This window comes from Populus alba, chromosome 14 (assembly GCF_005239225.2).
Source record: "Populus alba chromosome 14, ASM523922v2, whole genome shotgun sequence".
NCBI lineage: Eukaryota > Viridiplantae > Streptophyta > Magnoliopsida > Malpighiales > Salicaceae > Populus > Populus alba.
This window is the reverse complement of record NC_133297.1, coordinates 8,198,385-8,266,795: the sequence shown is the minus strand read 5'-3', so window position 1 is coordinate 8,266,795 and position 68,411 is coordinate 8,198,385. Positions and strand designations below refer to the sequence as shown.

Below are 68,411 nucleotides of genomic sequence, written 5' to 3'. Positions count from 1 at the left end.
CTGCCAGTATGGATCCCAGTCTTTCTCTTTAATGTCTTGATTTATGCCATTGATGCTGTTATTGTTAGTTGCTCAGAAGCACTGCTTGAGTTTTGTTCAGAATATGGTTGCGTGGAGCTCAGCTGCATCCTTTGTTGTTTGTTTTGCTCTGTGGTTCCCTGGTCTTGATGTTATCTTTTATTTGACAATTCTTCAAAACCCCGGTTTATGCAAATTTGTCTTCTGCTTCTTCGCTTGTCGGTTGGCGCTTTATTTATTTATTTTTTTTATATATAAGAAAAAGCTATGAAAACGCCTTCAAATCTTAACTCAAAAATTCATGAAGCAAAGACACATCATGTTCTAACCAGTTCAACCTCCTTTCTCGCAATATCAATTTTAGAGTGTACTGGGTTGATCGATGCACGTGTTTTCATTGCAAATACTGTTTTAACCTTCCGGTCCCCACACTTTTCTTGCCGTTCCAAGTTTCATTTCCAAATATGGAATAAAAGGCTAGCTATATAAACGGGAATCAATTTTTAATTATTTTTTTAATTAATATAGGTTTTTGGGTTAGCTTGTGCTCACCTCGACTAATCTCATGGATCATAAAGTTAACAATCAGCCTTTAATAACTCTGAAATTTATAAAACTCGAACTGATAACCTTTAAAAAATAAATTTAAAGCATAATCAGTTAAACTTCACCTCTCATAATTAATAAAACATATTAACCTTAAAGGTCCTAACTCTATTGTTTAAGGTTTTTTTTTTTGTTTTTTTTGGCTCTTAAGCAATATTCCAGATCATGAACCTGAGGATCATTGTTTAAATTTAGTGAATATAATCTGTATATCATGTTAATGCAATTTTCCAACATAGAACTATAGGTTATTAGCGAGTTAAACTTGAATATCCACGAATTAAAATCCAATATGGACACAAAACCTAAAGCCAACCAAGCCGAAAAGGAGAGGACGAAAAGGAGCAGGTGCATAGGATGTTGTATAATGATGAAACATCCAAATCCATGCATACGGACTTCCCAAAGTCAATATGAAAAGAGAAACATCATTTGCAGTTGTCATAATGAGAGAGATATTAGATTATTATTATTATTATTATTATTATTATTCTATGGTATTTGCCCCAACTCCCAGCTTGGACCACCGACTGTACCCTGCAACCAAGCAGGTTTTTTTTTTTTTTTTACTCAATCCCCACACCAAGAATAAAAATAAAAATAAAAAAGAGCCCAAAACCCAATCTCCAAAAACACACCCATATTTTAAAGTCTCAGTCCAATCTGGCATTTCTTTTCGTTTTCTTTTTTAATGACCTGATGTTCTAGTATAAAAAATAAAAAAGATTAAAAATATTATTAAGATTTATTTTCAATCAAAAAAATGTTTTTTAAAAGCACCATCATACTCAGCAAGGCTAATAAAAAAGCAAGGCAATCTCTTTTAGCAAGTTAAGCAGTAAGCAAAGCATCATCTGCCCCTGTGCACTGCTAGCAACCCTCTCATCTCACTAAAAAGTAAGAGCTCAGTATGGAGACAATGGCGTTGCCCTTCTGCATAGTCTGCTAGCTCCTCGTCTACCATCCCCATAAAGCCAAAATTACATTTTCTTGTTTTCCATAGAAAGGGTAGTACAGTAATATTAGTAATCCTATAAATTCAGCTGTAAATTTGATGGCTCTCTTGCCTAGCAGAACTCCTAAGTCCTATCATATATATAGACCCATCAGCTAACCGTTGATACTGCTGAATATTTGATGAGCTGCTGCCGCTACCTCATCCGTTGATCCCAGCTTACAATCATCCTCTAACTGCCACGATAGCACCACAATAAAACCCATAAAAATCAAGAGCTGGCATGATAATGGGGTTTTGGTCTTTTGGATTAGGGCAAGAACCTAGCTAGCTGGCTAGTCAGAATTGTTGACCAAAACAAAGAAACAATGAAAATAGCTTAGGGAACACGAGGAGTGGTACCTTAAGATTGAAAGAGTAAAGAACTGTTGCTTGAGAAGAAGTGATGTTAAGGTGCAAAACCGTAAGCCCAAGGTCCTCCAATGCAACAATAGCTCTCAACAACTGCCCAGGAATTCTTTGACACTTTATCTTCAAATTTACATGGTTTTGTACTGCAGCCACCTCTATCTCCGTCGCCTCCGATTTCTTCTTCACTGTTCTTTCCTCTTCACAAGTGCCTCCCTCCTCCGCCAGAATGTCACATTGTGGCTGCGAAGTAGGGTACTGGTTGGGAGAAATTCCCGTGGTGGAGGCTGTTTCTATTTCTCTCATTTTTTTTTGTGCCTCAAGAGATTGAACAAGCTGCTCTAGTTCCTTCACAAAGTCTATTGCACCTCCTATGATCGATGCTTGATCACCCTTTTTTATCCAACAAAAAAAATTACAAGAAAGAAAGGCACTAAGTTTTAGCTCACAATATATAAAACTGAGTTCTCGAGGAAAATAGTGGAAAAAGAAATAATTAAGGGGTTTCGAATTCGTAAGTCTAAAATTGAATTCTTGAAAGTAATAGAAGAAAATAACGCAGCTGAGAATTTAGACAGTAATTATATGACTACCTTTTGAATATAAGATGGTGTCATGAGAGAGCGGAGAGAGTTAAGATGGTCGTTCATTAGGCGACGGCGGTTGCGTTCAACAGCAATGTGGTTCATGCGTTGGCTCTCTACTTCCTCTTTGTTCTTGGTTGCCCTTGTACGTTTTCTCTTTCTTCTTTCTCTGGTGATTATTATTGTAGAGGATTCGGAGAAATGTGTTGTGATATCAGGCACGGTTTGGGGTTGAGCCCTCCATGGAATTGAAGAGTCTGAATTGGGTTCTGCGGGCTCAGGACTTACACCTTCGAGGCAGGAATTTGAATGTGGGATTGGGTGCTCTTTGGTTTCAGATTTGACTGGCGAGTGTAAATCAACTATGTCATGGGTGACACAACTTTCAAGCTCTAGTGGTTGAACTTGGGTATCTGTTTCAGGCATGTAAAAAGTGTTCATATTCCATGGTTTTTGGAGGTGTTGGAGTTTTAGTAGTGTCTGAAAGCTGGGTTCTTTGTAGGGAAAAAACGGCGGGGTTTCTACTGTGTGAAGCATTTGAAGAAAAGGCAATTTGTCTTCAAAACATGGACTTGAAATGTGTGGTTCTTCTTCTCCAAATCTTAAGCTTTCTGTGTTGATAAATACTTGGTCTAAGCACCCCAAATCCAAGCTATGCTCCTCTAAGAACTGCAAAAAGAAAACTAAAACTCATTAAAAAAGAATCTTAAATAAAAGAAAGGTAACGAGGGAGGTTCTTGGTTGGGGTTTTACACCTAACCTTCTGAGGAAGTATAGAGAAAAATTAACTGTCATGGATTTGATGGGTGTTTAAGTTTCAATAGAGAAAGTGGAACAAAAGAAGAACGAAAATAGAATGTTAAAGTGGAGGAAACAGTACAGGAAACGTTAGCATTTCTAGAAAAATAATGCAATGCATTGAATGCAAGCCTTCGGACAAGTAAATGCAAGTCCATTTCTTTGATTCTAGTTTAAGGTACTCAAGGAAAGAGAGGGAAGTACTAAAATGAATAGCAGTAACTTACACAAGAGTTGATGGGTCCTTGGAGCCTCTCCATCGATGAGCAGTAGTAGCAAGTAGCAAGAGCGAGAGCGCTAAATTAATTTCTCTCTCTTTCTGGCTTTCTCACCAACATTCCATTGTGGTGCTAACAAAACAATAGTAATAAATGTAACCCCCAAGAAGCAGAAGAGACCCCATGTACACCAGTACACCACCACAAAAATTAATATATTCCTTTGTGTTCTGCAGCTGGTGATACTCTTATTAGAATAATAACATTAAATGCTTTCAAGAACTAACTCTACAGGAAGAGAGAGAGAGAGAGAGAGAGAGAGAGAGAAGGTAACTAACCTAGCTAGTAGTAGTATTAGTAATTAGAAATGGAGCCCAAGAAGGATTGTTCAAGATGGGTAAAACTTAAAAATGAAACGAAGGGTTAGAGAGAGAGAGAGAGAGAGAGAGAGAACCACCCAAGTAAGCTAGAAAGATGTAAATTAGAGAAGTGAGTGAAAAGAGTTGAGAGTTGGCGAGGGTTTAGCAGGTAGATAGAGAGAAGAAGGGAATGGAGATCAGTAGTCTGGTTTGAAAGGTCCCAATGGCATTATTGGAGGTGGCAGTTTTGTCCAGCAGCGGGGACAGCCAGTTGTGGGGACTCCCTCCCTCCCTCCCTCCCTCACTCTCCTCTTTCAAGCGATTATTTTAACACCTTTGGAAAGTCCTTCTCCGTCTGATGATGCGTCCTTAATATCAATTAACAAATTTGATATCTTCCTCCACACAATTTCGGTATCTCTACCCGGCCCGTCAATTAATTAACGAAAACTAAAAGCACGTAGGTTAAATATTACTGCATTTTTTATGGTTTAAATATTTAAATTGATCCTCAAATTCTTTTATTGTATGATTGGGCTATTTTAAGTTCAAATCAGCATTGCATGTTTTTTTTTTTGGAAGAAAGTGTTGAATTAAAAGAAAGAGGACTAAAGTAAAAAAAGTGAGTAAAATAGGTGGTGGTTTTAAATTTTGTGTTAAAAATTCATTTTAGCCCCCCATCTTTTTTAGCTATTAGTTAACTAATCCCTTTAATTTTTAAAATTTTAATTTTGATACTAAAGTTTATTTACCTTATTTTTGTTAGAGAAAATAGAGAGAATTGTTGGATTCTAATCTAGAGGGATGTTGTTGGTGACGATTCTTACCATCAAAATAGTTAATTTTGGTGTTAATAGATTACATTTAAAGAGATGAGTTTCACATAATTATTTTTTCCTTCTCTTTGCCCAGAGAAGTAGATCTGACCAGGAGAATGATTTTGGGTTCGAGTTGATTTTGATTTTTTGACATGTTTTTTGGCTTTTTGGTGGCTATAGATGAATTTATCAAAGTGTTTAAAGTTTTTTCTAAGTGTTTTGAATAAAAAAATGGGTTGGAAGATTAGTTTGAAATTGAAAAAAACTGAGGGGTTGATTTTCTGGAGACCCTTTAGTCTCTGGATTTTGGATAAAACAGACGGTGAGTTATCCATTATTGCAGATTGCGTGTTGTCTACAATCTTTTTTGAATAAGAAATAAATAGGGCGGTCATCCACCCCTTTAAGGAAAAAATTAGGTCGAGCCCAAGTGCGCGGGCTAGAAGGCCTACACGTCTAGGCTATTTTCTTTAATGCTTAAACCCACATGGCTGAGTTTAATTTTTATTTTTGCTATTTTATATTTGGCTTAAAACATTTGATAAAACAAATCATTGAACTCAATTGAGTTTATTAGTCGAGTCGCGGATTTAACAGGTTAATCTATGAAGTCCAGAGTTTAGACTGTTATTTTTTTTCCTTTTTTTTTGTTTTATGCTTTTTTTGTCCCTTAATTTTTTGAAAAATACAATTTCATTATTTGTTATCAATGATCTTTTCTTTTATTTAACTCAAACCTAAAAAAATACATTTTCAACCTTTTTTTTATTTAAGTTAAACCTATCATGATTATTTTTTTTACTTTTAAAAAATTAATGTCTCACATATAAAAAAATTATCATGCGCCTTATTGTTATGTAATTAAATGTAAAATAATCTCTTAGATAAAAAATTTATTAAATCCGATGATGTGCATGAATTTCTCAACGAGTTTGCTTGGTCGACTCAAATTCACTTTGTTTCTTTTCTTTAATTAAGTTGGTTTTTTTTTTTGTTAATTTTGTTCTTTAACATTGAGTTTATCCAGAATTGAATTTTTTATTTTTTTTAAAACTATCTTCATGAGTTTTGCAGACTAGCCCAATTTAACCCAAAAGGATAAAGTGTTTTTCTGTTTCAATACCATTCAATTCGTGTTTGAAATCTATTTTTTAAAAAACACACTACGTACCAATGCATAAATATTTTTTGCGCTGGCCAACAGACTAATTATTTTTATTTGAGCTTCTTATAAGTATTAGAAACATTTTCATGACCTTTTTTTGTGATAGATGTAATTGATTCATTTGTTTTTAAATGTACGTTATACGCTTAAATGAAAAACTAAAGTATATGAACTCAGATAAAAATATTGAAGAAAAAGAGGGAGTGAATTTATGATTATCTCCCCGGCGCAAACAACACATTCTCTTCCTATCGGTTTTTGTTTCTCATTGAAGGATAGATATATTACTGCAAATCTGAGTTGGTGATGCGGTCAGTTTATGTTTTGTTACTTAAAAAAAAAATTGAAACTTTATTTGTATTTATAAAATATTTTTTTTAATATATCAAGATAATAATATAAGGATGTGTTTTTAAAAAAATTATTGAGAAAAATATTTTGTTTTAATTAATATGTAAGTTGATGCAAAAATAACTTTATAATAAAATATTTATGTACACAGTACTAGCATAATTTTCGTATCGGTCGATACACATGTTAAGTATAAATTCAAATGTTAGAGAATAATATAAATTTATTTTTAATATCTAATCTAATAGTTTAAATTATAAAATTAAGATGATCAACCTACAATTATTGCTGCTTTATTATTATTATTTTGCAAAAATTTAGCAAGTTCCTATGTCTCTATTTCTTAACCATTTTATGTAGCATCATAAGTGAAATACAATCAAAGAGAATTAATTTATGAGATAGTCTCAAATTACTAATAGCATATAATTTACTGTTAATTAAATTTTGTTGGGAAAAAATATCAATATAACTGAATTCATAATTCATAAGTCTTGATTTTTTTTTTCTATTTGTGCAATTAAAATAGTATCAATCAATGAACATCAATAAAATATGAAGTTGAATAAACACACAACACTATAGATTTTTACGTGAAAATCTTGATGCAAGAAAAAATCACGGGATTGTAACCCACTTAAACTCTTTCACTAGTTCAAGTAACAAGATTACAAAGTTATACCCTAGCTTAACTAGAGGATGTGAATCAATTCATCTAATTCATCATCATAAGGATGGATTCCATAAACAACAACAAAGAAAAATGATTAGATCTCACCAATTATGTCTTGTAGAGATATCTAAAAGTGAAAGTTTCTCAACAATCAACCATCGAAGTTGAAGAGCTTGTTGCTAGGAATAACATTTCAAAATCTTGTCTTAGCCAGGTAATAAATCACTGTTAAGGCACAAAGATGAAGAACACAGTTTTTCTTCACCTTTTCTCTTTTTGGCCAAAATTACTCTCTTTCTCTCTTTTTTTTCACATGTATAAGTTGGCCTATAATAAAAATAAGTCAAAGGTGGCTTTTTATACTCGGTCACTTGTATGATTTAAAAGGCTTTAAACCTTTGCCCCTTTTTTTCTTAGTTTATACGGGTTATATTCCAAAAAAGAAGGGACTAAACCCAACAATTCTCCCCTTCTCAACTTATCTAGGGAGCTCCATCAAATCCATTTGCCTTCTATGTAACTCAAACTTCTCTCTTGATAAAGGTTAGATCATCATATCTAACACATTGTTATTGATTTGAATTTTCTTAACAATAAAGAACTTCATCTCCATAGTATCTTGAATCTATTGGTATCTAAGCTCAAAGTTTTTTGATCAAGAATGAAAAATATGATGTTTAGTGAGATTAATAGCACTCCAACTAATGTAGTGCAACACAAAGTTCTTTTACATTAAGCCAAATTTATATAAGAACTTTTTCATCCACAACAACTTTTTACCCACTTCAATTGGAGCAATGCATTTATCCTCTGTGGTGAATAATAAAATATATTTTTGCAACCTTGTTTATAATGAAATTGATACCCTAGAAAGGTCATTAAGTATCCCATATATATACTCAATAGAATTCATGATCCAGGTTGTGGATTTGATTGATTAATATAGGTTGACCTCAGTTGATTCAATATATCACTATCTCAATATTTAAAAAAAAAAACAATATTATCTTAAATTTTTTTAAAAAATTAAATTATGTTTTTATTAATCGTCTAAGTTTTATTAATCTGATTAGTCAACTTAGCTATATTAAAATAATTTTTATTCATTTGAATTTAAAAAATAAGACGGAGAAGTTTCGGATTCAACTCGTTAAATTGAGTTTAATAATACTGTATTTTAATCTCTCTTGATAATGGGCTTATTTTTTTACATGTTTAAAAATTTTGGTACATCACATCGCAGCTTGGGGAATTCGATAGATAAAATCCTAATAATAGTTTATTAATATATGTCTTTAAACTCGAAGACTTTGTATAACCCCACCACAAGTTTGGACTGAATTTATTTAAAGTTTAATTGAACTTCTGACGTTCACATTCTTAGAGCAACTTGGTAAAAAAAGCCAAATTTACCTGTTCTTTTTGACCTTTCGTCTTTCATCATTGATATTTTTGAAAGATGCAGGGGGCGTTGTCATCCTAGGTAATTGAATTTTTTTTGGATGGGTTCTATTTGTGCGCATATTTGGCATTAATTATGTCGGGGAGGAAACCTTTTTTCTCGAAAGGGAGCATACATGGTGGAGAATAAATTAGCAATTGAGTTCCCAGAAAACTTGCCTTAAACCCTTTCCCGTCCCGTGGGTTTTGAGCTTCCAGTTCTAGCCATGAACTTATTAGTTGATAGAATTTCAGTAGCAGAACGAGCCGAACAGAAGCACAGGTCCAAAGTTTGTTTCTTCAAATGGTGTCGTACTCTAGTTTTTTGCTCGGAGACTAATGGGGTAAATCCTCTTGTAACACTAATCCATTGCCTTTCCTTTAAGCAGGGTGCCAGTCAAAGGTTTTTTTTTTTGTTTTTTTTCCTGGATTTATTCAAGCAAAAAGTTTTCACTTTAAGGAATTCATCTACTAATAAATGTTGATTAAGAAGATGACCGAGTAATGTTATTTTGAGGTTCTAATTTCAGTTATTTTGAGGGCGAAAGGAAAATCGAAAACCTGCGACCCCAGCTTCACACTGTCCTTTAATCAGACAAGTAGATTACCTCATGATCAAGGCACTCTGTCTCACAATTTTCGGAGGATCCTAACAACAACACATGCCTATAATTCATAAATAAGGGCACCATGCTTCTTCTGACTCTCAGATACTGAGAACCTTGCATTTTAGAAGAAGGGCCACCTTTGAAATTAACCTTGGGATCCCATGAAACGCTCCATATCCTCTTTTCTAAACCTCAATCCTGTCCTGCCTTTCCTGTCCTGTGAGGCGTTGTTTTTTCTTTTAATGGCTTGATATGTACTTTCTTACAATCACCTCGCATGTGGCAGCTTCCCCTTTCTACATCAGGGCGAGCAATCCAACAGCTCACCACCATGACAAACCCTAAGCAGCAAGATGCTAGACGTGTGTTTTAACTTACATGGAAGAGACGGATAGTCTTCGAAATACACGATTTACAAAGAAGACAAATTGGATCCATTGAACCTTCGCTTGAAAAAACCAAACTTCACTTGACAATGTCTACGAACCTTATCCATTCTGAACAATGATGTGGTTCCTTTTTACTCGTATAGAATTATTGTAGACCTCTAGCCACACACCCAGGGTCATTCTCAAGAAACTGCAGCAATTTGAACTTGTCTTGTAGCTGATTGATTAACTCTAACCCATCCAGAGACCACAGGAAAAGAAAATAACAACAACGTGTCTAGCATTAACCCATCCATCAACGTTATACCTATCGATCTTGGTCCCATCTTACAAGGTCAAGTAGCTTCTCTGCAGTAATTCCTGTTTCAGCATCTTTTCAATATCAACCGCGTCACCAGGTCAGTTTACTGATAGTCCTGCCAGCATTTCACTGTAAGAAGGTCTCGAATCTTTTCCCTCAACGGGATGACACCAGCGCAGCGCCCCCACATCCTAGCATCATGTTCCCGGATGTAGTATAACAAATGAGCTGTTGCCCGGAGAGATGCTTCATCTCCACCTCAATTTGGTGCTTGTGACTCTAGAAAAGTATCAGCGGTAGACCCCGAGTCACAGTAACAGTGGATGCATGCTATTGAATCAAGTTTTGATGATCAAGTCAAAGATATCAGGCCAAATAATCTTAGATCTTTATCTGCTGTTTCTGGTACACGCGTCACATGGTTTTGAATTTTGTACAGCACTCAGTTACTCACGGATTCACTATGTATTCACACTTCTTGTACACAGTTTGATGATTGAGAAAACAAGAAATTCTTCCAGCCTATCTGTGTCAAAACTTGACACTGGCGGTAGACAAAGCAATTTCCTTTCCCAGCCCGACGAAAGTTTCTTCCTGTATAAAGAACTGGGATTATTTCCTGCTATGCCGCAGGTCTAATAAAAAAAAATCTAATGTAAAAAAAATACTGTCCAGTTCATGGAGTGCTTTTTATTATTGTTATTAAACTGTTACAGTAAGTCAGCTTTAAAATAAATAAACTTCATATACAAATTTGTGGGATTTAAAACAACTGTTTTAAGTGATAATATGTTGAAAAAAAAATATTATTATCAACTTGAATTAACTTAGGTTTAATAACTTTTTTTTAAAAAAATCATTATATAATAAATAAAAAACACTTACTTGAACCTTTTTTGAATAATTATAAAATCAATTTTATTAAAATATAATATTTCAAAACATTCTTAAAAACTATATAAAAAAAAAACTTAAAAATAGCCCACATGGAAAAAAAAAATGATCATTGAAAAGTGAAAAAAAGAACGAATAAAGCTTCCAAAAAAAATAAAGTTTCCAAAAATAAAAAGGAATGAAGAGAAGAAAAAACATTATACAAGTACGTTCCGTAGGATTCGAACTTGTGAGGGGAAATGAGATGAAGCTTTGATTCCATTACTTCGACCAGTTGAGTACATGAGCAATTGATACAATCGTGCCAATCTTTCATTAAAAAACTAATTAATTCTTCACATACAAAAGAGGCAGACGTTGTCTGCTGCAAAACAGATTTCGGCCACCGGTATTGCCGAAAAATCATGGGTTATTTTGGTTCCGGTGAACAACCTATTTTCATCGCATTTTTATATAAAATCACCTAAATAACACTTCTAGAATATAAAAAAAAAAACCTATCAACGTAAAGAACCCAAACAAATTCTGAAAACACAGAATTAGACTGGTTAAGATTTTTCTTTATCAACTTTAATTTATTTTTTAGAAAATATTGAGATTAAAACAACATTCATTAAACTTTTTTCATCAAATAAAATTTAAAGATATCAATATTAATTTTTTTAATGGCCATAATACATGTAAACGGATAACTTTTTACCTCTTCACCGGATTCCAATAATTTTCTTTATTCCCTCTCTAACTTGAAAATTGAAAGATAAAAAAATAATTGAAAAAAATATAAAAGTTGGAGGATGGAATCTATGCTTCACACTTCAATCCCCCATCATTTAATATTTCTTTCATTAAATAATTTTGACAAATTGGTTAGCAAATTGGATATGGAAGGATGCAATTGAAAAATAATAAGTTCTAATAACCAAATTAGAAAAGCCACAGCATTTAACTGTTAATTGCTACAGAGTGTATGTTAATATTGTATGTGTATGGATGTTTTTATAAACTTGTATGACATGGAGCGGTAGAAAAGATTGAAGAAACTATATATACCAAACCTACTTGTAAATTCACAATACCAGAAGCCAAACAGCGGTCATGGCCGCATCAAAGATGACAATTTCTACCTGGTACCTAAAAATCACCATGAGCAGTATATGCGTTTCATGTGATAGAAAAAGCATAAATCTCAGAAACATCACGCCCCAAATTCAACTAGTAAATTCCTTTACCTCTACTAACGCTCTATCTGGATGGTTACATGACTTATATTGTATTCCCTTCTGAGATAGTTGATCACATTGTCTAGCACCATGTCTGCATTTGCTTCGGGCATGATTTTCACATGACAAGCCAAGAGAATCTTGCCCACGGTAATGGCCCATATATGCAGTTCGTGGATAGCCATCACCTCCTCCATCTCCAGCAGACCCTTTTCAATCTTTGTAGCATCTATCTCTCTTGGAGTGCTCTCCATCAAGACTTCAAGTATGTTCCGTAGCATTTTGATTGTTGTACCCAAAACTATAACCGAAAAGATTAGGGTGCAGATCAGATCAATTATCTTCCACTCAGGCTTATACCATATAATTGCACCTCCGATCATTACCCCAATACTCTGGACGGAATCCCCAAGTACATGGAGATAAGCTCCTTGTACATTTATGTTCCTTTGCTTCTTTTCATGCATGGCTTCTTCTTTATCCAGCAGCGGCTCAACATGTTCTTCATGATAATGATTGTGCTCATTGTTCGAGTGGTCATGATGATTGTCACCATGTTTTGGGTGCTCCACGTGGTGATGGTTATGAGTACTAACTGTGGTTCCATGGCTGTGGCCAGTCCCATGTTTGTGATCATGGTCATGCCCATGATCATGTCCCAACACAAGAGCCATTATGATATTCACCAGAAGACCAAATGCAGCAACAAGAAACATAAGGAACCCATCTACCTTACCAGTATCATGGATGAGCCTAATAATGGTTTCATAAACCAAAATCCCTGCAAGCAACCAGATGAGCTGCATGGAAACCAATGCACCGAGAATCTCAATCCTAAAAAATCCATAAGATTGGCGGGGTGTGGCTTCCCAGCCAGCTGCCCATAAAGAAAACAAGGAGATGGCAAAGCCTGCAACATCTGAAAGCAAATGTGCAGCATCAGTCAAGATTGCCAGACTATTAGCTTTGATGCCACCAGCTATCTCAGCGCTCATGAAGACTATACAAAGTACGACGGATATCCAGAGCTTGCGCATTGAAGCTGAACGTTCTTTGGCATTCTGGGAGTTATTTCCAGTATCTGAAAATCCACAAGGTGCTTCCCCGCATCCCTTGCTTCCTCCACTCATCTCTCCATCAAGAATATCCACGCTTATTTCAACTGGATGCCCATGCTGAGGATTTTGTGCTTCCATCTGAAAGTTCACAGCAACATCACAAATACCATATGAACTTTAACAGAACATCCCTAAGTATAAAGTTGCACGGTGTATTCTGTAATTGAAACATGGAAGAGTACATATACTGTCCTAAACATTAGCAGTAAATACACCATAGCTTGTCAGAACGAGGAATTTGGGTCCTTGTTAGTACGGGCAGTGCACTAAGGTTTCTCTTTTGGAGAATTGGTGTTGTTTTAGGAGCACAAGATTATGTATTAATGTATTTGTAGTAGTGGGCACGCTCATTATCTTTTCTCGCCCTTTTCAGTTTATTTTTAATGAATCTCAACTTATTAAAAAATAAAAAAAGTTTATGATGAACCGACATACAAAAAGAGAGAAAAAAATGAAAGAACTGAAAGATGAACATTTCATAACCCAGGCACCAAAGGGAGAAATTCCAGGTTCAATATTCAACAAGTCTAATCGCCAAAACCTATAGAGATTATTTGATTGCATGAACTTGTTAAAAGTAATATTGTAATTCTGAACTAGTAACCTTACTCCTCCTCCTCTGGCCTTTTCAAAGACAGTGGTCTTAACAGAACTAGACCCTGAACTCTTGATGACAAGGCATGCTACCTTAAACAGGAATCTGATTGATTAAAATTCGAATACGTCATTGAAGTAGCGTATGTTAGAAATAACACAAATAACTTCACAGTAGAAAGAAGCCCACAGACATATTGATTCTGTACAGTGTCACTCGTAACCCCCAATAACTTCACAGTAGAAATAAACACAGAGATATATTGATTCCGTACAGTGTCACTCACATAGCCAGCCCAAACCAGTAAAAATCAAGACATTTAGGGTGTCAGAAGGCCACTAACTTCAATTCAGAGTTTCAGACGGGCTTAGAAAGTTAAGTTGAGTTCACAATGTGATGATCACCAGCTAAACCTGCCAACAGCAGAACATTCCCTGACTGCAATCTAAGCTGTTTGATACAAAAGACACCACAACCTGCTCACCGACAATTAAAAACATAAACAAGTTCCAATATTTTTTTTAATCCTCGTTCAAAATCCATGAAAGATGGTAATCAGGAATTAGCAATTTAAGTTCACAAGCGAAGCACCTAAAATTCACAGGGAAAAATTTGCCGCGCATTTAACATCTCTAATGGAAGATTAGGAGAAAAAAGAAAACCGCAGAGCAAAGAATGGAGATCCAAGGACCAAAGCCATAAAGGAGATGAGCTAATAGGTTAGCCTTCAAGGCACTCGAACTTTATTAGTCACAGGAAGCCAGCAATGCAGCGAAGAGCCTAATAATTGTCGGTAAGAAGGAAAACTTTATCACCCAACACACCAAGAAGCATCGCTCAACAACTAGAGAATCAGAGTGAATCTTAGTAGAAGAAGCAAAAAACGCCCATTTTGTACAAAATTTAATACAGATCTCAATCTCCTAGGAAGGCTTTTCGATTGAATCATTAGGAAAAGGATCTAGTGCGCAATCAGATCCATGCTAAATCAAACCAAACCAAAAAACAGCATATACACCAGATTTATTGGTCTTGAAAAGTGAAAACTGCCCTGCTGCGAGTAATACAAGGAAAAAATCAAGAACAATGAAGATAAGTAACAAAACACGACTGACTAACTGAATCTTTCTAAACTAAAACGTCAAAAGATACTTATTATAAACAAACTTGAACCCACAAGCCCAGAGGTTGTACTTAATTAAAAAGAAAGAAGGAAAAGAATACAGCAGCATGCGATTAGCAAGTACATCAATGTCATCCAGCCTATATAGTTATGACATTGATGAACATAAACAAATGAATTGAATTCATAGAAGAGGTGTAACAAGCAAGGAATAAGCATACCTTGAATCAATAAAAAAGCAACGGGTCTTGTTCTTGAATCTTTCTTGCTTCTACCATCAAATAAGTCTCCCAATCAATTCACTTGCGTCTCTGCCCTTGCCTATTTATGACCTCCTCCTCCCTTCCATCCAGCATGCTGGGAAGTGGGAACCCAACTTGTGTACGTCTTCCACTTTTTTAATATAGTACTACATTGCCCCTTCCACATACATCCTTCTACATTCCACTCTGCCCCACCTGGATTCTATTTTTTATTCCTTAATTACAAATTTAAAAGCATTATTTTTATATATTTTTCAATTGAAAAATACCATTATTTATAATAAAAAAATACAAAATCATCTAAGTCAATTCTAACAAGTCAATACTTTGGTCCGATGTTTAATGAGGTTTTTTTTATTATTATTAAAATCATATTTTAGTAGTTAAATATTGGATATCGAGGCTTGCGCTGGATGCATGACTTGAATTTTGGACCGCATCCATCTCGAATAAGGTATTATAACTATCTTGAAAACCATTTAAACCTGCTTAAACAGACAATTATACATATTAATATTATTATTATTATTATTATTAGCAGTTAATCAATGTAGCTGGGATGGCGCAATAAATAAAGGTCCCTCGCCGTCTTCCAATTTTACCATGTGGATCTCTTGTGGTGGATGCTTCATAATGTAGTGCAAATTAGAATTACAATTTGAGCGATGCTAGTTTTAGCTAGTGTTTTTTTGGACTTTACTCTATAAAAAATAACGTATGCATTAGATAAATGAATCTTATTACTGAATTCTACACAAAATTTTATCGTTTGAAACTTTTAAATGATGAGGCAAGGAAAAATCAATAAACTTTTTGTAAGATTACAAGATGATTTTGTTGAAAATTTGTTTAAAAAATATGATTAATGGATATATTTAAGATTAAATTAAAAGTGAATTCTATTTATTTTTGGGCTCTGTTATTGGTTTCGTGTCATGTCTAGATTTAATCTTGAATTTATTGTAAAATAATATTTGGGATCATAAAGTTAATTTTTTCTAACTAAATTTTAAACTCAGGCATCGTCCATGAAGTTTTTTTTTCTTCTCATTATTCTATTAAGCCCATGAATATTAACAGTCTCCTCTAAAAATATTTTATATTTATGATTGATTAATTCTTGATTTATGATGTCTAATACAAAATTAATAATTACAAGAATTAATTTTGATTATTAATTTAATTAATTTTTTAACTTTTAAAATTCACTATAAATTTAAGATTTTCATATTTAAAAGTACATGCATCCTAAATTTTTCTTGAATAACTCTAAATTTTTTTAAATGAACTTTTTATATTTTCATGATTAAACATCTTTACTGCTTTCACATCTTTGCCGAATAGATGCTAATTTGGATATAGAAAAATCTTGAGTGCAGGATTTATAGTTAGGAAGTTTAGTTGAAAAGGAAAAGAAAGAGTTGACTAGCAGTTGAGATATTAAAGTTGGAAAAGTAGAAAGAAAAGATACTTTTCAAGAAAAAAGAGAGAAAAAGGATTCGACTACTTGAAAAAGCAGAGAGATGAATGAGTTTTTGAGCCCAAAGCTGAATAGGCCGACAACACTAAAACCTCGATATTGAGATTCTGGACAATGTTTCATCTAAGCCCGTGATTTGGGTCCACAACAAGCCCATTGGCATTTTCATTTCGTCTTTTTAATTAATGTCGGTGTTAGGCCATGCGATCACATTAATTAATTTTATAAATTTTAAAATTAATAATGTTCTAAAACAATTATTGATTAAAAATCAAACTCAATACTTTACTATTTAAGTTATATTTTTACCTGATTATTTTTATTTTTTTCCGTTCATCATAAATATTTAAGGACTTGTATAAAAGTGTAGTTGTAATTATTTTTTAAAATATTTTTTTTATAATAAAATGTATCAAAATAATATATATATTATTTTTAAAATCATTGTTTTAAAATAATTCAAAATATAAAAGTATTAATTTTATAATAAAAAAATTAATTTTTTTTAAAAATAAAGAAACAATTCTAAGCCCATTAATTACACGTAAACGTAACTCTCCTCGTTCTTGATGTTTTTCCCCTTAAATTCAAATATCTTTAAGACAACTTGTTCTCGATTCACAACTCAGTCATGATTCTCCCCTCCAATATTCCATGAATGTATTCACAATTTGCCCAGACAACTAGCTGTATGTTTATCGTAGTGTTTCGGGATTTGAGAAGCCGTGGAGATGCTGCCTGACTGGTAGGGATGATCCCAATGCAACTAGGGAGCTGCTCAAATTATAAATGGAGAATACTTTACGATTCTTAATTCAAAAAGCTGACAAATGGGCGTCAGATCCCCCTTTTCTTCCCCCTTCCCAACCTTTTTCTTTTTGAATCTTCAAATTTCCCTCCCAACTTTTTTTCTTTTTGAGTCTTTACAGCAGCCCACTTGCTGCAAGCTCTTAATTTGAGAGAGACAGCCTCCACTTTTGAATGGGTCTCCTACAGTGGCAGGATCTAAAGAAGATTGGTGATAGATTTACAAGCTGATCCCCATCGCTTCTGCATAATTACTCAATAACGCACATGGATTTCAACCTGTTCTCTATTAAAATTTATTTATTTATTTTAAAATTGATTTTTTAAATTATTTTGATGTACATAACAAAAATAAATTTTAAAAACTAAAAAAAAAAAATTTATTGTAATAATTTTTAAAAAATAACCGCTGATAAACATTGTCGTTGCTAAATTGTCAAAGTTATGAATCTGATACCTTGTTCATCAATATCATCTAAAGAATCAAGTTTTCAGTCTCTGTAGGTGACAGATGCGATGCCCTGTAGGAGGGGGTGTCATACCCCACTGTGTATTAATATTCTTTGTCAATTAGCTATAAATGTTAAGAAAAAAAATACAAATTCGTGGAGTAAAAAACAAACTAAACTAAGATCTCTAGGGCACCTGGCTAGCAATATACAGTGTACAAAAAACAAAGGGCACAAAAATAAGTTCTTCTTTAATCTGTCGGTGAAAATATTTCGTCTCACTTTTGAAGGAAAGCACATTTAGTCAAAGAGTGAGGCATCCTTCGCGTCTTTTATCACACTGGAGTATTCAGTGATAACGCCGTACTCTGGACCACTGAAAGCGAAGTATTTTTTTTTGGATAGGTATAGATTGTTTTTTGAGTGTTTTTTTAAATAAAAAAATATTTTTTTATTTTTTAAAATTTAAATTTCACATTTTTATATAAAACAATCTAAAAACATTGCCTATAACTGTATATAATCTGAGCTGAAATTAATCCATTTATATACATATATCTAAGTTTAAATTAAGGAGCACAGCAAAATCAGATTCCCATGATTTATTGGTTTTGCTACCCAGTTTACTGGTGGCATGAGGGCGGAACAAGAACAAAATATTAGGGGGGGCCAAATTAAAAACCTTTAGTTACTTTTATTAAAATCATAAATATTTACAAGGGAGAGGCTGGAAAAAACATATCCTTGCAGGGGCCCCGGCCCCTGCCAGCCTCCCCCTACCTCCGCCACACTGGCATCAGTCTTTAGACCATGCACGGCCTCATCACAGATATTCCACAGTTTTCTGTTTTCCGGTGAGAGTCCTTTTTCATTTCATAAACTGATCAAGTACTATATGTCCATTCTTGGAAGAAACTAGTTCAAATTAATTTACCTCTACAAGGTTCAGATATATTCACTTGTTTCCCTACCTTCAAATCACTATTTATATCATAAATCGTAACAGTTAATTTTTTTTTCCCTATCCCTCTTCCCTGATTACTCACTTCTTGAACAAAATATATTCCCTCAGGACCAATTAGGAAGGAAAGAAGCTTTTCTTGGCCACATTTTGACTCGATCCATATTCCGTTCGAGCACATATATATACATGTAATATCCGAATGCTCATAATTGTGCTAGTTATCAAGTCCAAAGCGGGTCAAAGTAAAGATTAATTATCATGGTTTATTTAATCTGCTGCTAAGGGTCGACACCATTAATGCAGGACAGATTATGGCTTCTCAGTTTGGACATATATATCAGATACTTTTAGACGGTAAACACAAACGGCTGCATGGAGAGCCATGCGTCTCGTTTGTTTTCACGCCTCGTGAGGCGTACGTGATTAAGTTGAAATTAAGCAAAATCCTTGTAAAATATAATAATAATTATAATAAAAAACAGAACGAAAATTGACAATGAACAAACACATCAATGCATAAACCTTGTCGGCGTAAGCATTGAGTTCCAGAGAAGGAAAAAAGAAAAAGAAAATCAATTTTGTTGTTTATGATCGTCATGCTCTAACCATAAGCCAAGGCATGGAGACAGTAGTACTGGACTAGAACATGACATTCTCTGAGGCTGGACTTTGATCAGACATTCATATTACAAGTTAAAACTTCGAAGGAAAGTAAAAAGGAAAAAGATAAAAAGAAACAACACTTAAACCCACATGAAGAAGGAAAAGAACCAGAAGCTAGCTAGCTATAGCTCATGGCCTTACACAGGTTTCATACCTATATAATTAACTTCATATGTCAACTTTACACTGTGGAGACCCAAGCAAGGGCACTTGCCCTACAAAACCCTTCTTCAAACCCACCACGATATCACACTTCACATAAACTCCATATCTCCCAGTCTTTATGCCCCCAGCCTTCCACCTCAACCTGCCCAGCAACACCACCCTCAACGCCATAACCCCGTATGCCTCATCCATCACCAGCCCATCTGAAACTTCCACTGACACCGGAACCCCTGCCCCGACAAGCACCGGAGACATGACCACTGTGCTCCTTTTCTCCTGATAGAGTGGAGGCAATAACAGTGGGGGGGTTATCGCTTGGTTCCTGTATGATACATAAGCAGTGAGTTTATCATACATGATCGAGACCCTCCTGTTGGGGTTTCTAGTGAAAATAGTGAACTGCATGGAGGTCGAAATGAAAGGTGGGGACGTGGTGTTAAGTTCGTATACAGCAGCCCCAACTACAGTGAACCGGGGCTTGTGGGGCCTGTAAATTAACCAGACTATGAGAACTGCAAGACCTGCTAAGAAAAGGAAGGTGGTGATGAATTTGAAGAGAGCAGAGCGTGGGTCTTTATGACCGGCGCCTTTCTCTTTGTTTCCGAGGAAGTGTGGGTTGTTTTCTTTTCGTTGGTGCTCTTTTGCCATGAGAAATGCAATTTTATAATATTAGGGTGTTCAAGTATATATAGAAAATACAGAGAGAGGAATTAAGGAGAGCGTGGGTGGTGAAGATGACGAGTGAATATATACACGCACGCACGCACGCACGCACAAAGAAAAAAAACCAGAGGAGAAGAATGTACGGGACCAAAGGAACAAAAATTGAAGAGGAAAGAAAGGGAGTTGGGTCACTTGGAACTAAAGTGATCTTTTTTTCTATTTTTATATATTAGGTTCTCTTGTTTTTCTTTTTTTTCTTACAAGTACATGTCATAAAAATAATTGAAATGTCATTTTTTGTTTCTTTAAATTGCTTTACAAAGTTTTGATTCGAAAAAACATGTTTTCATATAAAAAATGAATATCGAAAACAGAGTCTTGACTAAGAAGCATATTTTTTTCTACTGAATTTAAATTATTTTAAATATTCTTACAAGTATTTAAGCTTTTTTTTTTTATGCTGTTAATTGAAAATATTTTTTTTCATACAAAAAGAAATCTTGGATGAAGGAATGTATTTTTTTAATCTAGAATCTTGATTGCTTGAGTTTTAAAAAATACTTATTTTAATAACCTTGAGATTAAATAAAAGCAACTCTTTAAAATGGAGCCGCGGCATTATGCGGGAAAGAACACTAGTAGATATCTAGTAGTGCCCCATCTCAACAAAATCACCAACATAACATAAACCAAGAGGTGAAGATAGCTAGCGAGCATCTCCCCTCCCAATCTTTTCCAATATGGATGAAGCCAATTTCCAAATCTGGATACAATCAGAACTCTCTGATGATTCTTTTCGTTTCATTAACAACAATATCCCCCTCTTGAAACTTGTCATGGTTTATTGGTATATGTTTTTAATTCTCTGTTACTTCTCAAGAAAATATAAATAAACTCATTTTTATTATATAAAACTGAATTTTTTTTATCTTATGTTCTGAAGCAAAGGTCAACCTTCTACTTTATCTTCAAGAAAAGTTAATATTTGAAGGTACTTCCTATATAACCGTTCTCGAAGACAACATACCAATTAAGATGTTTTCTGTAGTTTCTTCTTTGTTTCCACGAGAAATATTTCATGATAATATTTCTCGCTCCTTATTTTTCCGAGTTGAAAATGGTTTATGATTATAATATATTTTTTTATACTTTACCTTCACAACTTATTTTGAGAAAACTGATATAAATTATGAGAATCAAAATACTATAATTGATATGTAAAAATCTTGTTTAGAAAGAAAATTTTATCGATCATAATTATAATGAAGTGCATCATTTCCTTTCGAGCACCTCTGATAAATCTTCACATCATCTCCCCTCCAAAACTTATGCAGAAGTAGGTTTTCCAAGATTCTTACCCGTTGCACACTTGCTACATGAAACAAGGCAAATTATAGGAAATACACACAACATCCCTGGCCATTTCTGCACTAAGCGCATGGTACACGCATCCATTTTAATTAATATAGGAAAAAGAAACACAAGGGAAATCTTCTATAACTTTTGTCACCAAATCGTATGATTGGGGCACCGGACCCCAAAACAAAACGAGAGATTATGAACAGGAACTATGGTCTACCCGCAAACCAAAGAAAGGCAGTAGCACTAATGACAGTTCCTTCGCCGACATATGGATAAGTCTCAAAAGTATAGGTGGCTAAGTTCTACCTTTTCTACGTGCTTCCTCTTTTCATAGCTAATGCCTCGTCAGATATCAACATCCAACAGACCAAGTCCCTGTATTATGAGGCTCGGGTCCATGCTTACACGTCATTACTTGCCTTTTTTTTTTTTTTTACTTGACACGTGAAGCATCTGATATCTTTGTCCTCTCCCTCGCAAAAATATCTACACAGGAAGGCAATTGCAGCCATTCATGGTATCATCCCCCAAGAAAACCAAGTGACTATTTGCATCCTTCCCAGCCACGATCCATGGACTATTAATTCAGGAATTTTCCCGGGAGTATTTAACTTGCTCAACTGTGAAACATGCATCCACAAGTTACTGTCGTTGATAAACAGAGCAGTCAAGATAGCCTAGTGCCCCAATCAGATAAAACCCAAAACGGCAAGATTACTGAGCCAAATGAAACATAAAGAATAGTAATAGCATCCACTTTCTCCTAAATGATTGATCAACAGAAGTTTATCTACAAATCTCACCAGGAATTCAAACATATTTTATAGAAGAGCAACAGAAAGCAAGGTTGATGAGTACATAAATTTTAGACAGACAATGTGGAAGCTGCTCGGCAATCATATGATACAATACTGACATGGCTAACTTAATAAACAAGCCCATTTTTATACTATCAACGCAAATTACCACGCTATTAAAGCTTCTCTAACTACCATGAGTCAGTCATCTACTGAGCAAGCAAACAAAATAACCAGAGTAGAAGAGGATTCAGATAGCCTTACCCCATAATTACAAGTCTACCCTTTCAATAGACCCAAAAATTATAGTTAGAACCATACTGTCATTAGACCCAAAGGTAAAGAAGCTTGCAAACACGTTCTTATCTCACCATAGTCATGCCATCATTTCCAAAAGGTCAAGGTACATGATAGCAATAAACAGGCGTTTGATGATGAATTTCATGATCAACCATTAGCAATTGGGGGGATCATTTTGCACTTGACGAACAAACTGTCCTTTCACCCGAGGACGTTGCTCTGCCAGTCTTTTCCGGCTTTGGTATCGAACCTGCAGGTCAAAGAAAGTACATGTTTAAGAATTGCAGACAGTAGCATACATGTCTCGGTATGTGATTTTGCTATCCTCACCACAGGCAATAACACATCATTCTTAGCATCTGAATGCTAAGATTTCCTGTCTCTGTCCATGATATATGTGCTACAGTTCACTTGAAATTGAAATTCCCAAGCTAGTTCAAATTACTTATGGCAACATGTAAATCAGTAATATGAAGGGTTGATGAAAGGATGACAATTTAAAGTAATGATCATGATAAGATACGACAGCTATATGACACGGGTCCAGAGCAGCTGTTGATGGAATCACCTCGATGCACATGAGCACAATATCTGCTTATGCAATAAGTAGCACATACCTTTTTCTCATAGCATCGATCTTTCCGCTTCAATCGGAACTTTGTTAGAGCAGCTTCTCTTTGGCTGGAGCGAAGGGAATCTATCCCTCTAAAACCATCACGATTGAAGCTGTCCCCATCATTCAAATTCTCTTGAGCCATGGCCTTCTCTTTGGCATTTCCATCATCTCTACTGCCAAAGCTTTCATATGCACTGCTCTTATTATGAATGACAGCATCATTACATAAACCTCCAGTATTCTGGCCAGCAGCAGGTGAGTCATGTCTCACTTCATCCGCATGTTCCTTATTGTTCTGCTGATGATCATTTTGGTCAACAGAGTTGTAAGTAGTTTCATCAGAACACCTGTGATTTTTCTCCGAATCATGAATATCAGGATTTGAATGAATTGAGGTACTAAGAGGATATGGAGACTGTTGCCACCCAGCAGGTTTGGGACTCCATGCTGCACTTGATTGAGTATAATATAGAGGGGAGAAATCATGACCGTATTCGGTAGATATATTGTCGAGCATTCCCCTTCGAACAGGAATCAATCCATGTCGAGGGCTTGGATATGCTAATTCAGCCTTCCCAGATTGGCCAACGATTGGAATGGTCATATCTTGATTCCCACTCAAAGAGGCACCATGTCTCTGAGAAATAGAATTAATGTTTTGAGCAAGTTGATCTGATGACAGCTCAGGAGACTTGCTGGCTTCTTCCTTGGAATCAGAACCATTACTGGCAGATGCTGGAAAAGGAGGTTGCAATGTCTTGCTATTGTACCTGCATAGAGAACCTATGAGTTAATCGAAGTAGCATTACACGTGTGATCTTTTTATTAGTTAAAAAAATTAACTTGCATTAAATTTATGCAACCAGGGGTCGGATACCACTGTTTTTTCGTATCTTTTTTTTTAAAAGACGAACATTAGACTTTAGCTCAAGACTTCATCTCTCTTGCTTTGCAAGAAAACCAAAGAAGCTACAAGCCCATTGGTTAAAACAGAAAACACATTGGAAAAAAATTGTAAAACACAGCTCTTGTTCTTTAATGGATAAATTAAAGTAGTAAATAAAATTATGTAATTTTGAACCTTTGATTCAACATTTGAGGAGCACTCCTTGATAATCTAATGTCAAAATTGACCTACGAAAATCAGAACCACCTATACCATCACATCCACTGTCCCAGCACCCCTGCTTCTTCCTTCATCAATACATCCATGCCTAATATCTAATTTTCATGAAGAAAGATAGACATGCTTTCATGATTTTAAACTTAAGTTTGAGACGGAAAACAATATGCTGGCGACAAGTTATATCTAATTTTCAGCATTCAAAGTTTACTTGTAAGGTTATGGGCTACAAAAACTTACCATGAGAAGGCTGAGGCATGGGAATGGTTCAGTGCATGTCCTTCATCTACCCCCTGTTTCTTTGAGCTACTCGGATACAATCTTTTGAGAGAGAGTTCAAGTTGTGGAGCAAATTCCAACCTGTCTGTGCCATAATGTAAACTAGAGTGTACATATGTGGTCTTTGGACCATTATTTAAGGTACCAATCAAGTCAATGGCTCCACTTGAGGATTCAAAAGGAATATCATCGCAGCCAAAGGAGCTCTTAGCAAGCCCCCTGTCATTTTCTGCTCTCGAATTTTCATCTTGAATTGCTGACCTGGCACAAGCATGCTCTTCTAGCAGTCTCAAAGAAGTTGGATTATAAGCTCCACTGCACAGTTCTCCATCTGACTCCATTTGGTTCAACCTTTCTGTTACAAATACTGTGTCAGATGTCCATTTGTTAAGTATTATTGAGCAAAGAGAGCACAGTTTTCAAGCAGTTGTAATAAACGATAAGTAAAACACTGCAACAGAAACGTGAGACATACCTCCAGTCTTGTTCTCAGGAGTTACAGGGCTTTTATCTGATTTGACACACTCTTCGAACTCCTCTCTATCTGTGTTGCTCAGATTTGAAGCGCTCCTACACTTCATCTGTGAAAGTCCCTGCATATTTTGCATGTGAGCACTCTCAGCTTCCAAGCAAGGGGTCGTACAAGAGCTCTGCACAGGAGGTGGCAAAACATGCAATTTCTATGTGATATTTCATGAAGCCAGCCTAATCTGGAAAGAGAAATTTTCCTCACTCTACAAGTGGCCTACATGATTTTTGTCATGGATCCTGCATATACCTGTATCTTACTGCTTTACAAGGATTGTGCAACTGATGAACCAAAAGAACTGGGGAACAAAGAGGAAAATCAATTGATTCTCACCGATTATTTGGAAATACATTTGGGAAATTGGCAGACAACACATCACAAGAATAAATTCAAAGGCACAGATTTTATAGCCCTGCAAGAATGACATCGAAGTGATCTAATACTCACTTGGGCATCACACCCTTTCTTGCTGCAATCCTTATTTTTCTGCGAAGACATCACAGGGTCACTCGAACCATTGCTTGCAGCGTTGTTTTCAGATGAGGCCTCCATTTTATGCAAGTTTTGAGGGATTTGTCCAGCACTTAGCTGATAAAGAATTAAATTAAAAGACTTCCATTAGTAGTATGCTCTTGAACCAAAAAGAACAAAACAAACCAAGAGAATGAAAAGGATGAGCTTGAAGGTAAAACATACAGTTTGCCTCCTCCAAACATGCTGCCACAAGTTCCTCAATTCATTCTTCCTAACAGGCTTAATGAGAAAGTCAGCTGCTCCTTTTAACATGCACTTCAGAACCATGCTAATTGAATCTTGTGAAGACATCACTGTATGTTTACGATGCAAAGAAATCCTAACATGTTAAGCACTACGTCAAACAAAAAATCAAGGTAGTAAAGTTAACAAAAACATGATTTTGACATACTTATGACAGGAATGTTTTTGCAAACAGCATGCTCCGTGACCAAAGTAAGAAGTGCATATCCTGATATTAAAGGCAGCTCCACTTCAGTTAATATGAGATCTATGTTATGAGGTCCACCCTTCAAAGTCTCCCATGCCATTAATCCATCAGGAACAGCAGCAACTACTCAGAGAGAAGAAAAGAAAGCGTACATTTTCAGTCGAAGTAAATGATACAAAAAATTGAACTTATAATATTTTTTAAAAAAAGTTTCAAATAATACTCGCAGATTAAGAATAATGCCCAATTACATCGTATAGGTAACAGAGGAAGCGGCAATGGGGAATCAACAAGTTACAGAGCAAAAACAGTAATGCGTCCAGAAACTCAGAATAGATATATCCATTCAGATTACAGAGCATGACATATATTTTTCCATCAAGAGCACCGAAAACAGTAATGCTGACTTATTCAACCAAGAACGATGCGTAGATGTATAATTGATATATTTAAGACACAAATTCCAACTCCCTCACAAAACAGAAACGCAAATTCTTTTTCTTTTTTTCTTTTTTTAAAAGGATCAACCATAAAAATCAGCAAAAACAAGTCCAGATGATAGTGCAGCCACGAGAGATTGACAAATTTATATCACCAAAAAAATCAACTTGTAGTCTACTTAACAAAAATAAGATGATCAAGAAGAAAAAAGAAATGAGAATTGAATCCGGGTTAAAGAAAAAATAAAAAATGATACAACTAAAGTCAACGAAGAGGGAAAAAATGAGGAAATCAACCACCTCTGTAACTGCATTTTCGGAGAAGAGCAGCAATAATCTGACGAGTAGAATCATCAGCTTCAACCAAAAGAACGCTGAGCACCATCCTTGGCAGAAACTTTTCCCATCGAACCACTTCCGATGATCCAATATCCTTCTTCTCTGTCTCTAACTCCATCGCCATTCCCTCCACCTCTTCACTGCTGCTACTCACCACCACCTCACCCATTCTCAAACACGCTATTACTCGCAGAGAAAACAAAATCTGAACTTAAAAATCAAAGCAACAAACAAACCCTAATTTCTGCAAAAAATTCCAAATGAAAACAGTAGTCCGTAGTCGTAGTAGTAGCAGAAAGGAAAAGTGAGGAGAGAGTGTGCTCAAACGAAATTAACCTCATCCTAAACGAGATAGTAAAAACCGCCTATAGATTTCCAACTTTCACTCACAGCCGCGAAAACCGCGAAAAATATCTTCTTCACCCGGAGGATTTTCTTTTGCTTTTATTTCGAAGCTTTTGTGTGTTTTGGTTTAGTTTTTTGATTGAGGAGATCTGAGGGTCAATCAAAAGGTAGGCTGCCGTTGGCTTGTGGTTGGTCTAGCTGACGTGTCATAATATAGGCCACTGTTTTTTATATTTCTGGTAGGGACGGTACACTTATGATGGTATCTGGTGGGGTCCATGTCTGAACACGTGTTGCTTAGTTATGGGATTGTTGGAAGAGGATTTTCTTAGTGGGGTTACCACGTTGGCCTAGTGAATCACAATTTGAGATCACATGGTGGAGAGATCGACACGTGGAACATTCAAGAGAATCCCCTTTGTGGTTTTCAACTTAAGTTAGTGGTGACTTTTAATTTTTAATTTAACTTTTTTTTTTCTTTACATGTGCCTTATCGGTTTATATTTGACTAAAAATATCTCATGATTGATGATGTGAATGCTAGGTTCCGCTGAATTACCATCACCACCCATTGTTTTTAAGAAATTTTATTTTAGTTTATTAGAAATGTATTAAAATTCTTTTTCATCTTTTGAAAAAAATTTAAAAATGCTAGGTTCATTTTTCTAGCTTAATGATGATAGCCCTGCAAAACAAGCTCTTTGGTTGTATTTTTCTTGATTTAATTCTAAAATAAATTATTAAATTATTTATTTCGGACATAAGCTCGTTATTTCTTCCATGTCTACCATTTTGATTCTTAAGTAAATGTAGTTCAACTAGTAGTTTTATAGAATAAATAGTTACTTACATAAAGGTGCCGTTTAGAATTATATTTCAAACAGGTGTTTTTCAGAAATTTTAATTATTTTTATTTAAAACTATTTATATATATATATATATATATATAATTTTAATATGTTGATATTATAAATAATTTTTTAAAAATAAAAAATATATATTATTCTAATGTATTTACAAATAAAAATACACTTTAAAAAACACATTTCTAAACATCCACTAAAATCAAGGGTGTGTGTAGGATTGTGATAACAATTGTAGTTTAAAAATATTTTTTGTTTAAAAATATATTAAAATATTTTTTTTATTTTAAAAAAAAATATTTTTCACATTAAAACATCAAAACAATCTAAAAATATAAAAACTAATAATTTAAAATTTAAAATTCAAAATTAAAAAAAAAAAACGATATGCAACACATTTCAAAGAGACTCTAAGATCATATTGGCGCATTCCCTTAAAATTTTAATTTTTTTTATTAAAAATTATATTTTTATATGTTTTTAAATCATTTTAATATACTGATCTTAAAAATAATTTTAAACATATAAAAAATATTATTTAAATATATTTTTAAATAAAAAAATCTCTATTATAATCTCAAACATTACCCGTAATCTTTATAGGACAGGTTACTGTATTTGTTGATGTATCCGTGAGCATGACCAAGAGGACAAGAAAATAAATCTCAGCGAAGGAAAGGACTCCGTAAACGGGACCCATGAGAGAAAAATACTATAAGCGATAAAATATGAAAAACTTTTATGGGCCCATGTGATTGTTTTCCGGTACTGCAAAGATAGAGAGAAAGACAGTGCGGTTGGATCAAGTCAAGCCCATGGGAAGGAAAATTTGAGGTCCAGTTCCAAATTAAACGGGCCTCAAATTTTCACGGCCGAAATTTCACTCATTTTTAAATAATAATAACAATATAGATGGGATATGCTAATTACTTAATCAAAATCTCCAAATAGATTCTCCTGACTCTTCAAGACAATGAAGGTGATTTTTTTTTCAAAATATTATTTAGAAAAAATTAATAGTTATTTTAAATAATGATCTCAAAATTTAAACCTAAAAAAAAAAAAGCATATCTTCTTAACTATCAGACTATTCTCTTAAGATTCTTTTGTCCCATCACTATTACAAAAAATATATGATTATCAAACTTCTAGTCTCATGAAACATTTAATTATTAAATTAAGCTTATTTGGTATTTTTATTATGAAAAGAAAGATTAAGCCTATTTGTGAAATCAATATTGTAGTGTTTTAAAAAATAGCTATGATCCTTCCTTCACATGGGATCAATATTTTTTATCCTTATAAAAAAAAAATTTAAATTACCATATAATCCAATTCCATATTACATGTAGCAAAATTTTAATTGAAGACAAGGTAAAAAAAAGAGAGGTTAGGATATATTATAAATTCTTATACATGAAAAACGAGACAATTTTCCATCTATCAATAAATATTACCTAGTGATGAGGTCCAAGTTTATCTCATGAAGTTGTGGGTTGAGCTAGTATATAAGATATCTGGTTAATCTCATGGTCATGAAAATCTGATCTATTTTTTATTAACGATACTTGCTAGTGGATCATGTTTGATACTTATAAAAAACTCTCTTTTTTATATATATATATATCTGAAAACTCTTTGATAATTAAATTAGTATTATTCAAGAAAAAAAAGTAGTCATAATTTAGAAAAAAACACCTAAAATAGATATATTTTTTTTTTGTGGAGGAAAAACTGAACTTTCTTTCAAAACACCCATAATATTTTTATAGCCCCTTGCACTTTTTATTGAAGATAAAGAGTTAAAGCATCAACAAAATATCTTTTACCTTTTAAGATAAAATATTATTAACTCGTCATTATAAAATATTTATAGTATGAAAAGAACACAACTTCAACACTTAGCTAATCATAAAAATAATAAATGTGACACTTCATCATATCTATATATTTTTAAAGTCAATATTTAGCTGAGACTAAAAATAATAAGTTATTACACTCTCATTTATCACTCTTTTAAAAGATAAATCCAAAGAAAAACAACAATGCTGATCCATCACTAGGCATAGACATAAACCCTCATTTCCTGATTTGTTTTTCTTGCAAGGGGTTTGTAACTTCTATTATCTCTATCTTTTGGGGAAAAAGAAAGAAGTAATGATAAATAACAATAAATTTATAATGTCCCGGGTTTACTGGGCCTGAAACTGAGTCAATGGGCTATTAACCCATTCATTTTACCAAGCTTCTGGTCCTGCTGTGATCTTCCTTTTTTTCTTATCAATTCTAAAGACTCCTAAAACTTTCTCTGAAGTGACAGGTAGCCCACCAAAACCTAAACATCCTCGCACAGTATATTTAAGCCGTCAGTCGTCATCTTCGACTGGAATTCAGTTGTCGGACGAACAAAAATTCACACTGTATATTTCATTGCCTAACTAGTTCGAATCCATATCTGTAGACAGAAAGACGGATTCGACTTGGATGGCTCCCGCCGATGACTCCAGATCAGAGTCCTTGTTTAACGGGCAATGAATCTGTGTGCTGATCCTCGGTGCTTTTCAACATGCATAAACCATTCCTGGTTACCTGCAAAATTTTATTGTTAACTCCTCCTCCTCGTACTCGTGCTGTTGCAATCCTGCCAAAACCTCAATCACTCTTCTTTTACTCCTCATCACCCCACCATCACCAACAACACAAACGAGAACTAGAACCTTACGATTCCCATCCAAATGCCAACACCAAATCCCCTATTGGGTCACCATCTCGAGTCCAAAAACTCATAGCTGCCCAATCAGATCCTCTCTTAGCCAAAGAAATCTTCGACTACGCTTCTCGCCAACCCAATTTCCAACACTCTTACTCATCCTATCTCATTCTCATTCTCAAACTCGGTCGAGCCAAATACTTCTCTTTCATTGATGACCTTCTCATTGACCTCAAATCCAAAAATTACACAGTAACCCCGACTCTTTTTTCTTACATAATCAACATCTACGGAGAAGCAAATCTCCCAGATAAAGCTCTCAAAATATTCTACACTATTCTCAAGTTCGACTGCAATCCTTCACCCAAACATTTAAATGGCATTCTTGAGATTCTTGTTTCTCACCAGAACTATATTAAACCCGCTTTTGATCTTTTCAAGGATGCTCATACATATGGCGTTTTCCCCAATACCAAGTCTTACAACATTTTGATGCGTGCTTTTTGTTTAAATGGGCAAATAAGTATGGCATACTCATTGTTCAATCAAATGTTTAAGAGAGATGTTATGCCGGATGTTGAGTCTTATAGGATTTTGATGCAGGCTTTATGTAGAAAAAGTCAGGTTAATGGAGCTGTTGATTTGCTGGAGGATATGTTGAATAAAGGATATGTACCGGATGCATTAAGTTATACTACTTTGCTGAATAGTTTGTGTAGGAAGAAGAAGCTCAGGGAGGCCTATAAGCTTCTTTGTAGAATGAAAGTTAAAGGATGCAATCCTGATATTATTCATTATAATACGGTTATATTGGGTTTTTGTAGAGAGGGGCGTGCGATGGATGCTTGTAAGGTTCTTGAGGATATGGAGTCTAATGGGTGCTTGCCAAATTTGGTGTCTTATAGGACTTTGGTTGGTGGGTTATGTGATCAAGGGATGTTTGATGAGGCAAAGAGTCACCTTGAGGAAATGATGATGAAGGGATTTTCTCCGCATTTTGCTGTTTCGAATGCTCTGATAAAGGGTTTTTGCAATGTTGGTAAGATTGAGGAAGCTTGTGGTGTTGTGGAGGAATTGCTGAAGCATGGAGAAGCTCCACATACGGAGACTTGGGTGATGATGGTTTCTAGGATTTGTGAAGTGGATGATTTGCAGAGAATAGGGGAAATTTTGGATAAAGTTAAGAAGGTAGAATTAAAGGGTGACACTAGAATAGTGGAGGCTGGTATTGGTTTGGAGGAGTACTTGATCAAAAGGACACAACAAAAAGCATGGAGAGGTTGAATGCTTTCAAGAATCTGATTATTGAAATTGACTCTGCCATTGTGGTGTCTTGGCTTGGTAAAGCAGCTGGCAGACCATGAAAAATGGCTCGTGATCTGTCTTCCATATCACCTCTCTTGAGTAAGATTAGTCAGGTTTGGTTTCACTCACATTCGTAGGGAAGCAAATGGTTTTGCTGAATGCTTGGCTTAACAGGGATTTATGCATCAAATGGATTTCATTGCTTGGCTATAACCTTGCTGTGGTGCTCTTCATTTTTCTATGCTGCCGATTTGTTTCAATCTTGTAGTTTGCATGCTTGTGATTATCGTACTTCAGAGTCATACTTCTATCTGGTTCTGTTCAGAATCTTTCGGCTCTACTAATGTTGGCAGTCTCCAAGTTGCTTGCTCGTGACATCACAAACTTCCTCCAGGCTGTTGCTACGCTTGTGCTTCCACTTCATGCTACCAAGAATTGGTATTGTGTCTGACCGCCTTGAGTTTTAATTTTCTGGTGCTCAAAAGACCTGGATTATTGCTATCTTACTTCTGGTTATCTCAGATTGATTTCTACCTCGGATTGCTCCGTGTTTCTCATCTGAACTGATAGCCCTTGCTGCTGTGCTGATCATACTGCAATGTCATTATGCTGTCCCTTGCTTGATTTTACTTCCAAGTTTTATTGTTAATTTCACCCCGCTCTTTTCTGGATATGGTGCTGATGCCATCTTTCTACAATGCTGATGCGATGAGCAAGAACGCTGGTTATAGATTGCTGTCCTCATGCGGTGTAGCTGTTGCGACATTACCTCCTCGGAGCTTGGCTGCTGCTTGAGGTTGATATAAGCAAACTGATTTCATCAGGTGGCTTGTGTTGGGAATCAGAATTCTGCATTTTTTTGAATGAATTACTGCTCGAATAGGAGGGGATTTTTTTTTTCCTGGTGTTAGTCTGCCTCTTTCTTTCTTGCTGCGACTTGCCCTCTACACTGTCTCCTGCTACACAGTACACTGTTTGCTGATTTTGCATGTGGATTACTAACAAATCTCCTGCTACTTTGGTCATTGCTGATGTTTGGTCACACAAAAATATCCATGTGTAATGTAATCTTTCTAGTAGGCCCCCAACCCCCCCCCCCCCCCCCCAATTTCTGTCTGTCTGTCATGCTTTTTGGTCATTGTTGATCTGTATGTTGCTGCATTACTATTGAAGGCAGACCGGCAAACTTCTGTTCTTCGATATTTGTTATTACAAATCTTGGCTTATGAGAAATAAATGAATAAATGAAACGGAGAGGTTGAATGCTCCTTTTGTGCAGCTTACTATATTCTTTCCTTTTAAACAAGAAGCTTCTAGATTTCTAGTTCAGGTATACATTCACCATTTTCTCCAGTGGATTAATCCTTTTGTATTTGATGTGTGTTCAAAAGACGTATCCCATTTGTATAATTTCTATGATCACGATTCTGTATTCTTCCGAGTTTTAAGACTGTTGTATTGCTTGCTGGTGATTTCCTTCGGCGGACTACTCCCTACAAAATGCATGAATGGATACAATACAGCTCCTACGAGATGAAAAGTAAAATTTTTCAGTGATTGGATGTCGCACCTTCAAATTTTACTACCCAGCCCTGCTTGCAATATGTTTCAAGTGACTGAATGTCGTGTCTCAAAGCAAGTAAATAAAAAGATCCTAATACTGGTTTCACTAGGCCAGAACATTGGCCTTGTGGTTGATTAGGGTTAATGTTTTCTTAAACTAGTGACGGGACCATACTGGTTAATGAATAGCAAGAGCAAGCACATAGGTGTAATAATGAAAATCAGATTCCTTTTGTAGTTTCGATTCTGAAAAATCACAAAAAAGGAAAGGTTTCCACCATTGTTGTCAGTTGGAAGAACCATGCCTAATTTGCACAAACAACAATTCCATGCTCAAATCCAGGGAAAATTTTGGCAGCTGTTGCCCTCTACTTACGTCTTACAGAAAAAAAATCAGCAAAGTAATCAATCACATAATATGCTTTTCCAAGAAGTTGCAAGCTTAACTATTTCGCCATGCTATACCAATTTGAAAGGTCGATTAACCTATTTCCCTCTCCCTCGTATACACACATTACCAGCTTAGCAACCCAGCTACAGGCGCCAATTTATAATCCACATCTTAAATTCTCATGAACTCGAAAAAAATTACTACTTCGGCGAAACCAAATTCAGAAACTAAGATATCGAGACAAGATAGAGTACATACACTCTGCTTTTTCAAATCGAAGAACCAAAGAGTAGACGAGAGCATATGAATATGCAATCACCAACCAAAAGCTAAAATTTCAACTTTAATAAGATCCAGTTAAATTTTCTCAATGTACTTTTAATATAACGTTGATGCCTACAAAACTTTGAAGGGTACTTAAACTTCAGTGTCAGATATAGAACTTGAATTTGCAGGAACGAGGATAAGAAAGCAAACCCTCTGCCAATATGTTTCAAGTGAAACAAATGCTTCGAACTATCTTATTTGTCCAGACCTCATAACATGTATGCAAGCAGCAAAATTTCAGTAAGAGCTCGGTCGTTTCTCAACCCCTCTTTTAACAACTAGCGTGCGGTCATAGAACTCCTGCAAGAAAAATTCTAATTAAGATGTTGCATTGACAAAAAGAAGCAGGATAAGAGAAGGAAAGTTGAAAAAAAGAGATGTTAATGAGCTTAACTGTTCCATTCATTGAAAGTGCAGCATCACGTTCTGCATCAGATAAAAAGGAAAGGAATGCATAAGTACGGTTCTTTCCTCCTTTCCGATCAGACAACACCCTTGCACTAACCACAATCCCGAAATGATTAAATAGATTCCTCAACTCATCCGGTTTTGTACTCCAAGGAAGATTACCAACGTACAACTTATGTGGACTTTCATAAAATAGGTGTTTTGTGGGTGCTGAGTTCAGTGCCTCGGGGTTCCTCCTCCCAGAACTTATTTCAACTGAATATCTTACCCGCATTTCCCTGCCGCCGACATCCTTCAAAATAAACGAATTTCAGGCAATACAATAATGAGATAGAGAAATAATAACAATAATAATTAAAAAAAGGTAGCTATTTCACACTCAACTGATCCATCCAATGCAGAAACTGCATTCCTTGCTGACTCTACAGAACCCATTGTGATGTAACCACATCCTCGGCTTACACCCGTCTCGGGGTTACGAGAAACCTGCAATTAACTCAACAAGGAATGGGAACTTGAGTGCAATCCCACAGCTTTCAAAATGATGAAAATTGTTTCGCTGTTCTTTCATATTCAGCTAAAACCAAGTTTGCAAATTTGGAGACAGCCCAGCTTCCCATCAGATGAATTTTGTTTCAATCCTTTTAATTTTCAGCAAAAAAACTAACCAGCATCCACCAAACTTTGATAGAATTGCATCTTTCCTGTTGTTGGCTAAAACCTCACTAAGTTTCCAAATTATACAGTGTAGTTGTTGCAATTGAAGCAAAACAATGAGGGGGGAAAAAGATGATGAAGCATAGCTGCGATAAATCCACCAAAACTCTATTTATCTCTTGAAAATTTAGGACGGAGCTAGGTACAGTTATCTGAATGAATTTAGATGATTTTGAAAACTAAACTAGAAATGATATTTCTTTATAGAACCCAGCCTTACCTAGATGTTTTTGAGAAGAAAGGAAAGGTCCAAAGTGATAGATACCTCAACAGAGAGAACAGAGCCAAAAGGCTTGAACATCTCAACAAGGTCTGCAATGTCAGAGCTCCTTGGAAGATTACAAACGTATAGTTCGCATGGTTTTGCTTGCTTCTTCTTCAATTCAAAGTCATCAATCCCCTCGCTTACATGGTTAATCTCCTCCGTAATCACGGTTTCCTTATCTACCACTGCTAAAACGGCGAGAAATTTTCTTGAGCGCAAGCAAGGAGTGTTAGAGAGGGATAAGGAGCAGCAGAGTTTTGGGTGTTGAAGTTGGATTGGCGGAGAGAATGATATTGAGGCTGCTGCTGCTGCTGGTCTGGTTTTGGTTTTGAGAGGAGAGGAGAGTAAAGGGGGAGAGGATGGTCGTCCTAAGAGACTGCTGGCCATTGGAGATGTGAGCTTCTAACCATCCAAGTGGATATGGTTTAACACAAACACTTTCACAAGACTGGCCTGCCCCATTTGCAAAACTGAGTCTCCGGGGCTCCCAAAATTTACCCCGAACCCATCAATTTCCCTCTCACTCCCCCCTTTTTTTAGTTTAGTTTTTTTACATGCATGTTTATTATCATAAATAAATCTTAAAACAAATAGTGGTTTGGATCAAAATAATTAGAAACGGATCTATATTTTTAACTATTCATTTGATTTCAAAATAACAAATTTAAATTGTAAAAAAAATAACCAAAAATGAATCTCAATAATACAATAATATATGTATCACGCAAACATTAAAAATTCCTCTAGCTTCCTTTGTTCACAAAATCTCCCAAACCCCAGCCACAACATCAAGAAGATGAAACCACCCTAACCTCCCTTGGAGGCCCTACACCATGCCCGCACCCAACTTATGAAATATTATAGCATCACATGCCTTGGTATTTATCACTAAATTGTTATTAAATGAACATCACATATTTGGTCAATCATGTTCTTGAACTCTTGCACACATTGAAAGTTTATAAGTATTTTTAGTAAGTGGTGATGTTGTGATTTTGGAAGAAATGTACTAAACATTCAAGAGCTATTTTACCTAAGACATCAACTCATCATCATAGCATGATTTTGCAACAACTCTTTTTCTTTGAAAAGCATCTCTTATTTGAATTTATCTTACTCTAAAAAGTTTTCATTAATCTTTGTATTCTCTTGGGATCTGCAGAGACATTCTCAAGCAGTTGGCTGTGGGATGGAAGAGGACGGATATGTCAAATTCAATAGCATCCTCAACCATTTTCGTCTATCTTCTTCTCCATAGTCTTTAGCTCTGCTTCCCTGGCAAGGCTGTTCTCGATCAAGCACTTCTTCAAGGATTTGATGGGATCTCTAGCAGACCAGTGATCCTTCCCAGTTGCCAAAATGAACCAAGAGATCGAGCCAGAGAGACATGCATGGAATCGCGATAATGATAGACTATAAAACAGAAGATCAAAATACTAGTATTTTGTTTTATGCCTAATTATTTCAAGGGCTCTATCAATATATCTTTAAGATATCAAATACCTTAAATGAGTAATGGCTTTTATCTTTAAGGTACACATTGATTTTTAAATTGCTTCTCCCTTGAAAATATATTAATATAATTTTTTTAAAAAAATCATTTTTAATACTAGCAAATTAATTAAAACAATTTAAAATATAAAAAAATCAATTTAAAATAAAAAAAACTAAGATTTTTAAAAACACAAATGGATCGTAAAACCAAATACAACCTAAATCTGATCACAAACTTTTGCAGGAGGTTTTAATTATACTTTATTTATTTATTTATTTTAAATTATCTTATTATCTTGATTATTTTTTTGTTAATATTATCTAGTTATGTATTCAAGATGTTTCGTGCTAGTTGGGAAAATAAAATAAATACCCATACATACTATATGATTTAAAATCTCATTCCATGCATATGTGATGATTCAAGACTAATTGAAATGTCCAAAAAGTTTCACTAGTCATTTTCTTTTCACCGATTAAATAGAAATTTTTTTATTTAAATCTTTCATTGCTTCACTATTAATTACATTCAATCTAACCTAATTATCTATATATTTTATTAAATTCCATTGCTTGATATTTATAAAAATTTAATCTATTGATTTGAATAATGAGATATTCTTCCTTCTAAGATATTATAAATACTTGTAAAGTAATTTACCAATACGTTATATTATATATCATGTTTAGTCCCTTTCCCAGCATGCGAGAAGAATTCTTTTTCTTTAACATAGAACGTATATATAAACACAAGCGGTAGTCAATCGCAAATTCGGGTCCATAGCTCAGTGGTAGAGCATTTGACTGCAGATCAAGAGGTCACCGGTTCGAACCCGGTTGGGCCCTTTGTTTTATGAAAAAACTTATGCATTAAACGACATCGTGCAACACCTTCCACAATCCTTATTCTTTTGGATAAGAAACGTTTTCGTCCCTAGTTTCCATATTTTCGATTGCATCCCTGAGTTTAATTGTTTCAGTTTTCTGTGAGGTTTTACTTCCTTCAAAAGAAACAGTTTCATCTCTATGTTTCACAAGATTGCGATTGCATGTTGATATTCCTTGTTGTTTTGGATAAGAAACAGTTTCGTCCCTGGTTTCACGAAATTGCGATTACTTTCTTAATTTTTATTTTTCCTGTTTTGTGCCATTCAATGCATTCCAGTCCTTGCTCTAAAATCTCGATTACATTTGTAATGTTAATTATTTCAGGTTTTTGTTTTTGTATCTCCGATAGGCATGCCCTTCCCAATTGTGTAAGGATCTAGCCTTGTTCTCTTGAAGAAGATACAGATTCATACTTGTGTTTCGCTAAGTGGGCTTGTTATGAGAGATTATGGCAAGGATGCACATGGAGAAAGTGATGCGAGGAGAGGTTTAGGTAGTCGCCTACTTTGGCAAGACAGATATATACCAAACAAAAATTATTGGAAGAATCCTTATTTATAATTTTCAATCCTGGATCAACTCTTTAGAAATTTTCAATATTCAATTTGGATAGATTAATTATTATCCTTTTTCTATTTTATTGGCTAAATAACTTAACTAAATTATTAGCAACTCATCTATCTTTCCTCATTTCCATCCTTCCATTTTAAACAAACATGGTCTTAGATTATTTATTCTTTTTATTTTTAATTTTTTAGAAAAAATTAACTTGATAATCCTATAATTTAGTTGTTTTTAGGCTTTTACACCTACCCTCTGTATTTTGAAAAATTATATAGAATGATTAGGATTTAAACTATCATGCATGTAATAAAATTAGGATATAAACTGTAATTTTCAAAAATATTATTAAAAAAAATAAACTGATCAAGTTAATTTCCCCCCTTTATGGATTTTTTGAATCATTTAATAACAATTAATTTTAAAATTTTTATTTTTCATGTAAAATTGGTCAAATCTATTGCAGTAGATACTTTTATTGATACATATTTTAAAACTCATGGTAGATTTCTATTCTAGACAGCAAATATAGCATGAGAGATTAAATTGAACTCGCTTAGTGTAAAACAATTTATTTAGTTCTGAAAAAAAAATGACAAATGAGAAAAATAAATCAATACTCCGAACTCTAATTAAAGAACTCAATGGCAAACCAATCCACAGCAAGGGCCAAATTTGGTATTACATGTATAATTTTAAACCTCTGAACCTCCCGTCTATCCAGTGTGGCCGTTCTCAGCAATTTGCAGGCTTTCCTTTATTTTCCTCCAGAATGCACCTATTACAATTTGCCATGCATAATAACTTGTTACAGCATCCTCAGTTCAGTTGGTGCTTGGTAGAACACATATTATAGTACTCGTAGCATCATCCTTAATCCCCGACAAGGCCGGCAACATACTGCTTCAGTATCCATCCCATTTTCCAGCAGAATGCTCATAACCGTCCGATCAAAGCTTTAAAAAATTCAAGCCTTCAAGAGCAGTTTTTCCATCCATGGAAAGGTAACAGTAGTTTCGGATTGATCAAACTCCACCATTAAATCGATGCAGGCAAGAACGAGCCTAACTTTTTTAAATTAAAAGGTTTTTAATTTATCACCAAATTTACTCCCCCCACTACAAACAACATTTATTTTTCCTACGTGGTTACAAGACAACTGCACAGAATATTTTATACATCACGGAAAAAAATACAAAAACAAAACAGAATGAGAGAGACTACATAGGTTAGAAAAAAACCTCAGCCAAGTGAGAGCATCGTTGATGACAAACTCATGAGCTAATGGACAGCCGGTTTTCAATTTCTACAGTTTGTTAGTCTATACAAGCTAGTACTGTCAGCCTTTGTTCGTCTTCTCCTTGCCTGCAAAAGCATCATCCAGGTGTTAAGGTGCATCTCTGTGACAAAATTTTACCGACATGAACTGAGCGATCACAAAGCTTACCGAATATGCTTGATTTTAGTGGGAACCGGAGAGATGACCCTTTCAGTTTTAGCTCTCTGAGTTGCCTGCTTTTGCCTGGTTTCTCGACTTCTGCAAGAGCACTGCTACTCTCTCCTGTTAAAAGACCAGGTCCTTTCTTCACCTTTTCATGATAAACAGCAGGTGGTGAAAGCCTCAGCTGAGGCATGCTTTCTATCTGTACTAATTTCTTATCTTTTTGGAGACTAGACAAGATCTCAAACTGCAGAAAATTCAGGATAAGTTTTGATCAATTAACAACTTCTAACCATGAGAGGTGTAACAATAACAATTGAGCTACTCATTTACCCGTGATATTTGCTGAAGCCCATAGGAATTCTCTAACAAATCTTCATGTGGGTGTAAAATGCTAGTTCCATGTGCTCTCCGTGGTCTCACAGAAACCTTATTCACTAAACCATTCTCTGGAAGTGCTGATTTGTTTCTAGCCCCACTTTGAGTATTCTTCTTGGGCATGCAAACAGGACATCCAGATAAGTGGCCCCTACTTGATGACTCATTTTCAATTTCGCAATCAAGATGAGTTGCATGACCACAACTGAAAACTCGAATACGGAAACTGGAATTCTTTGCAAGTGGGCAGTTGCATATACAACATACAGTACTTCGGGGAGCATAGCCATGAGATGCCCCCTTCTTTAGTAAGCTCATGGTATAGAACGTGTCATCCTCTATCAAGGATTTGGCAGTATCCTAAAATGCATAAAATATGAGCTAGTAGAAATTTGCAAATTAAGGTTGAACAGCTCATAACCGTCTGGCACAAAGTTCATAAAAAAGACAAATTCTAAGATGAATAGATAAAGAAAAAATTCAAATGACCAAGTTAATAGATCATAAATATATACCAGAATTCTTCTTTCAAAGCCATATGTTCCAAGCATCCCCAATATTGTAATTTTGAAATCACCAAATTCCTGGCTACCATTATCAGAGAGGAGTTTTGACATGATAGTTGGAAGGTGAATGTATCCAATCATCCCCTCGACAATCTCTTTGATGAACATAGAAAACAATTTCCTCAAGGTGTGAGCACCTTTGCAAGATCTGGAGATTTTCCACTTGATTACCCATGCCCCATCATCCTCTTGGGAGCCCAGAACTTCACCTAGCACTCCACCAGAATTCTTTGCTTTTGATGCCCTTCTATCAGAATAGGAATCCATCAAAGGCACACAAAACCTGCATTTTTATATATATGGAAAATTAGGAAATGAAAAATGCATATACTGTTCCCTTCCACAACAATATCATTCTTGGCAAATGTAAAATAGATAAAACAGCAAGCATAAAGGACTGGTGGAGCAAAGCCAGAAACATGAGTAATACAAGATCTAAAAGGAGATGCATGTTCTCTTAATGCAAATATAGAAATTCCCAAAAGAAAACTCATAAGATGCAATTGAGAAATTGAAATTCAAACAAAACAGTGGTTGACTTGACCAATTAATTAAAAAAGAGTGCTTTGTACAGTTGCTCAGCTGTTGACTTGTTTCAAGTGATAACCAGGTGAATATATCACTAGTTATGGCAGTTCTTATTAACCAGATGTTAATCTCACACATTCTCAAATAATTCAACATTAAAAGAAGATGAAAAGGTACACATTGTCATTCTTGGAGATTTGTCAAAACCACATGCATTATGTGTTTTAAGTTGCAAAATCAAATAAAACAAAAGATTATTTTATATGAAAAGGTGTTTTTTCCCTTAAGAGAGCTGAACTGTTTAAGCATGCTCAGGTGTGGTTTTACCAACAATATAATAGAAGATGACAAGGCACACATTAGCATGCCCAGGGGTGCTTTTACCAACAATAGAACAGCATTTGTTAATGCAAGAAAACATAAAATGCAGACAGGAACATTCTCAGCTTCCTCTTTCAAAACTATGCACAGGCAAAAAAACAGCACACATAGCGATATCCTGGCAGCTGGCTATAATACTCGAAGTGTTCTGTCTTATATCATACACAGCTAGTTAATGTTCTGAATGGTAACAAAAGATGTGGACTTTCACTAGGAGAATAGAAGAAAAATAAGAAAAAAGGCGAGTCGATAATCAGTAAACTTTTTCTTACATCATAGACAGCTTGTTAATGTTTTGCATGTTGACCAAAGATTTGGATTTTTTAATAGGTGTACTGAAGAGAGAGAAGAAAAAAAGGTAGAAGAAATATGAAAAATCTTGTATGAGGAGTCACAAGCAAACAACTGTTATATATAGAATGTCACACAATGCATGTAATCAAATTAATAATCTATATTGAGCTTACGAGTCAAGTAATCTGAACCAGAGCATCTCAGATTCGTCAGGTTGTAAACGAGGGGTGTTCCGCTGGCATAATCCAATACAGGCATTTAATATACTGCGTATGTTGTCCACCTGAAGATAAATATTGCAGAGTGCATTAAACATCCATTAAAAGCATGCTTTCTTATCAGGAAAAAAAAACTAAAACCATATCATAAAACTCTATAAATCTGTCAACCTCTTTAATTTTTAAAACAGTGCTGTAATGATCACTACTGGCAGAAACACTCATATCTGAAACCACACTTCCCACAGCTGACTCTAGCTCTGAAAAATTATCATTGAGACCAGAAAGTGTGAGTAAAAGAGCACTTCCAGCGTCACCAACCCTTTCCAACAAAAAGGCAGCAGCGTCTATTATCCCATATTCCTGGCACTTGCGTAAACAATGTTCCACCCGATAGTTATCAAAAGTGCCCAAGAATCTGAGAACTGAATTGCGCTCAAACTGACATAATAGCTGCAAGAGCAAAATGCAAAATATTAAGAATCTAACCCAAGAAGTGATAACACCATTCTTGAAAAATCTGAAGTAAAAAAGCAGCAATTAGAAGTGCAGGAAATTAGAAGATATCATAGCAAGCATAATTCTGATAAAAACAATGCAATTAGTCAAGCAATAATTGCATAAAATTGCTCGTAGATGATTATATACCACAAGGACAAAAAAAAACACAGCACCTATAACACGACCCAAACCAATACAACATTTATTTGACTGAACACTTGAGCTTATTCATTTCCTTTCAGGCGCACCTTGAGAGCAAATTTGAAGAGACAAAATTAAAATTAAGAGTTACGAAGACCATGCAATCAGACTGAACACAAATCCTCAAAAAAAAAAAGACACGACAATTTTTTACTGTTTCAGAGGGAGTGGTGTTGCAATGTCATTCAAATCTAATCAATTGCTTTTAGGATAACAGTAATGGGCTGACCTCAAAATAAAGCTCAATCATATCATCATTCACATGAACAGGATTATTCCGCATGAACTTAGGAAAATCAGAGATCCTTTCCAGATAAGCTGTGAGTCCTTTTGACTGATCTTTCACCCTTCTTCCATCAGCAACATCTATATCATCAGCTTTTTTTAAATTAGAAAAGTCTAAGGTTCCAGACAAATGAACCTCGATGACAGTCTTTAAATACAGAAAAAGACTCTGTGGATGAGAGCGTAATTCAGAGAGGATATGTGGACTTTCAGCACTAAAATGGTCAATGACCAAGAAGAATGTTCCCTCTCTGGAAAAAAAAAAAGATTGATTAGAAAAGAAAGTTCCCAAATAACAGAAATCTGACAGGATATTAAATAAGAGAGTAAAAATTGACATGTCTTCTTACAAAAAAATTTTAAAAAAAAATTACCTGCTTAAGACAAGCAACTCAGGAATCCTAGAAATCACAGCTGATCGAAAAGCACCACTATCATTGTCACTCAGCTTCACTAACATATTGTTAATGTAGGCAAAAGTATGAATGGGTTCATCTACGTCTTTCATATAGCTATCCAAGGCAGCAAGATACTGATGTCTGATGGTATGAATTAAGCCACAAACCTGAAACCCATTTTAGAGCCAACGGCATGATGCTACCAAAAAGAGAACTTGATATAAGAAACACTCTCTGAAACAATAGCACATATGTGATCATGGCATAGATACCTGGTGAAAGTGTGCTTTCTCACATAGCTGTAACACATAAGACTCATTCCAATCATTCTCAGGCACCACTTCCAGAAGTGCAAGCACCTGTTTCTCTCTCTCCTTTGAAGTTTCAATGATGTGTGCAGGAACACCTGGTGGGACAGTACTCTCTGATGTCAAGTACTCCAAAATTTGACTCAGCACACCTTTTGAAACATGAGCTTTCCTACATGCAACATGGTATGCAATGAATTCAAACAGATTTCCTAAATCTTTCTTTGAGGGCCATGCATCCACAAATCGAGTATCAACATTATCAACAGCAGACTCATCTGCTCGGGATATGTGTTTTTCGGTAATTTGAACAAGAGCATTTATGGTATTCTGAATCCAAAAATTCTGACTTTCAGCCATAATATTGTTTTCTTGCTTAGCCTCCATACTTGTTTCGGCACCATCTTGCATAGAGAACTCAGGTTTCAGATTTTCACCATCTAAAAAAGCACACCTCAAAACATCTAAAGTTGCTTCAGTATCTAACTGTAAGAGATGATACAAGTTCAGGTATGATCCTCTTGACACTGCCTGTGGATTAGAGGCATCGGAACTCTCCAGCAAAAACTGCACAAGTTCGGTCCTAAGAGATGACAAACGTGCGACAGGAAGAGCCCCATGCCCTGCAAACACAATGCTTCAAAGTTTCTTAATCATTCATGAAAACCAAATTACACATTGAACATGTACTTTATCCATATGCCACTTGTGATCATTTATTCCAAAATGCAAGCAGTTCTTCATTGGTTTAAACAACCTGTTAGAGATGAGGATAAAATGTTGACAAGAAATATCATGTAATGAAAAAATTATTTAGAAAGTATATGCTTATCAGAATACACTAGCCAAAAAATCATGTCGTGGGTATCAAGTTACATAATAGCTAATACCGTGATCAATATATACTTATATAAGAACCGGATTGGATAAAAGCTGAGCCAATAAATAGGAAAAGGATTTTAATAAAAAACTTCAAACATGATGCTATCTATCTATACTATAAATTATAACATCATGAAAGATATTATTGTTTTACAAAAAATAATATTGATTTTGTCAACAAGAGCCTCTTACTTGTCTTAATAAACAAATATATAAAATTAGAAGTTCCATATATCAAATTTAAAGAGCAAAAGCTGTCCAGGACTTGGCACCATTCTAAAGTGTGAATGCATGCTGTTTTCAGAAAATAATGACTCCGAGCTCGCATAAATTGTTTTCAAAAACACGCGGGCACACACACAATAAGCTTGATAATAATCTAGTGCTCCTCGATAATCAATTCTCAGAACATTAAATACCCCACTTAGAAGTTGATTTGAAAGTTTTATATGACAATCTATCTCATGACAAGAATTGAAAAGGAGGAATTTTGTAATAGTTGAATCAAATCAAGGTTATGATAACTTGAATGATACCTGGTGGAAAGGCGAGACCTAAAAAGCAGTACTTCAGATAAACAAGCATCCTGTACCTGTAATTGAGTTCAGTAGTAAAGGGTAACCATACAGAATAGAGAAGCCATGGTCAACGAATCAACTTACAATTTATTTTTTGATAAAGTGAAGAGGGAGGTAAATTGATGTGATTCGTTTTCTTGGATAATTTTATGTAGTGTGATTCTCAAAATTAAATTCACTTAGGAAAATTAAATTCATGCAAAAGAATTTCCCTGGTCAAAACCTAACTTATGAAAATCCCTGCCTAGTTAGTAAGCTTATAGATGATATATTTAATGCAGGATGACATTCACTCGAAATCATTGAAGTTTTAATTTATTGAATTTGTCATGGGTTAAGGCCATGTACCCAAGGGCAGCAGCAGTCTCTTGTTGACTAGTTCTTGAAACAACCAATAGCTCCTCTAAAGGTGTCCTGAAATCATCCAATCCTTTATTGAAAAGATACACCAAGGCACCATATAACCCATGCTCCCGGCATAGCCTGACAACCTAAAAGACAATATATATGATTATTCACCATTCTTGGTGAAAAAACTATAGCAAAGGTATAGGTTGAACAAGGGAACAATTAATAAAAACCTGATTAAAATCCAAGGAGGAAATGTCCATGTGAAGGACACATTGCTCAACTCGCTGCAACCACCCTTTGCTACTGTAATGCTCTACCAGGGCTTGCATAATCTTTAAAGGTGTAAGAATAGGAAGATGAAAGAAAAGACATTACAGTGAAAAAGTTCGCAGCCAGATTGGAAAAATCAATGAGGGTAAACAAAACAACAAGCATCAAGCAATACCTCAGGGGGTAGAGACCCCAGCATATCCCTCAATATATATGGCTCCAAAAGCTCCAAAAATGTATCTAAAATACAGAAAAATAAAGATTCAAAAACTGAGGCTTCCACTCAACAGGATAATCATCGCATGTAGCATCAAAATAAGAAGAAAGGTACATGCAATTTGCAGCATCAATTTATAGAAAAAGGCATTCACTTCATAGCATTAATTGTAGAAAATTGCACACCCATAACAAGAAAACTTAAGCAAGCACAAAATGAACAATAAGGAAGAGGCTACATCCAATCTATAAAACTCAAGCCTCAAGAAGTGACAGAGAGATGTAATGCAACTAGCATCTAATTGATGGATTCAAAATTGCTGCATGGTGGAGCGGTCAAAGTTCGAAGTCCAGAATTAACCAAATAAGCACAGAATTTTATGTAATCTGATGGGGTACCTCTATGTTGAACAGAGACAAATTTAGAGAAAATTTCATCAAAAAGGATGTCAGTCCGCTGTATATGGACACAGAATTCTACAGCAACACCACCGACACGTGTGAACTGTTCTTTTATTTCAGAGTGCACCGAGTTGCTTCCAGTCTTTGAGTCATCTTGTTGTTCCACTTTTCCAATTTGATTGCAAAAAGCCACTGAGATATAAGAAAATACTTCATCTACATATGACATAAGCAACTCTACCAGATATGGCATTATGGCTTCCTTTACAGCATCTACTGATTTAGGAAGGTCAACAACACCATGAGCTTGGCCATCATAAAGTGTCATTGCCATGTTCAAGGCACCCATCCAGTCACCTGCTCTTCGCAGAACCTGAATACGCTCTTTCCATGGGAGAAGGCGGGAAACAATAAGATGTGTTGGTCCAAGTATGTACACAGAAGCTCCCCTTACACCTATACAATTGTGATAAGCTTTCTCAGGGTTCCCATAGATATTGATCAAGTGTGTATGATATGCAGCTAGATCATCTCCCCCAGAACCATCAACAGCAAAACTAGTTTGGTGAATCACAGTGCCATCCTTTGCGAACAAATATAGTTGTCCTGTTAACGTGAGAACCACAAGCATCTGGGAAGGGAACAATCCTCATTAACTTAAGTTTTAAAGATAAAAATAAACCACAGAGCATGCGCAAGTGTAGTGGAGAAAGCAAAGACAATAAACAGTGAACAAACTAGAAACAAATAGATTTGCCAAAAAAAAACACATACATGATCATCCAACCAAGCCACACCTATGGCTGAACTGTCAAGGGACCATTTTCCATAAACTTTTAACTCAGATTTGACCAATTTTGCCACTTGCACTTTTCGATCCCAGGCAATTGCGAGCAATGAGACTCTCTCTGCCACATGTTCTGGAACATTGTCTGCAACAAATTCTTTTTAGAATACTGTCCACTAGAAAATTTAAGAAACTCTGCAGGCCATACCAGGTGATGAACTGTGTGATTGTGTGGTACATTTCCATGCAGTGTAAGGCATGGAACCCTCTCGAACTCCATCTGGCCTAGAAAGTTGTGCATATACCTGTAAACTGGGACTGAGCCTAACCTGTAAAAAAGGCATGGTTTTAACACATTGTAAAGAATAAACATCCACAAATAAGCAAACATTAATTCACAAAACAAAAGGTGCCTGGAGCTTGCAGAATTATCCAGGGACTTCATACCACCAAAGCAGTTTGATGAGTGACAAATATGACCACACCTTCTTCAACCAAAGAAGAGCCCTCATTGAATAGTTTCCAACCTGCATCTCCCCCAACTACACCACCCATCATGCTACTTATGCTGGTGGATGATGCTGAAGAATTTCCCTGTGTGGCTGGCAAAGCACCTCCACAAGATTCATCAAGAAGAAGGGGTGAAGCTGATAACACAGTGCCCGTTCTTTGTCCATCAAGAAGACACTATAACAATCAATTAACATTAAGTCATTAATTTGGCAAGTACAACACATACCTACCTTATGCTGAATCAGATTAACACATTTTACTGCAAGGCATGGGCTTGCACCATTAGCCTAGAATGGTGTCTTTACCTGTGTTTTGAACGAGAACCTGTTAAGCAAGGGAACCACTGAGAAAGCATGTAGCAGAACCAGACCCTTGCTATCACCAGTAACTGCTTTAAACTGACGAGTAACTTGAGAATCCTGGCCCAGAAAGAATGCATGCACAACTGGTGCAGTATGCTCCCCAGTAATAACTTTTGCTGCTGATGCCCTCTGGACATCCCAAACAGTAATGTGACCATCTCCGTAACCAGCCAAGAGCATGTCTCCTTGCTGATTAAAGCACATGGAAGTCACTGGGGCATGAGATCGATCACCTTGCAAACCAAGCATTAGCATCTGGAAAAGGAGCAGGATGGTTCAGTGGGTGATGCTGACTAACTATAAGGATAAACAAGAACCTAACTTGCAAAATATCGACATGACAATGTTTTGCAGCTGTGATTTTCCTTGAAAATTGGATATTCAGTTAGCATTAGATGTTTGTTTCACTACAGTGAATTTCCTAGTAAGCAGGAGCCAGAAGAGTCTATTGAGAAAAGAAAACAAAGATTTTATGCACGCATATACATTAAGCCCATGCCTAAAGCACAACTTCAAAGAAGAAACACTATAATCTCATACAAGTACATTTATGAAAGTCCTTCAAATTACTGCTGGATCTAGGATTTCCTTATTCCACATTGCATCTATGAACAAAATAGGTCTCGTCTCAGGAAGCACGTATCTAATTGCACCCTCAAAAGAACAAACCTTCCCATCCTTCAATAAAAGCAAGAAAACAAAAGGCAAAGACATCCACTAATTAAAAAGAAGCAAGCCAAAAGCCACATACAACATAAACTAAAAGCAAAATGAGTGAACAGAAGTAACCTTTGCATCCATGTTATCATCATTGTGAGAAGAGTATCTACTAGGGACAACAACAATGACACCTTTTGACATTCCCACTGCAATGTAGTTAAGATGAACAGCCAAAACTTGAGGTGAACCATGATCTCTCCTAAATGTTTGTGAACCAACAGTTTGTGTAATAACATTATGAGAATCAACATCAAAATATCCTAAAGTAGTTGACCCCCTCCGAACACCCTCAAGTCTCATAGGCTGAGCAGCCGCACCCTCCTCCCAATGCAATCCAGTATAGGCCATTTTCTTCTCGAGTTCTTCTGCCAATTCAAGCGGCTTCAGACTAGGCTTCCGTTTCTTCTCCGCCCTTTTACTAATCATCTCACTCTCCAGTTGCTCGATTCTCTCCTCTACAAGCTCCGAAATATCACTCATTGAACTTGCATCATCACCATCGCCAATAGTAAAAACACCTACCCCATCATCTTTAACCTCGTCCATATTTTCTTCCAAATTATTTCCCCCTCCTTTCACCGCCTCGTCTTTAAAGGAATCAACATTATTCAAGTTAATAATATCTACTTCACTCGAATCACTCACTTCCACAAATTTATCTTTAGAAACAGAAGCTGCATTTTCATCATCCAAATTTAAGTAAGCATCAGAATTCGAGGTCGAACCAGTATTATGCAACATATCTTGACCACTATCATCACTAAGCCGTACTTCCCCCTCGATTCGAAAAACTGGCTCTCCTTCACTTTCACGTGAAATCTTCAAATCCTCTTCTGTATTCGGAATCGCATTCTCTGCTGTAGCAGATTGAAATAATCCACCCATCTTCTCCTCTGACTGGGACTGGAATCTTTCAATTGAGTCTCCGTTCGATGAATTTGACACAATTTCTTGATCGCCGCCACCACTGGAGCCTGATTCTGCTATATCGAGGATCGTCTGGAAGGTTCCACTCCCGCTGCTCAATCTCCTGGACTTGATCGCGGCGGCATGCGGTGTCGGAACAGAACGAGAGGCAGCAGCTGCCGCTGCAAGGGCTGCCCCTGGCTTCGAATTCGATCTCACTCCACCGAAAAGCGATGGCAACTGTCTAGAAGACGGAGGAGGAAGGCGCCACGGTGAATTGGTAATTCGAGTAAGTGAAGTGGGTTTTAATTGATCCTGGAGAATTTGTGATTGTGTGGAGGAATCTAGTGAGACGGCGTGTTGGAGGTGGGAGGGAGGGAGATCTGATTGTTTGATGGAGGGTGGGGATGAAGGAGGGGAAGAGGAATCGGAGTCGTTGAGAATTTCGTCGAGAGTACGGTGAGGGACGGAGGTGTTATCGGTGTCAGAATCGGAGGTGGAATGAGAATTAAGGAAGGAGTCAAGGTCGAGTTCCATAGGGAGTTTGGTACTCGTTAGTTTCTTAGTCATGTTTATGTTCTATTTTCTATCCGGTAGGATGATGTTTGTTCATTTATGTATGTGACTGCAGAAGATAAGGCTGCTTTGTCATCACGGTAGAGAAATTTCTTGCTTCTTCCTCTGAGACCGGGCTATAGAATTGCTCCGATCGTCTCCATAGTTTTCTACTTTTCTTCGCCAACGGCATCACTGCAAGTAAAAAATAAAAAGCAGACAACTCGGCGTATGAAATCAACGACCCCTCGTTTAAGGAAATGTTTGGGATATTAGTAGACATTATTTAAAAAAACAATATTAAATTTTTTTTTTATTATTTTAAAAATTTTATTTTTAATATTCATATATTAAAAAAATTTAAAAATAAAAATAAAATATTTTTTTTAAAAGCTCAACGACTTCAATTATTACATAAATTATTTTTTTAATAAAAGAGTTTTTATTAAAATTAAAAAATTAATAATTAGGGTAGTTCTCGTCAAGACCTTACAAAGATTGAAACAATGTGAATTTAAAAAAAAAAAAATTAACTAATTATTGCAAGGAATTCAATTTTTTTACATGGATTCACTAGTTTAACATACTGATAGAGAATAAATTAATTTTTAAAATATATTACAAATGACTATCATTCTTAGAAGCAAAATAAAACTTAAATTGACATCTAGATTTTTTTCATGTTTTTCACTTTTAAAGTGTATTTAAATAACTAAATTGCCTTTTAAAAAAAATCAAGAATCAGGGGTGTTTTTATATTTTTATTTTGGTTTTCTAATTATTATCAAGTTAAAAGATGAGTAATTTGATAATTTAATAATTATAAATATTATTTTTTAAAAAGTAATCAATGCATTTATTGCACATGCCAACGAAAGGGTTTTGATCGCGCTACTCGAGCGATGCATAAGGAGGCTTTCAGCAACTAAAAAATAGCTTTCAAGATAGCCTTCAAACCATTTCGACAGCTCCTTCATCTCTAAACATTGGGTGGTTTAATAACCTTCAACTCAAAACCAATAGTTTTTTTTTTTTTTTTTTTTTGTTCTCTAACCTCTTTGAAATACCTGTCCGGTCTCTAAATTTTCATAGTAACTCTTCAATTTATTTTTTCTTTGAATTTGATCCATGTTATTTTGATTACTATTTATTTTATTTGAAGTCATTTATAAAATATTTTTTTCCTATAAAATTTTAAAATACAAGATTATTCTTGAGTATTAGGCATTATATTATTTTATTCTAGGTTCATTGAGTATTTTTACTATATAAAATATGAAATTACTAATCTAACCTCTCATATAATTTGTAAAAAACAATTATATATAATTTGTCAAGAATAATTGTGTTATAATGAAAAGATCACCTGCCCTCAATATCTAGTTCAAAGCATTTTTTTTTTCTTTAAGAGTAATTTTATAATTATACTACTGCATTGAATAATAATTTGTATCTAAAGCTACAGTAACCCCTTTTTTTGATGATAATAATGATTACATTCTTATATTTGGTCGGGTAATTTTTAAAACTATAATATAATTAATCATTTAAATTATAATAACTTATTACATTACAAGCATTACATAAAAAAAGTGAAGTAATGAACCGTTACATGATGAAGAGTAATGTTACAAGGACCTGATTGCAATTTTCTTTTATCATAAACTGAATTATAAATTTTATAAAGTACACGGATTAAAAGAATAATAACTCATTACTTTACAAGCATTGCATAAGAAAGTTACGTGATGAACCATTACACGATGAAGGGTAATCTTACGAAGACATGCTTGCAAAACAATATCCCAGAGACTGAGTTATAAGTTTTATAAAGTACAAGGACAAAAATAAATTTCTAATAAAGACCAATTTATAAATAAAAATAGAATTTAGGAACGAAAATAATTTTTCAAAAACTACAAGGACTAAAATAACACTGTGATCTTCTACATTACATTTCTAAAAGTTCTGCAACCAAATAAAAAAAATATAATAAATATTTCAATTCCATTCCATTATATTATAAATTTGTTTTATAATTATCAAACTCAGTATCACCTGGTGAATCAATCAACATGGTAGCTTTGCGAAAACCAGGTTTTATTTCAAATTATTTTTTATATTTACCTAACAAAACTCAGACAGCCTGATATGTTGATCAACAGCCCCAATAGCATGACTAAATCCCCATCGAATAAAAAAAAAATGACATCTTTTAAAACAAGAAACCCGAACCGAGTCAGCTCTCTATCTTTTAAAATGATAGTCAAATTAGCATAATTACGCGTGAATTGATCAAATGCCTTGGTAACCAGAAACCTGAACCGAGTCAGCTCTCTATCGAACTCTTAACAACTATAATTTGACCACATTTTTTACAACTAAATGCATCTCACAACCGAACATATCTTAAATTCTTAATAGGGGAAGAGGATTGAAAATGTACGAAAAATCCATGAAATGGTATGTGTTTTATAAATGATGCAGAATACTTTTTAACAAATTTGCTTATATTAAAATATATTTTTTTTAATTTTTAACATTTATACATCAAAATTATAAAAATAAACACTTAAAATGTTCTACAGTCTAGAGACCAAATCAGGTAAGCTGCTTCTGCATTATAAGAACAGTACAGCTCAGAAATTTTTTATGACCCTATGCCACCATCAATGGTATCCATGATGCGAGCACGCAGGCTCCATGGAGAAAAACGTTAAATGCTCACTTCGCATATTACATGAGCAGTACATTCAATAAGTTTCGATTGACAAGTTCGGGTTTTAACTATAACTTAATAAAGATGCCTCTATTAACAACTTCACTACAGGATGACAGCGTTAGCAAAGCAAACATCTATAGAAGTAGCATACTCGATTTACCACAATTGCCCAGAATGCATGCATACCGGCAGAAGAGTGTCGGACATCAACAATGGTCCCCGGACTTGCCCGGGTAAGCAAATAGCTCAAGACAGGCATTCTAGTTCTTGAATAGCAAAATATTCCAAAGAAAATACACATATTACAACAATCCAAATCATAAAAACTCATTACTATCAAGTATCAACATGGGTTTATAGCTGCTGCATGATATGCAAAGATGCCCTGTACATGACACTAATATCATTGCGTAGACAAACAATAATGTCATTGATTTGTAATTGACCAAGAAACCAAAAAAAAACACAGAATTGAAGATTACGGAACCTGTCTATGTTTGGAAAAGAACTTTAAAACAAAACCATTTTTAAGCCAATGACAAAAAGCTCTTGACAAAACCATAACATCTGAAGCATTCAAAGGGAAATATCAGATTACACTGATCTATCTAAACATGCAACAGGATAGCAAATAATTAAACCTACCATCAACAGTGACCCGTCGGATCAACACTAGGAAACATCATAAGAATCAAAACTCATCTAAAAAACTTCTATTTTATCTAGAAGCACCATCAGGTCATGAAGATAAAAATGCATGATTCTCTAACAAGTCTTACATTCACCAATAAAATATTTATAACGACAAAAAACTGCAATGGTGCAAAAATTGTACTCTTTAAACCAATAAAAGCAGCAGAGGACTTGTGCATTCTGAAAGGAGCTCCTAATCAAACAAGCTGAATCCCATGTCTTCATCCTCACTTTCCTCCTTAACTGGTTCCTGTAAAATTCATAAAACAAATCACACAACAGTTAGAAATATCAAGTACCTCAAACAACCACCAACCAATTCAACAAATCCGATTTGTTCCTTTCTTCTCACCTTCTTCTCCTCAGTGGCGGGAGCAGCGGCAGCGGCAGGTGCACCACCAGCTGGGGCAGCAACAGCAACAGCAGCACCACCACCAGAGCCAACATTCATGATGAGGTCCTCAATGTTGCGCTTCTCAGCAAGCTTAGCAAATAAGCCTGGCCAGTAAGATTCAATTTGCACATTGGCTGCTTTCACCAATGTTGCAATCTTTTCTGCCTATTAGCAATAGTTAAAGAATCCAAGAAATCCAAAATCACAAACCCTAAAAACTTAAAAAAAAACCGGATAGCAATAGTATTATTTATCTAGTTTTTGAAGGATACAGTGATGGAGATGTTCTCATCAAAGAGAATAAGAGCAGCGTAAGTGCAAGCAAGCTCGCTACTGGACATCTTTCTTTAACTATGAAAATCATCAAAGAAAATATAAGAAATCAACAGACAAAATTTCCACAATTATCAATTTAAACACAGAAAAGTAGAACGGTCACATCCATCCATCTATCTATAAATAAAGAGCGTAAATAATTTTGATTTTCAGAAGAAATCAGGAGCTTTTACCTTATGAAAATAAGATCTGAGATGGGTTGCTTCTGTCTGTGCCCTAACCTTCGCCTGCGCTGCTGCAACACAGAATAGTATCTAGGGTTTGGTAATCAGAGCGAGAGAGGAGTATTAGAAGCAGTCTGAGGCGGGCTTGAGTGTTTTACGGGGCTCGGAGTTATAAAGGCTAGGCCCATTATGTAATACCCGCATGGTGATAGATTATATTTTCACTCCCATATATTCAGTTATGTTACACTTCAACCCATGTATTGTAAATATTCAATATCAGCCCTTATGTTTCCAAAAGTTCGTACTCCGTTGACCCACGAAGAGCCCGTTCGGTATTGGTTCGCAGCAAGCGCCACAGGCTTAACTTCTTTTAACAATGGCTTTCCGACTTTTCTGATGAGGGAAAATTACAAACTAGTCGAACAAGTTTGTTTCTCATCCTCAACACGAATACTTTTGGAAATATGTTAGATGTAAAATTTCTTCAACTAAATTACATTAATATTCATGGAAGTTTGAGCACTTTCCCAAGATTTTGATATGGTCATGTTGGCATGGATTCGCTGTGAGATCCATACCAAATCACGTATGCTTGAGGAAGTTGGTGGTTCTTGATCTATTTGGGGCTGTTTGGCACTGTGGTCCAACCGGTTTTTTGCAAAATTTCAATTTTTTTTGTTAAAATTGAGTGTGGTTTGTACTTTCTAGATCATTTTGATGTGTTGATATCAAAAATAATTTTTAAAAAATAAAAAAATATTATTGGCATGTTTTTCGGCACGAAAAGCTATTTGAAAAGCAATCGCTATCACACTTCCAAACACCCTCTAGTTGATGCTTGGAAAGGCAAACCGGTATGTATATAGTCTCTCTCTGTAGCTATCTCTCTCATTTTTAATTGATAACAACTAAATTCATGTATTTTTGCAATTTCTTTCAAAATTGAAAGTTCTCGACTTCCGTCACTTGCATGATCTCATAAGAATCCCAGACTTCTTGGTCTCCCAACCCTTGAAAAGCTAATACTTGAAGACTGCATTCGTTTGGCTCAAATTCACAAATCTATTGGTGATTTACAAAAATTATTAATCTTAAATCTAAGAAATTGTACGAATCTTATGAAGCTTTCAGAAAATGAGATTTAATTCACATCAAGAGCTGGTTTAAGGGTTGCTCAAATCTTGTCAACCATTTAAGAATCCTAAGAGCGTGTTTGGCAGTATGGTAGCGATTGTTTTTCTAATAACTTTTCGTGCCGAAATGCATTCTAATGATGTTTTTTTATTTTTTTAAAATTATTTTTGACATCAGCACATCAAAACTATCCAAAAAATATAAATCACACTTAATTTTAACAAAAAAAAAAAAAAAGAAACTGAACCGTGTTTCCAAACATAGTGTAATTCATGCATGGTTCAAAAGCGACAAATCCTTCTTGCATGATTTGAAAGAAAAAGGAAATAACATTGTTGTGCTTGATACGGAAAGGATAAAAAAGAGAGGTTCTTTCAAGTATAAAATAGGTGGCCAATGTTTCATCGTGAGCTAGACTGATTTTTTTATAATATAAAAAATATATAAAGAAAGTAATTTTTAAAAGTTGTTGATGTATTTAAAAAAATATATTATAATTTGAGTCATAGACCTTATTAGGTCTAATAAAATAATTTTATTTAAATATATGATAGAAAATATAATGGTATTAAATGAACCAAATTTAAAAACAAAAACATGATAAAGATGGTTAGAAGAAAATGAATGCATGTCAAAAGAAAAAAAAATACAAAAATTTATATTCTAAAATAACTCAGTATTAAAACAAAAATATAAAAATAAAATAATAAAATAAAATATCTTAAATCAATCAGAGGTATCATAATAAATTTATAATACGGGTTATAAAACTAAACTAATATGATGTAAAGCAAATTGGAAATACTACTAAGGTTTTTTAATATTGTAAAAACCGACGACCAAAAATAAGAAATGGTGTCAAACGGTGCTTTGCCTTGATATCCTTGAAAGGAGAAAATAATTATCTTTTTCCCCTCAAAACTCGTCTTGTTTTACCCGGAAACTGGCTACACCTTGGTTTTTCTGGTGGTGTCGATCTATATATCTTGTTTTCCTTTTAATTATTATGTTTATTGTCCTTATACCTTCTTTACTGCTTTCTGCATCCATAAAATCTGTTTTCCTCTCAATTATTTATGAAGAAAAATTTTGCCGCTTTATTTGCTTTCAAGATAATGAATTCCAAGGAAAGGCTCTTCCTTCTGAAAGAGAGTTTTTCTGGCAACAAAACAAAAAATTAGAAAACAATTCCATATCAAAAGGGAAAAATCTTTCTTTTCTTATACTCCAACGTCTGGTCTAAACTAATACAGAACAAGTAAATTCAAGTTATCCATACAACTCCAAGGCACCATCATGCAAAAGAAGGATACATGGAAACAGGAAAGAGGTGCTAGCACCAATTCTGAGCTTCAGGAGCTCTTGAATATTGAAGGATCTAACTTGTCAAGAGAGAAGGTGGAAATCAGACTGGACATCTAACAGAACAAAACTCATGTAAATGACAGATGCTCTAACATTGGCTATGAACAACTGCTAAGTAGTTGATTAAATGTCTGACAGCTAAATCTACATCAACCATATTGCAACGTACAGAAGTTACCCAGGAGTTCCACACAGAAAGTTGAGGTAGCTTATATCCTGGCTGACCATCTCCTCTAACCACGTAACACCTTTACATTGCCTGCGCATGGAGCAAAGACCCTTGAAAGCATATTGTAGGTATCGGCAGGTGGCCAGTATGATTTAATAAACATCTCTTCCAAAACCTTACTTGCTTCTGATAGAACTGATATGCAAGAGCACTTTGATGAATACTGAATTGTATAGCATACGAAGAATGAACAATTATTTCGCATTATATAGCCTTTACAATGCTGCAGGGTAACTGATAACTGCTGCCCCCGTGATTCAAGGAATCAGTTTATTGTTAGCTAAAGATTGAATATTAACAAACTTACCTGACTTAATTAGCTGCCAGCTAGACTAACTTACTAACAACTTTAACAGACTTGCTAACAGTAATGCTGACAGTTATTGACTACTTCTCAACAGCTTCAACGAACATGCCATCTCAACAAAGTCCATCCAATAAAATGCCATAATTAAGTTTCCTGGTTGGCAACACAGCCCACCTGCTCAGCCATCTTTTTCAAGTATCCGACAGCGATTGCAGAATTCCCTGCGTCGCTTAAGCCTTTCAATAAGACAATATACGTTCAACCTTACAGTTACATTAATGGCTTCACCGCCCCTACTACCTTTTCTTCACAATGCGGTGACCTTCGCTTCATAAGCCCTAAGTGATGGTCTTTATAGCCTCTCTCTTGAGTTTTATCTAGCACTTTACCAGTCTGACCAGTCTTGCCTTCACGGTAAAGATCAACAGCCATCGCCGAATAACCACCCAAACGGGGAACTCCACCTCTGATTAGAGAATTCATTAATCAAACGCTTAGTGGGTTTCATATCTTCACCATTATTGCACTGACTAAGATCAAGACGATCCCGGCATCGCTTAGGTGCCTTCACCCCCTTCATTAGGATCTTACCGAGGATTTCCAAGGCGTCTTCAACCTGCCCGATATCACATAAAGCATCCAAAAGTGTACTATATACCACAATATCCTCATTCCTCACCGCTCCCCTTTTGAGATATCCTCCAGAACGTGGAATATAACAAATGCGTGGCCTCATTTAGCCTCCCATCTTCGCACAACTATCCGTGTTCGGACGGGATCTTGATAATCCATCTCTTGCAAGGCTTGGTTGCAAGGTGATTACGCTGACAAACAGCATCCAATAGCAGGTTCAGGCCATGAATGCGAGACTTCACTTCCCACCCACGAGTTCTCCAAGAAAATACGGTGAGCTGCCTCAAGTTTTGATTCCTTCACCAATATATGCAGAAGGGTATTGAAAGATTCAGTCCAGTTTACGGCCCGGGTTTCCAAGGATGCCAATCATGGTGGCATACACAGGACCATTGTGACGATAGCTGGGGCATTTGTCTTTCGCTTACTTGAAAATCTGCAACGCTGTTAATGGATTTTCTGGCTCCTCAAAATCTGAGAGATCTAGTTGTGTTGTGTTAGAAGCCCCGGGCATCTTACGTCCAAAATTTAGTTTGTATCTACAGAAAAATTAACATTTAGTTTGACATTGAACTACAAGGAAAAAAAGACCAGGATTATGTTATAGCATAAGCAAAAGAAAGACAACTAGAATCACTAATTTTTGCAGAGTCTAAAATGGTGGCCTTCCGAAGAAGATAAATAATTTTGTTAAATTATCAGAACAGGGGCAAGCAAGAAAAAAGAAATGCACTTAATGTTAATCATTTGACCAGCAATTTCAATGAGACCTTCAAATCAATTTAACGCTAGGCAAATTAAAGCTAACAAGGCGGCTATATATAAAATTAAATATGGGCTGAAAGCCATGAAAGGAAGTACATTAAACTTTTTTTTAAAGAGAATGATATCCTGTTAAGAGTATGGAATTGTATTTAGATGTATTTAAAAAGTATATTTAATTTAAAAAAATTTAAATTAATATTTTTTATGTTTTTTTTAATATTTTAATATGGTGATAAAAAAGATAAAAAAAATATATTTTAATATATTTTTAAATCAAAAACATTTTAAACTACATTATCAATCAAATACCACCAACATAACATGAAATGATTATCTAAAATAAAATCTATAATTTAATAGAGAGTCCAAAAGAAGAAGAAAAAAGTGATAAATAATCTATTTAATTAAGATGTGAAACACATAACGCTAATAATAAAAGTTTAAAATTAAAAATTTTATTTAATTTATATAGTTATTAATATAATAATTACTAAAATTTATAATATCATTAATTTTAAGATTTATAGAATTACACGAAGTGAAAGAAGCTAGTCAGGATAATTATATTAGTAATTAAAAATAAAAGGTGAAACACAATTGTACTCTACTTCAACCGAGCCAATGAAATAGCGGCTTCGAAAGTTTAATTTGGGTGACAGAGATGGTAAGATTCAATTTGTATAAAAAATAGCAGGCAGCGAAGAGCAGAAGGCTCCAGGACAGATATCTGTTAAGGAATCCATTGAGGTCGCTTGTCTTCGATTTTCATGTTACCGTTACGCTGCCGTTTAGAGAAAATAGACCTATTAAAACTTGAGGGAATGAATGGCATTGTTTTCTTATGAAAAGGGAAAGGCGTCGTTTTTGACGGTCAGCCCAGTCAATAAGAGGCGGTCAAAGGAAAAACCAACGTGAAATGATATATTATTAAAAAAGAAAAAGGAGGACTCGTCACTTGGTATAAATCCAGATAAAGGAAGCAAACATTAATCGCTCGCTCGCTCCAATTTCTCCATTGCTGCACCTCGCGATTGGACAAGAGGTGCGCTCTCTCTCTCTCTCTAGGTGTGTAGGTAGGTGGATCTCATCAATCTTTTCGTATGCGTGTGTATCTGTCTGGTTATGCGTTTAATTCCAATCGTACAATCTTTTCTTTTAATTTGAAGATTCTATATGAATCCTAGAATTTTTAAAATTATAAATCTTCATCTTAATAGAAAATCGATGACTTTCGAAATTTTTTCTTCTTTTCGAGGGCGCTGATTGCTTGGTGTTGATTTTCAAATGAAAATGAATGAATTGCTGTTGTTAGAATTTAGAGTAATTCGACCTCAAAATTTAGGATAAAATGGTTTTAATTAAAAAAAGAAAACGGGTATTGGATATATGTGACCGGATTGGAGGAAAATGATAGACAAGTTATTGGGGAGGCTTATTGGTATAATCTTTTGATGCATTTTCCACTCGAGGATGTGTCTGTATGATGGTAGTTTGCAGTTGTTTCGGGGCTAGATCTGCTCTTTAGGAGTTTTGTTTGAAGAGCAGGTCCTGATGTGTTTAGATTTGCAGAGCCGTTTTTTCTTGTTTCGTAGGTGCTGAACAAGTATGTTTGTTATATTGTGTTTTTTTTTTTTTTAATTATTATTATTGGATAATATGCTTGTCATGTAACACTTGGTGTGTTAGCGTTCTTTCAAATAAATTTTTTTTTTTGGATATTGCTGCTTTAAATAAAAACATTCATTCAGCTTAGATTTCTGTTGGATAGGTTTTCAATTGTTTTGTTCCTGTATGTAGTGGCTGCATCATATACCCAAATACTCAAGGAAGCTCGGAGGTTAAGGAGTTTGACAGACCCATGAGACTAGCTTCTTGTCTAGTTACTCTAGAATGCTTGATATAGATATTCTTACTGAACTTTCTTTTAGCATGACATGATGTTGCTGTTTTGGATTAACTAAGTAAATCTAAAATTTTTCAAATTACTAAGAGCTTGATGCAACTTCAAAATGACTGTCCAGCGTTAGCCTGCAAGCACCCTTTGTTTCACGCTTTGTAGCCATTGTACGCCCTATCCTTTTTTGTTATAGTTTGCTCATCTATTTGAATCAGATGGGAGCCCCATTTTGATTGATTGAGCTGGATAGTCTTCATTTTCTAAGCTTATACCTCCTCTATGGATCAGCTCTGTACTGACATCTGCTTTGCTGACTACAACACAGATAATAATTGATTAAAACAGCGGAAGTTGAGGAGTAAGATAGAGAGATGGCCAGGAATGATACCAGGCAAGTTAGGACAAGTGGGAGCAAAAGGAATGAATCAGCACTGGCTCGAGTAACGAATAAGGTCTTTGCCTTTGCACGCTTTGCAGAATTTGAGATCTTCTTCGTTCTCTTCTTTCTCATTGCTTTTTTCTTCTTCAAGAATCTCACGTCTAGGCCTGAGTACAACCAAATCCTTGTAAAGAAGCCTGGCGGTGCTGACTTCTGGCCTTACTAGGAAGGCATTGGAAGAGTGGCTTATTGTAGCCACCCCACCCCCTCTTGATTTGCCGAGGGTTTAGATGTCCTCTTGATTTTCCGAGGGTTTAGTTGTTCTGTCATAGATTTTGCTCTGGTGCTACCATATGTTATGCTGTATGATAATTTCTGTAACATTTCTTTTCAAGAAAAATACTGTTCACTTCTTCAAATTGGATGTTTTATAAGGAAGGAAATTGTTTGAGCTTTGACACAAATTATAGTATTTCAAGAAGCTTGGTTACTCGTTCCAGTATTTATACACAAATACCAGATTTTAGGTGTGTCAGCCAGCTTTTATTGAAGCTATCAGCTACGTATAGAGATGGCATTTTCTGGCGGTTATTGAGATGTAAAAACCAAAGTCATTGCATGAATGTGTAGATTTCAAGTAGAGGATGGCATTTGAATTTGCAACTTCTACGTGATTTGATAAGAACAGAAGAACCTGTCCTCATTAGCCATTGACACATAACTTCTATGTGATTTGATGTGTGCATTATCCATATCACTGATCTTATTTTAAATTCGTCTCATCATCAATTGTTTAGCAGAAACTTCTCCACATACTTTGCAATCGAATTCCAAATGTCACAGCCATGCTATGCAGACCCGCATGCCCAACTTTGAAACAGAAAAGGTACCCACTTCCATTCGACTCCCCTTGGATTCCAAACACATACCCCAAAAGATGTGATCGTGCAAAAGAAGGGATTTGAATAAGAAATGAAATGCCGAATGAAAACGAAAGATGAAATGTAAAAGAGATGATTGTCAGTAAACAGGGGGGGAAAAGAGAGAGGGAGAGGCACAATCCTCTTTTCCCCAACTAATGTTCTGATCCTATTATAAAAAAGTAATCAATCATGAGTAATTAACAAGTAATAAAGGTACAAGTTAATGACCGAGTTGTTCTTAGCCCAACTTTCTTGTTGACCAAGATGGGTTCAAAGATACAAAACCAATCTTTAAACCCTGATTACTGCCGAATATAAACAAGAGTATGCTGTCGGATGCTCTCTGCTTCCAAGACATGATAATCTGCTGATTAGTATCTGAGTAGAATCCAAAGCCAATATTGGATCCACCTTATGCTAATACATAAAATGAATATGATTTCTCCTCCTAATTATTGTTAACAACTACTGGAGCCTCCCTAGTGTCCTAGACCGAAAAAGTATAACGATGAAGTTGATAGCGTTGGGGGGCTTGAATAATTGAAGAGTTAGTGGAGTGAGCTTTTGTATCTCAGATGCCTTTTTCCATGAAATGGAACAATCTTGGATCCTTCTGTTGCTATGCTAGCTGATGATCAGGCGTAATCCTCCTTTTCAATCAGTGACTTGAAAGAATATTTTCCTTATTCTTTTTTTTTCCCATCATTTTTTCTAGGTCCGCGATTTGTGGATGCTGTCCGTCTTTTGAAAGGACAATGAATTATGTTCCAAACTTATTCGGTTGATGAATTTTGTTCAGTAGCTGCTCCAGAGGCTTTCAAAGCACCTGGTCCTGTTCCCACCACCACTGTAGTCGCCGTTGGTGCTGCCACTGCTGTTGATGTTGTAGTCGTAGTCGTAGTCATTGTGGCTGTTGCACCTGTTGCAAAATTACATTCAAATTATCCTGTCATTTGCCTTTCGTCGTTGAGTAAAGCATAAAATGAATAAATTTGCTGCATGAATGAAGTTAGGGAAATTATTAGAGTGGTCACCTGCAGTAGTAGTCGCCATTGCAATAGAAGAAGGAAGTGATAAGGTTGCTGTAGATCCATGTTGTTGAGGTAAATAAGGGTACTGTACCATTTGGGGATATTGAATTCCAAAACCATGTGCTTGGCTACTCTGTGCATACTGAGTATAGAATGGGTAGAGATTGTGTGGGAACATCCCTGGTGTTCCTGGTGCCCCTCCAGTAGTATAGTAAGGTGAGAATTGCTGCCCTCCGTAAACACCGTAATAGCTCTGCAAACGAGGCCATAAAACAGTGGTCAAACAACGCAGATAAAATTAGAAGCACCAGACAGTCAATATTTATGCAAGTATATCATGCCATTACTGACCAAGGGATACATGGCATCCTGTGAATATCCAGCGTACCTGTGAGATGACAGACGAAGGAAGAGGGAGAATTTACGTGATAAGAATGAACAAGGAATTGAAGGCATATTAGAAGGGGGGGGGATTGATGAAAAATTCCCTTGTGATTTTATATCTGTTACTGTTTTTACTTACCCGTAAGCTGAATAAGGAAATGAGTATTGACCAGAGGGTTGGTAGATGTATGGAGCCGATGAACCAGGAAAAGCAGGTGGAGCCACCAATCCATGTACTGGTCTAAACCGTCCTGTGCCTGCGATTTCATTTTTGTTCTCAAGTAAATACTTTAATCCTCTTGTTCAGTGGATATATATCCACATTTCAGTTTTGCTAGAAGACGAATAGAGTAATTGTAAGCATGTTATAGCTAGCTTGCCACGGTGGGTTAAAAAACTGGAATCTTTACATGTTTTTGGAATGGAAGACAAAAGGGCATTTGCCCCCTTTTTTCGCGTTGTTTCGCGGCACAATGCTGGTTGAATATTCAAGGGATTATTAACTTTTGCAAAGAAAGTGGATATTTATTGAGATTAGCAAAGTATTCTACCAAGTACTTGGCAAGAAATGGAAGAGTGATGACAGAGAAGAGAGAAACGAACCATGTTGAGGAGTTGGCGGACGATTCTTTTGTCCACCAAGTGACGCAAGATTGCAGTTTGCCCTCCTTCCATCAATCACTGGCGATGGGTTTTGACAAGCTCTCACGGCTGCCTCCGGATCCTTGAATGTAACCTGTAAGAAGCAAGAACGAAGACCCACCATCATAAACAAATCATGCAGTGGGAGGAAAAAAGGAAAAATATGCCCCTTGCAAAGGATATAAAACAAATAATGGGCTTACAAAGCCATAGCCCTTGGATCTCCCCGTGTTCTTATCTGTGATAACAACAGCCTCCAGGATCTCTCCAAACTGTTCAAAATAACGCCTCATGGTATCTCTTTGTGTCTCCCAAGCCAAACCACCAACAAAGATTTTGGTAAGAGTTGTGTCATTGTACTGCCTCGAATTGCCACCACCCACGGCCATCTGAAAGGGCCGATTTTGAGCCATGATGATACAAAATATTGTTCACGGTAGAACCAATACAGAAAAAAGCACCAAATAAAACAAGGAGGAGAGAAATTTAATAAACGAACTACCCTTCAGCCAGAGCAAAAATCAACCACCCCCAAGGAAGACCAAATAAAGAGGGAAATAGGAAGAGAAGGTATAAAAAAAAAAAAAAAGCCAGAAAGAGCCGTTTGTTTTGATGATGATCGCATCAATCAACAAAACAAGCACTCTTTCTTTTCTACGCGCACAAAACACTCGTGTGCCTATCTATGTTTCTGTCCGTTTTTCTTCTTCTCGTTCTTGTTCTTCTACTAATTGTTTTTCTAATGCTTTATCTGCCACTTTTTCACAACCACAGCTCCTCAGATTCCTCAACAACGATGCCCGTAACGAGAAAATCATTACTGTTAAAGGGGGAGAGAGAGAAACAAGCGAAGAGAAACCCTTTCATGAAATATTTACTATATTTATGTACACGAAAATAATATATAGCATCAATACATAGAGAGGGAGAGATGATAAAATTAAGAAGGAGAAGAAGGGAAAAGGAGAAGACAAAAAAAGCTGCTAGTGGACACCCACGACGATAGTAGGCAATGTTGTCCAGTGAAAATCTTCAGGATCAAAGACCAACCTTTTTTTGCTGTATCAGCCACTTTCTCTCTCTAATATAATGGGAAAACTACAAATCAGTCCCAGTCTATACAGACATTCACAAATCAGCCTCCAGTCTTCAAAACTTTGCTATTTTTTCCCCAAAGTTGCTTCCTCACACATCTTCACCCCAGTTAACGTCCCCAGTGTTTTGGCGTTAAAAATCTTGCCACCAATAACGTTAACGTTGTTTCACAGAAAGAAATTACAGTGTAACTATAAGATATTATATTGATGGATCCGAAAGTAATTTTAATATTAATCGTGTAATTAAATGTCACGTGATTTTACTTGTAGTTTGTTGTCATTGTTTCCACTAGTGAAATAGCATCGCTATAAAAAAAAAATATGCACAGATCATCTTACTGCCTGCTGTTACTTGTTAATAAACAAGGTCTTGCTAGCATAATCGAATTACTCGGAGAAGGAATGAAGGAGCAGTTTGTGTTATTCCCGTTGTGTTTTTTTGAAAACTTTTAATTTTTTTTTTTATTATTATTATTATTGGTATTTTTAGATTATTGTATTGTTCTAATGTCAAAATTAAATTTTAAAAAATAAAAAAATATATTATTTTAATACATTTCTAAATAAAAATAATTTAAAAAATAATCTTTATCATGATCAAAGACACTGTCTTAGTAGAATTATGCCTCGCACTGCTTTGTGCGCCATACTAATTCTTTCTTAGCATAAAATAGATGATAAGGCCACACTAATGTTTTTAGAAAGTAAGAAAAATTTGAAACTCGAGTAATTAACTAGATTGAGTTCAATGAGCCCAGTTAAATCAATAATATGACTACAAAATAGGAGTGGCATGTTGATTGTCAAAATTAAAAAAAAAAAATCAGATAACCAAATTCATGACATGGTCACAAGAACAAAATAAGCCTAGAGAAAGCAAATCAAGTAAAACAACAAATCTCAATTCTCAAACTCACTCAATATTGAAGGACAATTTTTAAAAAAATAAAAAGCAATCTAAAAAAATAACGGAGTCAACTTGAGTTAATTTGCTAAATTCATAACTCGAAAAATGAAATTAGGATAAATTAATGGAGAGGAATATGGAAAAAAAAATGAAGCCAGATCTCAAACAGACTAAATATTTAAGAATAAAATTAAAAAAAAAATAAAAAAACTAAATTCAACTCATGCTAATTTTTAAAACTCATAACCCCTATTAAGAGTTACCCAATAAAAAATAAATCTAAAAAAATCACAAAACTAAATTTTTAATCACCTATTTTCAATAAAATATATAAGTGTTTTCTCAGTTAACCATACGTTTAACTCAAGAATCAAATTCATCTTTGCGAATTCTTAAAAAAAACAAGAAGAAGAAAAGAAGAGATTCTTAAGATTTGTAAGTTATCTTTTTCTAAAATAAGATCTATACTTTCCATTGTTCAAAATAAACATATCTTCAAAAACCGTATAGAGAAATGATGTTACGTAAATGATTTGTAAATCTGTGTATCAAATGCTATTTGTGACAACTAATAATAATTTTTAGTACGATATAATGTTAGTCTCAAGTGTTCGGTCCAATGATTAAAGAATTTTTAGTACGATTTAAATTTTAAAACCAGCATCTAAGAGATATATTAAATTTTCATGGAGACAAGTTCCGAATGAGAAATTAATCTCAGTTTATATGTAAACTAGCTCAAGAAAAAAAATGATGTTTATAAATCCCAACACAACACCCTGCATTGCCTACAAATAGACACGGAAAAACTATAAGGCTGTTGTAACGTTGATTCGTTCCGGGCAACAAAATAAAAAAGAATCGTGACTGGTTCGTTACAATCTATATAACCTGGGGACTGATATGTAGTTATCCCAAGTAATACTATACATGTCGATATCCTACAGATACTTGCCTGGTGGGTCAGCGTAAACATCTGCTTCGCTGTACTCAACCTTCTACTGCATTTTCTATTTGTGGCATTTGTGGGTCTTCGAGGTATGATACCCTGACCTCCCTGCTTGTTTAATTGGTTCCGTTCCACACCCTCCCTGCAGCCTGCAGCCAGCCGCCTGCAGCCATTCTTTCCCCTAACCGAAAAAGTGGACCATGTGGTTCGGTTTTGTGGGCCAAGGCTTTCTGGCACAGCCTTCTAAATTATTGTAAGAATATCTAGTGGCTGTTGAAGACACTAATTCCCAAATTAATTGATGTGAAAAAGAAAATACTTTTAATAATAAAAAATGTATGTATATGTGCAGTGAAGCGTGCATGTGCGTATACATCAGGGATCCGGTTGCAAAGTGATAGTTAATTCCTTTGTTAATAAATACTTTATTGATAACTAATGAAAAAAAAAGAAGAAGTTTGTGTGTGTAAGAGACATCATGGCGTCAACACCAGTGGTGGAGCTAGGGATAGATGATTGTGAGTAATGCGAGGAGCATGCAAGGCTAACAATAAAAATAAAGTAGAATAAATGGGTCACGAGTGTAATACGTAAACTTTTTATATGGGTTTTTAATTGAAAACTAATAAAGTGATGATGAAATTTATTTTTTCAAGAAAAATTGAGGGGCCATGGACATTAATATTATAGTTTTAAAACCTAAATTCACGGGTCAATTTAAAATCCAACTAATTT

At 35.3% G+C, this 68,411-nt stretch overlaps 10 protein-coding genes, 1 non-coding gene and 1 pseudogene across 20 annotated transcripts; 3 read left to right on the top strand and 9 right to left on the bottom strand.

Annotated features, from left to right (window-relative positions):
• Nucleotides 1-1,422: 1,422 nt before the first annotated feature.
• Nucleotides 1,423-4,224, bottom strand: LOC118041180 (transcription factor bHLH57). The gene is made up of 4 exons (XM_035048387.2): nt 3,597-4,224; nt 2,581-3,240; nt 1,982-2,380; nt 1,423-1,815 (listed from the first exon to the last, which is right to left on the bottom strand). The coding sequence occupies exons 1-4, from the start codon at nt 3,627-3,629 to the stop codon at nt 1,735-1,737; spliced, it is 1,173 nt and encodes a 390-aa protein (XP_034904278.1). The 5' UTR covers nt 3,630-4,224; the 3' UTR covers nt 1,423-1,734.
• A 7,383-nt stretch (nt 4,225-11,607) lies between these two features.
• Nucleotides 11,608-15,028, bottom strand: LOC118041181 (metal tolerance protein 1). The gene is made up of 2 exons (XM_035048389.2): nt 14,863-15,028; nt 11,608-13,001 (listed from the first exon to the last, which is right to left on the bottom strand). The coding sequence occupies exon 2, from the start codon at nt 12,999-13,001 to the stop codon at nt 11,820-11,822; it is 1,182 nt and encodes a 393-aa protein (XP_034904280.1). The 5' UTR covers nt 14,863-15,028; the 3' UTR covers nt 11,608-11,819.
• Nucleotides 15,029-19,162: 4,134 nt separating this feature from the next.
• LOC118041182 (NDR1/HIN1-like protein 1) lies at nt 19,163-20,261 on the bottom strand. Its single transcript, XM_073404326.1, has one exon. It carries the CDS (start codon nt 20,078-20,080, stop codon nt 19,436-19,438), a length of 645 nt encoding a protein of 214 aa, XP_073260427.1. The 5' UTR covers nt 20,081-20,261; the 3' UTR covers nt 19,163-19,435.
• Nucleotides 20,262-22,256: 1,995 nt separating this feature from the next.
• LOC118041184 (two-component response regulator-like APRR5) lies at nt 22,257-27,336 on the bottom strand. 5 transcript variants are annotated; one of them, XM_035048392.2, is made up of 9 exons: nt 27,181-27,336; nt 26,806-27,024; nt 26,027-26,188; nt 25,798-25,928; nt 25,549-25,689; nt 25,048-25,222; nt 24,534-24,939; nt 23,172-23,940; nt 22,257-22,804 (listed from the first exon to the last, which is right to left on the bottom strand). In XM_035048392.2, the coding sequence occupies exons 2-9, from the start codon at nt 27,011-27,013 to the stop codon at nt 22,709-22,711; spliced, it is 2,088 nt and encodes a 695-aa protein (XP_034904283.1). In that variant the 5' UTR covers nt 27,014-27,024; nt 27,181-27,336; the 3' UTR covers nt 22,257-22,708. The 5 variants fall into 5 exon arrangements, with proteins under 5 accessions (XP_034904283.1, XP_034904284.1, XP_073260426.1 ...); XM_035048393.2 differs by having other exon boundaries at nt 26,806-27,088; nt 27,181-27,323; XM_073404325.1 differs by having other exon boundaries at nt 24,534-24,927; nt 26,806-27,325.
• Nucleotides 27,337-30,361: 3,025 nt separating this feature from the next.
• LOC118041185 (uncharacterized) lies at nt 30,362-33,420 on the top strand. Of its 2 annotated transcripts, XM_035048403.2 has the most exons (3): nt 30,362-32,180; nt 32,393-32,505; nt 32,590-33,420. In XM_035048403.2, exon 1 carries the CDS (start codon nt 30,619-30,621, stop codon nt 32,044-32,046), a length of 1,428 nt encoding a protein of 475 aa, XP_034904294.1. In that variant the 5' UTR covers nt 30,362-30,618; the 3' UTR covers nt 32,047-32,180; nt 32,393-32,505; nt 32,590-33,420. The 2 variants fall into 2 exon arrangements, with proteins under 2 accessions (XP_034904294.1, XP_034904293.1); XM_035048402.2 differs by having other exon boundaries at nt 30,362-32,505.
• A 905-nt stretch (nt 33,421-34,325) lies between these two features.
• Nucleotides 34,326-36,199, bottom strand: LOC118041186 (28 kDa ribonucleoprotein, chloroplastic). Its single transcript, XM_035048404.2, has 4 exons — nt 35,739-36,199; nt 35,141-35,242; nt 34,743-35,048; nt 34,326-34,648 (listed from the first exon to the last, which is right to left on the bottom strand). Exons 1-4 carry the CDS (start codon nt 36,123-36,125, stop codon nt 34,586-34,588), a joined length of 858 nt encoding a protein of 285 aa, XP_034904295.1. The 5' UTR covers nt 36,126-36,199; the 3' UTR covers nt 34,326-34,585.
• Nucleotides 36,200-38,006: 1,807 nt separating this feature from the next.
• TRNAC-GCA (transfer RNA cysteine (anticodon GCA)) lies at nt 38,007-38,078 on the top strand. Its single transcript has one exon. It is a non-coding gene; the product is annotated as a tRNA-Cys (tRNA).
• Nucleotides 38,079-39,286: 1,208 nt separating this feature from the next.
• LOC118041187 (uncharacterized) lies at nt 39,287-50,958 on the bottom strand. Of its 2 annotated transcripts, XM_035048406.2 has the most exons (19): nt 49,331-50,958; nt 48,485-48,796; nt 48,114-48,353; nt 47,875-47,995; nt 47,654-47,811; nt 46,877-47,510; nt 46,437-46,501; nt 46,222-46,323; nt 45,989-46,131; nt 45,599-45,654; nt 44,145-44,803; nt 43,849-44,039; nt 43,419-43,725; nt 42,659-42,940; nt 42,443-42,552; nt 41,016-41,349; nt 40,456-40,860; nt 40,129-40,369; nt 39,287-40,046 (listed from the first exon to the last, which is right to left on the bottom strand). In XM_035048406.2, the coding sequence occupies exons 1-19, from the start codon at nt 50,735-50,737 to the stop codon at nt 40,021-40,023; spliced, it is 5,793 nt and encodes a 1,930-aa protein (XP_034904297.1). In that variant the 5' UTR covers nt 50,738-50,958; the 3' UTR covers nt 39,287-40,020. The 2 variants fall into 2 exon arrangements, with proteins under 2 accessions (XP_034904297.1, XP_073260376.1); XM_073404275.1 differs by lacking the exons at nt 39,287-40,046; nt 40,129-40,369 and having other exon boundaries at nt 40,687-40,924.
• A 3,184-nt stretch (nt 50,959-54,142) lies between these two features.
• LOC118041188 (large ribosomal subunit protein P1y) lies at nt 54,143-55,198 on the bottom strand. The gene is made up of 4 exons (XM_035048407.2): nt 55,041-55,198; nt 54,804-54,882; nt 54,490-54,696; nt 54,143-54,387 (listed from the first exon to the last, which is right to left on the bottom strand). The coding sequence occupies exons 2-4, from the start codon at nt 54,870-54,872 to the stop codon at nt 54,331-54,333; spliced, it is 333 nt and encodes a 110-aa protein (XP_034904298.1). The 5' UTR covers nt 54,873-54,882; nt 55,041-55,198; the 3' UTR covers nt 54,143-54,330.
• A 2,010-nt stretch (nt 55,199-57,208) lies between these two features.
• Nucleotides 57,209-61,530, bottom strand: LOC118041879 (pentatricopeptide repeat-containing protein At1g05600-like; annotated as a pseudogene).
• On the top strand, nt 60,351-62,207 carry LOC118041190 (uncharacterized). 4 transcript variants are annotated; one of them, XM_035048409.2, is made up of 2 exons: nt 60,351-60,509; nt 61,690-62,207. In XM_035048409.2, the coding sequence occupies exon 2, from the start codon at nt 61,736-61,738 to the stop codon at nt 61,967-61,969; it is 234 nt and encodes a 77-aa protein (XP_034904300.1). In that variant the 5' UTR covers nt 60,351-60,509; nt 61,690-61,735; the 3' UTR covers nt 61,970-62,207. The 4 variants fall into 4 exon arrangements, with proteins under 4 accessions (XP_034904300.1, XP_073260771.1, XP_073260772.1 ...); XM_073404670.1 differs by having other exon boundaries at nt 60,356-60,526; nt 61,688-62,207; XM_073404671.1 differs by having other exon boundaries at nt 60,356-60,532.
• Nucleotides 62,208-62,830: 623 nt separating this feature from the next.
• Nucleotides 62,831-65,136, bottom strand: LOC118041189 (uncharacterized). The gene is made up of 6 exons (XM_035048408.2): nt 64,927-65,136; nt 64,685-64,817; nt 64,221-64,338; nt 64,049-64,085; nt 63,701-63,950; nt 62,831-63,585 (listed from the first exon to the last, which is right to left on the bottom strand). The coding sequence occupies exons 1-6, from the start codon at nt 65,134-65,136 to the stop codon at nt 63,440-63,442; spliced, it is 894 nt and encodes a 297-aa protein (XP_034904299.1). The 3' UTR covers nt 62,831-63,439.
• Nucleotides 65,137-68,411: the final 3,275 nt, after the last annotated feature.

Excerpts from the sequence above, each read along its gene's own strand:
- LOC118041182 (XM_073404326.1), bottom strand. The coding sequence starts at position 20,080 with ATGGCAAAAGAGCACCAACGAAAAGAAAACAACCCACACTTCCTCGGA.
- LOC118041189 (XM_035048408.2), bottom strand. The coding sequence starts at position 65,136 with ATGGCTCAAAATCGGCCCTTTCAGATGGCCGTGGGTGGTGGCAATTCG. Across the intron at positions 63,951-64,048 it reads AGGATGCCATGTATCCCTTG|AGCTATTACGGTGTTTACGG; the intron begins GTCAGTAATGGC and ends CCTCGTTTGCAG. Across the intron at positions 63,586-63,700 it reads AATGGCGACTACTACTGCAG|GTGCAACAGCCACAATGACT; the intron begins GTGACCACTCTA and ends ATTTTGCAACAG.
- LOC118041185 (XM_035048403.2), top strand. The coding sequence starts at position 30,619 with ATGCATAAACCATTCCTGGTTACCTGCAAAATTTTATTGTTAACTCCT.
- LOC118041187 (XM_035048406.2), bottom strand. The coding sequence starts at position 50,737 with ATGACTAAGAAACTAACGAGTACCAAACTCCCTATGGAACTCGACCTT. Across the intron at positions 45,655-45,988 it reads GAGACTGCTGCTGCCCTTGG|GTACAGGATGCTTGTTTATC; the intron begins GTACATGGCCTT and ends ACTCAATTACAG. Across the intron at positions 44,804-45,598 it reads AGGTCTCGCCTTTCCACCAG|GGCATGGGGCTCTTCCTGTC; the intron begins GTATCATTCAAG and ends TTGTGTTTGCAG.
- LOC118041186 (XM_035048404.2), bottom strand. The coding sequence starts at position 36,125 with ATGGCCAGCAGTCTCTTAGGACGACCATCCTCTCCCCCTTTACTCTCC. Across the intron at positions 35,049-35,140 it reads TTTCTGCATTGGATGGATCA|GATGTCGGCGGCAGGGAAAT; the intron begins GTTGAGTGTGAA and ends TTTATTTTGAAG. Across the intron at positions 34,649-34,742 it reads CACTTTCAATGAATGGAACA|GAGTTCTATGACCGCACGCT; the intron begins GTTAAGCTCATT and ends TTTTTCTTGCAG.
- LOC118041184 (XM_035048392.2), bottom strand. The coding sequence starts at position 27,013 with ATGGGTGAGGTGGTGGTGAGTAGCAGCAGTGAAGAGGTGGAGGGAATG. Across the intron at positions 26,189-26,805 it reads CCGAAAATGCAGTTACAGAG|TTGCTGCTGTTCCTGATGGA; the intron begins GTGGTTGATTTC and ends CTCTCTGAGTAG. Across the intron at positions 25,690-25,797 it reads ATGTTTGGAGGAGGCAAACT|CTAAGTGCTGGACAAATCCC; the intron begins GTATGTTTTACC and ends ATTCTTTATCAG.
- LOC118041190 (XM_035048409.2), top strand. The coding sequence starts at position 61,736 with ATGGCCAGGAATGATACCAGGCAAGTTAGGACAAGTGGGAGCAAAAGG.
- LOC118041181 (XM_035048389.2), bottom strand. The coding sequence starts at position 13,001 with ATGGAAGCACAAAATCCTCAGCATGGGCATCCAGTTGAAATAAGCGTG.
- LOC118041180 (XM_035048387.2), bottom strand. The coding sequence starts at position 3,629 with ATGGAGAGGCTCCAAGGACCCATCAACTCTTGT. Across the intron at positions 3,241-3,596 it reads AAGGACCCATCAACTCTTGT|TTCTTAGAGGAGCATAGCTT; the intron begins GTAAGTTACTGC and ends TTCTTTTTGCAG. Across the intron at positions 1,816-1,981 it reads TTTACTCTTTCAATCTTAAG|TTAGAGGATGATTGTAAGCT; the intron begins GTACCACTCCTC and ends CTATCGTGGCAG.
- LOC118041188 (XM_035048407.2), bottom strand. The coding sequence starts at position 54,872 with ATGTCCAGTAGCGAGCTTGCTTGCACTTACGCTGCTCTTATTCTCTTT. Across the intron at positions 54,697-54,803 it reads ATGAGAACATCTCCATCACT|GCAGAAAAGATTGCAACATT; the intron begins GTATCCTTCAAA and ends TATTGCTAATAG. Across the intron at positions 54,388-54,489 it reads CCGCCACTGAGGAGAAGAAG|GAACCAGTTAAGGAGGAAAG; the intron begins GTGAGAAGAAAG and ends TGAATTTTACAG.